This window comes from Solanum lycopersicum, chromosome 1 (assembly GCF_036512215.1).
Source record: "Solanum lycopersicum chromosome 1, SLM_r2.1".
In the NCBI taxonomy this organism is placed as follows: domain Eukaryota; kingdom Viridiplantae; phylum Streptophyta; class Magnoliopsida; order Solanales; family Solanaceae; genus Solanum; species Solanum lycopersicum.
In genome coordinates this window covers 48,626,799-48,698,887 of record NC_090800.1, presented here as the reverse complement: position 1 = coordinate 48,698,887, position 72,089 = coordinate 48,626,799, and positions in this window count along the sequence as shown.

The window sequence follows — 72,089 nt, the reverse complement described above, 5'->3', positions numbered from 1 at the left end:
TGTGGTCCTTGTAATTTTGGTGCATTAGCTTCTATATAATTATATTATGAATTTTCTGAGCTTCTCTAATATTCATTGAACTTCTTGTTGTGATTTAAGTATTCTAAGTGTCATTCGAGGACGAACGTTCCCAAGTGGGTGATATTGTAAGACTACAAAAAGGAGTTAGGGTGTATAGAGCCTCATTTGTTACTATAAACTTTTTTATAATGTTAATTAAGTGTTTTAAAGAATGCATGGGTTATTCTATGTCATTTGGCAGTCAAACGCCAAGGGACAACCAAGACATTTGAGATTAGTAACCAAAGGGACCTTACGTGATTTGATGATTTTTCATGTGCGTAATTATCATATGTAGTCCTTCTATAAGTAATAATGATGTTTTTAGTCAGTATGGTGAGTTTCATGAAGTTTAGGGGTTAAACTTCAAAGAACATCTTAGACATTTGAAAGTTATTCCTTGAGACGTGCATGTGTGTTTCTTGAGTGGGCCTAGCATTTTTGGACGTGTTGCGTGTCACTGTTTTGGGTGAAAATGATGTGGATGGTCCTTGAAATTTTCAGGTATTTATTTGAATTTGGTACTCCATGTTACGACTTCCAACGGGCCCCGCAAGAAATCCCTTAAAGGAGGACCCAAAGGCTGTCGACACACTGCCTTTGTAGTATCAATCGACGAAGTGAAAGGATGGCTCGTCAATCCACCAATGGGCAACCGACGGTGAAGCGTCGATGTATACCAAGCCTGGTGAAGGCTTAAGTCTATTCTCATGACTTTTACCCAAACATTAGCCTACAGTACGGTCCGTCGATGGACCTACTGGCGTCGTTTGTATCCATCGATGATGCAAGAAACTGCAACCATGCATGTTGTTTTAATAAAGGGGTGAATGGAAATTCATGGCACGTGCTAAACTGAACCTAAATGGTTTATTTAGTTTTTTTTTTGTATTTAAGTGATAAAAATCGTGACAACCCCATTCCCAATTCAATTCACACAAACTGGACTTCCCTCCCTAAATAAACTCTCTCTAGAACCTCCATTGAAGGTGAGACTCAATAACATCTTTGATCTTCGATTCATATGGGTTATTCATCAAGTTTTAGCCTCTTTATTATACATTAAGGTATGTTGATCCTTCATCTCTAGTTATTCTTCCATCTAGAGAGTAAATATCAATATTTTGAAAGAGAAAATATGATCAAAACTCTTCTTCTTCAATCTAGCCATGGGTTCTTTCTCAAAACATTTTCAAAGGTTTAATCATAATAAATTGCTTGTATTATTATGATTGTAAAGTCTATTTCTATCCAATTAAAGGAGGAACCCATGTCTCGTTCAACTCTTGTTTTAGCCTATGTATGTGGATTATTCTCGTGATATTAATTGAATTATGATGCTTGGATTTTGAATCACTTATATCTAATGTGTATATTTTATATTTATGTTTTTGTTTTTAAGAGTGATCCATGTGGATCAAGGTTTGGTGGTTTGAAAGACTAGCCTATGTTCTTCTACATACTCATTCTAATCTCAATTTCATGGCAATTGTAGTAGGATTTCATTTAAGTTATGGTCTATTTAACTACTCCCTTATATGTGTATTGTTGATGAATTTTGAGTATGGATAAATTATGATCAAATCAATGGATATTGGTAAGTTATATACGTTTATCTACTTGCTAGTTAATTGATGATGTAGGGTAGATGTTTTTAGCATGATTTCATAGTAGATTCTGCATGACTTCATATATGATTAATTGCACTTTAGCTACTACCTATAATTATTAATGATGAGGGATTATGTGTTGTTGCCCCAATGTTGATTCATACTTGAACCACTTGATATTTACTTCTTATAGATTGGTATTCAGTTTAATATAGAGTCTATAGGGTATGAATGTATGATTTCATCTATGAAGAGAGACTTGTAGCTACTTCCCTATATTTTATTTTTATGGATTAAGAAGGTTGATCATTCATTATCCATGTATGGAAGAATTGGTAAGAAATAAACTTCCCTTCACATTCTATAATTTGATGATGTAGTTGACTTAGTATGATCATAATCTTGTTATGATTAGTGTATGATTTTAATTATGTTTGTATACCTTTATCTACTTCCTAGATATGAATCATTGATTAAATATGGGTATTGGTCATTGGTGATCAAAGGTTGAGAAATTGTTAAGCTTCCTACTTATTTTACTTTTCTTATAAGTTTTGATAGTTGATGAAGCCTTGTATGGCAAAGTGTTTTATGGTCTACTTATGGTTGTGGTGTTTACTTTATTTCCAATATATACATATAATTAATGTGAACATGGCCTTGAAGTCATTATACTATGAATACGTGTTGGTGATGAATAACCCTATGTGAAGCCTATGCCTACCTTACTAATCTAGCTATGATCTAGGTTGAATGGCTAATGTTATGAGCATGTAAATAATCATGTTGATTTAATGTATATGTGCTTCCTATGATGAGTCCTTATAATGTTATATGTGAAATAAAGTTAATGTAGTTGCATAATTGGTAGAGCTTACTATATGACCTTGTAAATCTTTAATAAATGAGTGTTATACTATGTTAACAATTCTATGGTATTGTCTGATGTATCATTCATTGGTATGACTTGATAGGTGTACTAGTATGAGCAAGGGTATGGGACCATGTCTACGCATTGCACATTTGTACCATGATTGGATAATTCCTAGGTTTGTCTTCTAAGTACATGCATAGGATTGTATGATCATGTTATGAGTATGACATATATACTATGATGTTAAGCATATGGTATCATGAAGTATGAATGTGAACAGTTTTTTATATGTTTATATAAAAGTATAACTCATATAGTTATACCTATAGACTTGTGCATTGATGTATGAACATGTTTGACATTTATGTGTTATGTGAAATGTTTTATCACGTATAAGAATTCACACAAACATGTATGATAATATAGTAAATGGACGGGTCTTGAAAGGTGTGTTCAAGTGTACCGTAAATATATATAGGTGCTTACATATGCTATGTCCATGTGAAAGGATTTCTCACATGACATAGGTTAATGAACAATAATCTATCACCTATGAGCTAATCATATGAGGAGTCAATCTCATAAAGCCTAATATTTATAAAGTGATGTTATAAAGGCATTTCAATAAAAGGGAACATAACTTAGCACCGTGGGAACTTGATAATGAGAGGTGTTGGCTTCCTTTGGAGGAAGATTCACCATTAGTTCTCATAAGGTGTTGACTTCCCTTGGAGGAACATTTACCTATTTTTCCACATGAGCTGTTGACTTTCCTTGAGGAAGATTTACCTATGGTTATGCATGAGATGAGGTTCCAATGCTAATGAGCATGTAGAGTGTTGTGTATATGTGTTAGTTCCATAAACTATGCTTGACATATAGTATCTAGCAAGTGATTACACTAGTTTCCTAGCATGTGTTAATGTTGAACTTTTTTTAGGTAACAAAAGCTTCCCCTGGTGTTAGGCTTTACAACAACAAATTCCATGTTTAGCACCCATGGTCTTAGTGTCGTTAAGGCTATAGTTTACCTAAAGTAAAATGAAAAATGTATGTAATGTAAGGACCCTAACTAGAATAATCTAAGAATAGTTGCTTAGTGTAGGAGAGGGTATGTGACTTAACTTATGCATTTCAAAAGTGGCTCTATGGGTGAAGTGCTAGGAAGGTGTTCTAATGCATGTGTCTATGTATATGTTCCTTATGAATGAATTTATAGTAATTGTCTACTTTTTGTAATTAAGTGCATGGTATAAGTCCTAAGGATATATGTTATGTGTTCTTGTTTTTATATGCCCTATGTTGATCTTAATAAATATATGATGAAGGTCTTGTTTCACATGATTGATGTTGTGTATCTTGGTATGTTGATATATGAATTGGATGTTAAGGCTTGTGGTCTCATGATAGGTTTACTAAGTATGTGTCAGGTTATTGGGATTCACATGGTGCATTGCAATATTAGATTTTGATTGAGATGGTGAGTAAGGTCTCAGAAGGTTCTATGAAAAGTGACAATAGTATATATGCAAAGTGAATAGAATTCACTGTAATGTTTTATGGTTTTAACTTGAAGGTGTCTTGTCGTGTTCTATATTTCTGTGATGGTACGTGTTGGCTTGAGTGTATGACTTCTTTGTGTACTTAAGGTGATGCATTGCACAAAGTATAACTTGAGGTTTACTTGGGGGAATAAGAAAGTAAGAAGAAAAGGATTCACTGTAAAACGAGATAATTCACTGTAAAGAAGAAAATAACTGACTGTAATGTGGTTCTAAAATGCCTCAAATGCAATGTGTTATTTTACATGATTGATGACCATTGAATATGCTTATATGAAGTATGTAAATGACATAATGCTTATTATATAAAGGTTTTATGAAGATTTTCTCAAAAAGGCATGAAATATGATTTCAAGTAAAGCGTTTCCATTTAAAATGTATGTTTTTGCATGGTTGCTATACTTAGTGTATTCTTGTACTAAATCAATTCTTCTCTACTTTATACACAAAGTTTAGGTTATGGATACTTATAAGGATGTCCCTATAATTAAGGATCTTGATATGTGATTCCCAAGTTCAAGGACCTATAATTGTACTTATGTATTATGTCATAAGGACCGTGTCCATAATATACTCTTATGATGTTGAGTATAGGTTTACAAAAGAGAGTAGAGTTTAAATATTTACTTATGATATTGTATATATGAACTGAAGTTTCTAGCATATGATGTGCTATGACAAGTTCTAAATTTTCCGCTAATTTAGCTATGACAATGCGATGAATGATAACAATGGTCTTGTATAAGATCTCCGCAAGGCCAAGTAAGCCATGTTGCTTGTAGGGGGTACTCCCCGGCTGTGACACAAATTCGGGTTACTCAGAGTTCAACTGACTATACCCAACAACACTTAAGAAACAATCCACAATTATAATACATTTTAAGGCAAAAAATATTCGGGACTTTAACAATAAAGGCATTATAGGCATGATGTTCTAATTAAAACAGGCATACACATACACAATTACGATCAAAGAGGCCCATCACACATGAATTAGGTAAAATCAATTAAATATGAGTTAAAGTTTCTAATGATAGGAATTCTAGGTTTGGAAACCAACAATATAAGTCGAACAAACAAGTTGGAAAGCTAGAGACCAAAAAAAATATAGCGCTGGTGTGAGTTTTGAAAGTTTAAAAATGAGGAATGTTTATGTTTTTGAAAAGTAGAACTTTTGGCCTTTATAATAATCCATATCTGACTCATTTTACGGCCCACACCATGACACGGTGAGTGTTTAATTCCCTTGGTGACTTTTACTGGACAACCTGTTAATGTGAGGGTCTAAACGTTGGACAAAATCGTGATCGCCGACCTAGTAAAAGATTTTACAATATGATATTGGAATCCTTGAGTCTTATGAACTCCAATTTAAAAATTCCTTCAGTCCAATGGTTGTCCAAGTCGGGCTCACTGACCACCATTGTGAGTTTCCCAGACAACGTGTAGCTCGCCAATATGCACTATAATGATCCTCATAATGAACTATGTACTATTTTCGCTAGTGTATCATGTGTTAATAATGTATCAAAAGAGTGAATTTTAGCATTTGAGGTCAGTTTGGTAAGTTGAAACGTCAAGGGACGATGAGGATGTTTGGAAACTAGTCTCATGTGTGTTCCAGTGTGTCCTTGTTTGTTGTGCATGATTTTAGGTGTTTTTTCGCTTCTAGAACCAGTAAGTATGACCTTATTACCTCTAGGGATATACAAAGGGTCAAAGAGTTTGAGTACGACTCCTCCGGGAGAACCCTAAGGGTCCCCAAGGAGGACCCAAACATTAACCAAGAATGCTGCTGGGTAGAAAAGATGAGGATCCAAGGGCACGTCATGAAGCTAGCACATGATGTGAAAAGTTTTCCCTTTGATGCAAGACCAACACTTAGCCTAATGTCCCTTAATATATTCAAGAATCAAGATCTAGAGGTCACCCTACGACGTGCATCAAAGTCACTGATTTGGCAGCATCGTTATTATATAATATTAGACTTTAGAAAAGGAACCAATTGGTGTAGGGGTCTTTTGGGAACTTTGGGGATTATTTTTGAACGGTTTAGGGTAACTTTAGACCTCATTTAACTCACCAATTAAAACCATCAAGTTCTAAATAAAAATCTCTCCAAAATCGTTTCTCCAAAATCCTCCATTTTAAAGAATCTTCAAGCTCCAAGGAAGAAGACCGAATTATTAAGGTTTTATTCATAAAAATATCGTGGGTATCTTCTCATTGAGGTATGATAGTTAATGCTTGAACTTTCTTTCACTCAATATTCTTCTATCTTTGACTCTAAGCATAGGTTTTAGCATGAAAATCTATTAATGATTTATATATTTCATTTTGGGTGTTAGTTGAGGATGATACTGTCAAAACCTCAACCAAATCATGCTTATGCATATTTACAACTTTTAGCTTATGAAATTGTTTTAATAAACATGACTAGATAACATTTGAACTATGATTTTTCTTTATGGTTATATTGTGATTAGCTACTGCATTAACGGCTACATTATAATAAATATTGGTGAAATTGATGAAAGGTGGTGAAGATTGGCTGAAGTGTAAGTTGTTCTAATTTCTTTAGTTGACATTGAAGTGATCTTGAGTGGTATGGTCCACCTTTTGTTGCATTTTATACTTGAAAAATATGAATATATATTCATATATGTGCATTGTGTGTATGTCTTTGAAGGCTTAATGTGTGAAGTAAAGCGCTACTAATGATTCTCTTGTGAATATGCTTTATCAAGCTTGAAATGCCTATTTTTTAGAGATTATGTCTAAGCGAAGATATGTGTATATGTGAAGCGTGATAATGCGAGAAAACATGATAATGTGTGGATTATAATGAATTAGGGTGTAATCATGTTTAGAGGTCAATGTTATGGAAATGTTGATTATATGAAAAATGTTCTCACGTGTACTCACACACACTCACTTTAATATATGAATGAAGTTAATGAATGTGAATAAAGGATCTTAGGGTGGACAATCTTCGTGAGTACAGATGAAGTGTCTAGATAATCCTACTATTCCAATAGTAAGAAGAAGGGGAGCGTTGGGGTGGACACTCTTCCTGAGTTGAGATGAAGTGTTTAGTACAAACATCACCATTACCAAGATCTTTCTAAGATAGGTTGAACGACGGACACTCTTCGTGAGTTGAGATGTGATGTCCAATAATTAGCCCCTGGCCTTCAATAATGAATGTTTACAACACTGTGAGAGAGTTATGTTTAGCACACAGAGGAATTGAAGAAGGGGTGGTTACACTTCATGAGTTGAGATGTTGTACTCAAGGTACTTTTTGAGATAAGTACTCGTCGTTCGTGGAGAATAAATTACATAGAAGCAATCTCCTCATCACTTTACTATGGGCCCTAATAGGAGTATCTAATGGAGAATCTATGTAAAAGCTCTAGAATGACCCCACCCTAGGCAAGTGGGGATCCCCCATTCGGTAGGGATTTATACTGGGATTCCATGTCTATCTTAGATGGTTTATGTCGGTTAAAGCTAGCCCCCCACAAAAGTAATTAATTAGCTAGGTCTCCTATAGGGTGTACTACTTAGGGTAGCTGTTTGTATGGGGATGCTATCTACGCATTACACAAGTATACGTTTGGAAGGAATCTTGGTGAGTATTTATAAGAATTTATGAATGTATCTTTATGCAATGTAAGTAGTGTGGGCTTATTAGACTTTTGAAGTAAGCCTATGGTCGACGCTCTTGAGGATCACTTAGGTGTGTATTGAAGAATTATATGGGCGCTTTCTTCATGTCTTACCTTTGTGAGTCTTAATATAACTTTGGGTACGGAAACATCAAGGTAAACAATTTCACAATAAGTTATAAGAAAAAATAGGTTCCCTGTAAAGATTGTTAAATTTACTGTAAAGTGTAGTTTGTGCTAAAATTATGAAAGTTTTATCTTATGTACTAAATGATAATTTATAACTTGTTTTACTTCTATATTAATGAGGTTTTACTTATATTTCATGAAAGGTTTATTTCAACTAAAGTGTCTCATTTCATGTGTTTTTGCATAATGCCTTACTTTGTACAATTTTTGTACTTCTTACATACTTTTCGATACTCTATGTATAGGCTGGAAACAAGCAGAAGTCTAGACGGCAAGCTTGGGAATTTTACTTTCTCAAGATTCAGTATGTCCTCATATATTCAAGGACATATTATATGTTTCTTTTGTTCTCTTTTATGGCTTCTATAAGATTTATTCTGTATTTTCGTTTAATATAATGGGTCATGCTCTTAAGATATTTAAGTTGTGTCTTTAAGTTGCTTGTGAGGACGAGACTTGTGCTTAGTATTTATAAAAGATATTTCCTTATTATTATTAATGTTGTGAAAAGTTTTAATTCCGCACTACTTTCCATATGTTATGTAATGAATTATAGCTAAGAGGCTAGTACAAGACCTCCAAAGGGTCAAGTACGCAGAGTGATGGCTCAAGAGTGCTCCCTTCTTCTACGGTGTAATTGCAAGTCGTGACAAACATGGTATCAAATCATAATGTTTTGGGAAATATCTTAAGGTCCAAAGTCTCACAAGCCATCTCTTTTATAGTCTTATTCATCGGTGTCAGTCATGACACATCCTTGAGAAGGAGCATATAAGGCGATAGAAGTTTCACTTTCCCCATTAGTCTAGTGTAGTTCCATAGACTTGAGTTCTATAATATATATTTTCTCAACCTTTTCTATTGTGTTAATTGGATATGAGTACAAGAAGGTCACCCACTAGAAGTAAGGAGGGAGGAGTTGCTAATTAGAGGATTCCTCCCCGTTGTGAGCAAATTCCTATAGTTTACAAAGTGAATTTAAATGAGGCGGTTCCCCTCAAGAACCTCAAGGTCCTCAAGTACCCCAAATGCATTCAATTCCCAAAGGTCCTCAAGATCCCTATGTTGAAGGGGACATGACTAATACATAGATAAGGGCTTTTCTTAGGGTCTTGACCCAACTCATGATGAGTCAAGCTCAAGTTGTCACTAATAATGTAGCTGCCCAAGCTAACCTAGGATTAGGACCTCAGCCAAAATGCAAGTACTTTTGGTTCTAAAATACGAAATTTTATGAGGATGAACCCTCCTTCTTTCAATGGCACCAAGGTATATGAGTATCAAAAGGCTTTATAGATGAGGTGTTAAAGGAGGTGGATTCTATGAGTGTGACTCCTAGAGAAATAAAGGAGCTAGCCGCCAATCAACTCAAAGATGTGGCTCAAGTGTGGTTTATTTAATATATGGATGAGAGACCCTTAAGGGAAGGTCTGGTATTTTGGGAAGTGTTCATATAAGATTTTCTCGATACATTCTTTAGCTTAGACTAGAGGACAAATCACGAACCTTCCTCAAGTGTGGTTTATTTAATATATGGATGACAGACCCTTAAGGGAAGGTCTGGTATTTTGGGAAGTGTTCATATAAGATTTTCTCGATACATTCTTTAGCTTAGACTAGAGGACAAATCACGAACCTTCTTCAAGGGGGAATGAGTGTGAAAGATTATTCTATCAAATTCACCTAATTCTCTAAGTATGCCCCAACCTATATAGTCGAATTTATGGATAGGGTGAAATAATTTGTGATGTGAGTGTCTATCTTTCTGGAAAAAGAGTGTCGTACGAGAATAATCCTCAATGATATGGATATCTCTAGAATCATGGTGTATGCTCAACAAATTTAGGTGTCCAAGCTTAGGGAGATAATTAGGGATGGGAAGATGCCTAGGGTGGATAAACCAAATCAACCCAAACCTATGAAGAGGTTCTATCATCAAGGTTCATTCACAGGGAACAAATATAGGTTTTCCAACAAGAATTATCAATGAAAGAGAAATGCTTTTGAGAGGTCTACGTGTGCTATGTTTGGGAAGCAACACTTGGGTAAGTGTCTTGCCGATACGGATGGTTTCTTTGGGGGTGGTAATAAGGTACATAAGATGATAAATTTTCCCAACCTCAAAGAAAAAGGGATAGAGGTAAACGAAGCTCCTCATGGTGGTCCGGATCCTAATGTCCAAAGAGGAATCTTTTTAATGCACTCGAATCTAAAAGAGAAGACTAATCCAGAATGAAAGCCCTTGTGCGTCTATTCTTTAAGGTTGTTTGTCTTTTCTTATATCGATTTAACCTTAGTGGGGGAGTATGATTTTAGAAGCAAGGTAGTGGATACCTTTATCTTTCCCTTCCATTGTTATTCAAGCTTGAGAGTTCGAATGTCATAGTAGCATGTTCCGTGATGTTCACGAGTCTAGTAGAAAATGAATTTCATTTTTCTCGTTGTATTGTACATTCCATGAAATTATGTTTATGTGGTAAGATGATTTTCTATGGTCTTGTCTCTCTTATTGTCTTGCCTTCATGACAAATTGCTTAAAAGATGAATTATTGAATTATTAAGAATGCTTCACTATGAAGAGTTGGTGCACACTGTAAAGAAAGTGAAAATTTTACTAAATTGTATATTCATGAGTAATAATTGAATTTTGTGTAGAAATGATTTATATGATCATGTATAATGTTGGAGAAGGTAACTCATTTATAAATGAAGAGATGGGTGAAGAAATAAGTGTGTGCTTTTAATTTTGGAAATTATTCCAAGGAGTTGCCTGTGTTGCTAAAGAAATACTTATGTATGTGTAATTTTGTGCATTTAATAGGATTTTTTTGATCATGATGTGATGTGTTCTGTTCTTCTTGTTGAGTCCTTCATGTCCTTAAAATTGTTTAGTGTCGTTCGATGAGGAATGTTTTTCTCAGTAGGGGAGAATGTAATAATACTCATAATGAAATAGTTTGAACTAAAGCTTCCCTAGTGTTTCATTAGTTCATAATGTGCTAAAATAGTGAGTTTTAGCATTTGAGATCAGTTTGGTAAATTTAGAATTGAAACGTCAAGGGACGAGCAAGACGTTCGAAAACTAGACATATGTGTGTACAAGTGTGTCCTTGTTTGTTGTGCAGGATTTTAGTTGTAGTTTGGATTATAGTAACATTGCGGAGGACCCTAGTACCTATAGGCACACACAATGAGTCAAAATTTCCAATACGACTCCTCGGGGACCACTCTAAGGGTTCTCAAGGAGGATCCCAACGTTGGCCAAGAAAGCTTCTGGAAGCCATGATGTGGAGCCAAGGGTGTGTCGCACAACTAGAACATGATGGAAAATTTTTTCCCTACGATGCAGAGCAAACATAAATCCTTCAGTCCCAAAATAAATTCCAGAAACAATATCTTAAGGTGACCCTGCAACGCGCAGTCAAGTCCCACATTGGCCACATCATTTTAAAGTCAAATTAGACTTTTGAAAATGGTCCAATTGGTCTAGGGGTATTTTGGATACATTGGGTATTATTTGTGGATGGTTTTAGGTCACTTTAAACCTTATTTTACTCACCAATTCAAACCTCCATGTTCAAGACAAAAATCTCTTCAAACCGTTTATCCAAAAACCACAATTTTCAAGAAGCTGCTCCAAAGAAGAAGACCAAATTCTTCAAGTTTTATTCATCAAAATTTAATGGGATTCTTCTCATTGAGGTATGGTAGTTCATCCTTGAACTTTATTTTATTAAGGAGTCATTCTAAAGAAATTTCAAAAAAGGTTTTACATAGGGTATGTTGCTAGGTACACTTTGTTGTGCCTACTTGGTACTTCCATGTTATTAAAAACGTGATGTGATGATATTATGCTTTGATTGGTAGAGTTAGATCCCTCTACTTGATACATCAAAGTTGTGTGTATGTGAACTCTTGACTAGGTAGGCTTAGGAACCTTTGTCATGTATGTGTATGAATGAATTATGAATAAAAGTCTTGGATTTGTAGACCTAATATTGTTACCTTTTAAGGATGACTAATATCGGACCTTGATATGAAATGAAGGTAAAAAATGTGGACCTTGGATAATGACAAGGAGTTTAATTAAACCCTTAAGTAAAACACCATAATGGTGTCCTTCTTGAGTGGAGTGATGGACTTAGGGGTAGGTCACGTTGAACGACGTGAAACCATCTCTTAGGAAGTAAGAAGAGCAATCATAAAAGTCCTTGGTTTTAAACCCTAGTGGACCCATCCTTTGGAAGAAAAAAGTATTATGAGTTCGTAAGGCATAGTTATGGTACATTGTGTAATACACCTAGGGAATTATTACTCTGCAAGAACAAAGGCAAAGAAATTGTTGATATCATAGAAAAATGTGCCAACAGGTGATGTGTCATAGTTATACCCTTGGCAAGTAGAAAACCGTACTCGGGGTAGGTTAGACGCCACATTTCATACCTAGCTAGTATGGTCTATGTCGGTTAATGTTAAATATCATAACATGGGATGTACACTCTAGTTACTTTATAGGATCTACAAAATGTGGGTAGTGGAATGGGACACTATGTATACATTGCACAAGTAGGCTTTGAAGATGCTAGTTGAGTTCCTTAGGTCTTTCAATACCATCATGCGAAATACTGTAGTTGTTTGATTGTCTATTAAATTGATGAATGAATATTAACTACTTAGTTAAATTATGATGAATATAAAGGTTCTTATCTAGGGTAGCATACGATTACTTAGGTAGGTTTGATAAGGGTGTATGGTGGTCTATTCATGGCTTAGTTAGGTGAGTCTTAGATTATCTTTAGGTGGAGATTATCAATGGTTAAAAAGGGGTTACTTGATGAATATGGAACTATGTATTATTGTAATATGAGGAATAATCTTACTTTGGGTAGTCATAAGGATTAATTAGGTGTACTTGAATAGGGAATATGGGCGTCCTCTTCTTGTCTGTATTAATTGATTCTTGGGATATCGTTTTTGTATGAAGTCTAAATGCGTATGTGTATTGTTAATTATTGGGGTAATATAATGTGGATTACTTGTATCATGATTTGAGAGCACCCCCTAGATGTAACTGACATTTTTTTTTCTCGAAGAGGACTTAGACTAGAACTTAACATTCGTCATTACATGTCATAGGTAAAAAAATGTGGAAAAATTAAAATTTTTGCATAGTGAAGTGTACTTAGACTTCTCACATATCATATGGGGAGTTTACATAGACTCCTTGTTTAGGAAGTATTCATAGACTTCTCATTTAGCATACACAAATCATATAAGAGTTTAATATCTTGTCTTACATACATACCATCTAAAAGGAGTACAATATTTTGTCATAGGTCTTACTAGTACAATGTTTTATTATATTTTTACATCAATAGTCTCAAACGATAAAGGAAGGAACAATGTTTTTAGACATAAAAATCCTACTAAGCTAGATAGGTGGCACCATTCTCGAAACATTGAGGACTCATCAACTGTTACGACCCGAAAGTACCCCCTATAAGTTAAGGAGAACCCCTTGGGTCATCACAAGGCGTACTTGACCCTTTGGGATCTTGTACAAGCCCTTCAGGTATTGTTCAATACATCAAACATAAAAAGTAGTGCACAATTAAAACTTTTAACGACATTAATTATGAAAAGAAATTTTTTCATAAATACTAAGAAAATCTCATCCTCACAAGCATTATTACAAATGTGACATAGTATCTTAGGGATACGAACTTTGTATTAAAAGAAATACATAATAAGAACTTATACAAAGCTAAAAAATTAAGAGCTATGCCCTGAAATATATGAGGACATACTTTGTCCTGAGAGAATCCTTCCCCAGCTTTGCCTTCTAGACTTTAACCTTGCTTCTAAACCTATGCTTATAGATTATAGAAAAATATGGGTCAGTACAAATAATGTACTAAGTATAGCATATGCAAAAAGGGATATTTTAGTACAACACATTTTCATGCCAATTAAGTAAAACATACAAGAATACGGAAGTTATAGAACTTAATGAACATCACTTAAAAATAAGAGAAGGATTCACAAGCTTTTAGCAAAAGGGAGCATTTTACATAAACTTCCCAAGGTTTACAGTGAACTCATTTTGACTTTATAGTGAACTAACTCATACAAAAACAGAGAACTTCCCAAGGCCAGAAGAAGAGGTAGTGAACAAATTTTCGTATGATTTTCCCTAACTAAGGTTATCCTAAGACTCACCAAGGTAAAACGTGAAGTAAATGCACATACACCTCTTTCAATACACACCAAAGTGATTGTCAAGACTACCTTTTTAGGCTTACTCACCTCGGGAGAACAAGCCCCCACTCAATGACGAGACATTAGAAGAACACTTAAGCAACACACCAACACTTCTCTATTGGAATGCCTACTTAGTGCATTGAGTAGATATGGTTCCATTCAACAAACTTAGCCTACTCTTTTAGATGTCTTAGGACCAAGACTCCCCTTTTGTAAGGTCTACTTAGTACAATAGATAGATAACTTCCCATACCACCACGTACACTAACTAATACATTCTTTTAGATGACTTAGTTCATTTGATTCACATAAGACTCACCAAGACTCCCTTTCAAAATACCTACTTAGTGCAATGGATAGATAGCATCCCATTCCAATACCTACCCTAAGTAATGCACTCTTTTAGAAGACTTAGAACTCTTATTACTTTTGTGGGAGTTAGCTTAACAGACATAGACCACGAGAGATAGACATGGAATCCCTATATATCCCTTATAAAAGAAGGGTCTCCATACTTAACTAGACTAAGGTCTTTTCTTTTAATTTTTACATGGTTTTCCCAATACTATACCTATGCAGGCGCATAGTTAGGGGATAAGGAGATTACTACAAAGTAACTGACTCTCTACTCATGAGGAGTACTCATATCAAAAAGTATATTGGAATACAACATTTCAACTCACTAAGTGTAACCACCTCTTCTTCATATTCCCTCTGTGCATGGCATAACTCCCCATAGATTCTCAACATTTTATACTATAGGTTAAGGATAACTTTTGAAAACCACATCTCAACTCATGAAAGGCATTCATCCTCCTATGAATCTTAGAAACCTCTTGGAACAAAATGAGATTGCTACTAAACACTTCATTTCAACTCAGGAAGGCTGATCACCCCAAAACTCCCCTTTTAGTTCACATTCCTTAACTTCATTAATCATTCATTCATTCATTCATTCACTCACTCACTCATTCATTCATTGAAAGTGTGTGTATGTGTGTGTACATGTGAGCACATCATTTCATTTAAATTCAATTCTATACATGATTAGACCTTCATTCTTCACATTACACACTTAACATGCTCAACATATACACTTACTTCATTTAGACATAATCTATGCAAAGCATACCACTCAAGCTTCACAATATATATTACAAAAACCTACTTCATTATAATTCCATTTAACAATTTAGGCCTACAAATCTACACTTGCAATACATACTATGTATAATTACGTTCATTTTAAACACCATTACCGAGAAGGTGGACCGTACCATTCAAGAGAAATTCATAAGTAAAGCTAAAAAACATAAACAACTTCCATTTAAATCAAAGCTTTCATTAGCTTAATGATTCCTCCAACAATTCATCACAATATAGCTCTTAGGGTAGTATCAAATAAGCAATAGCAATAAAAGGAAACTAAAGCTCAAAAACTACAATATCATACTCAGTCACCCATTTCTTTAGCAAAAATTTGATAAAAAATATTAACATGTGTAATGACCTGTTTAGTCGTTTTGAGCAGCAGATTTTATTTCTGGAAAAACAAGCTGAGGCGACGGAACCCACGACGGACCGTCATGGGCACGACGGACCGTCGAGGGGTCTCGTTTCAAAATACATAGAAAATCTGAAATTGAGTACTGAAAATCGACTCTCTACACTTCGTGACAGAATGGCAGGACGGACCGTCACAGGCATGACGGACCGTCACAGACCCTTTGTGGAAATTTGGGTCTCTGAACTTTGCGACGACCTGCAGGACGGACCGTCACAGGCACGACGGCCCGTCATAGGTTGCGCAAATCCCAGTCCGGGTCGGATTTCTTTATACGTTTTAAGGGATGTTTTTGACTATTCCTGCCTTAATTATAAAGTTAGTGGGTTAATGATAATAAGTCTAATTACTTAAGGGTTAAAAGAGTTAACCTTAAGTTAATTAGTGGGTTATTATTGCCATCTTTTATTCTTAATTATATGTTAATTAGGGTAAAAGAAAGAGGGTTGGAATAAGAAAATAAGAAAGAACAAAGAGAGACAGAAAAAGAAAGAGAACGAGTAGAGAGAGAAACGAAGAGGATAGCAAGGAATATGAGAAGATAGCTTGTTGATCGCAATTCTTCGGTGGAGGTAGGTTATGGTTTCTCCTACGATATTTGTAGTAAACTCTTAATAGAGAATGATATGTATTGATAATATTGTAAACCCTGTTATGTGCTTAATTGTATGCTTGCATGAATTTAATTATATAATTGTGATTATATAAGCATGATGAAGTTATTGATTCCCAAATCTTGCAAAATCCTAATCTCTTTGTTAATAATGAGGTCTTCGTATAAAAAAAGGCGTGATGAACTAAAATAATGGGATTGATGATGCCTTGGTAAGAAAGAAGGCTTGATGAATTGATGGAAGGAGATTAGGGGATCGGGTGTCACGAACCGACACGTAGAATTAGGGGATCGGGTGTCACGAACCGACACGTAGAATTAGGGTATCGGGTGTCACGAACCGACACGTAGTATTAGGGGATCGGGTGTCACGAACCGACACGTAGAATTAGGGGATCGGGTGTCACGAATCGACACGTAGTATTAGGGGATCGGGTGTCACGAACCGACACGTAGATTTAGGGGATCAGGTGTCACGAACCGACAATAGATTTAGGGGATCGGGTATCACGAACCGACACATATATTTAGGGGATCGGAGTGTCACGTACCGACACAAGAGGATTAATGAATATTGAGGGAGCGGAGTGTCACGTACCGACACAAGAGAAATAAAGATAATGAATCTTGAAAGATGTTAATATACTCAATCTAATGAACATGATTCCCAAATGAGTATGGTATTGAGGCTTGAGTCCTCATGTGTGAACTTGACGGTAATTGTTAATGATATAGTATTTGTTGTTGCTACATGTTGAGTATCATAGTTGATTTTATGATATTACTTGGTATATATTGATTTCTATTTTGAGTTGGCCGATGATATCTACTCAGTACCCGTGTTTTGTACTGACCCCTACTTTTATTGTTTTCTTCTTGTTTATTTGTGGAGTGCAGCAAACGTGCCGTCCTCTTCGACTCAACAGTAATTCAAGCAAGTCTTACTACACGGAAATTCAGGGTGAGCTAATGCTTCTAGCTTGGAGTGGATCTTCTTCTTCAAGTCTTGATGCCTTGAAATTCCGGCATGGACTAGCTTCTTTTGTATTTTTAGCTTTTAGAATAGTCTTAGTTTAGACATTTGATCATAGATGTTCTTGTGGTGATGACTTCCAGATTTTGGGGAATGATAAGTTTTGAGTTATAGAAGTTGATTATTGATTTTTATTAATGAGTTTAAGTCTTCCGCGTTACTTCATGTTGATATTATATTGAAATGTTAAGGTTTAGATTGGTTGGTTCGCCCACATAAGAGGGTAAGTGTGGGTGTCAGTCGCGGCCCGGTTTGGGTCGTGACAAACTTGGTATCAGAGCATTAGGTTCGTTGGTCTCATCACACAAGAACGAGTCTAGTAGAGTCTTAAGGAACGGTAGGGGGACACCTTTACTTTTCTTTGAGAGGCTATAAGACGTTAGGAAAATTCCATTCTTTCATTCTTTCTTTCGTGCTACTACTTGGGTCCAATTGGTATCTAGGTGATACAAATTTGTATCTGACCATCTTCACTCTATTTCGCAGATGGTTAGAACTAGAGCAACGACTACGCCAGCACCAACATCAGCACCGGCGGGACAGGGTGCGTCTATGACAGCCAATGGGGCTGTAGCTCGGGGAAGAGCAGCGGCAAGAGGCCGTGGTAGAGGTCGTGGGAGGACGTCCTCTAGGGGAAGAGGACGAGCACCTAGCCCATCTGATACTAGGGTAATGACTCCTCCACCGACTGAGGAGGTAATAAGAGAAGGGGAGGATTGGGAAAATGAACAAGTGCAGAATGAGGGATTGCCACCCCAGCCTACCCCAGAGATGATCAATAAGGTTCTTTCCTATCTCAGTGGGTTGTCTTACCAAGGCCAGGCACCTCCAGGGTTTTCTGCGCCAACACCTTCGGTTTCAGAAGTACAACATGCAGCCACTATGGCTCCTCGTATGGAAGCCTCATTGGACCTAGGCACATTTCCACGTCTGACTACTGGGCCTATAATGACAACTGATCAACATGAACTTTTCAGTAAGTTCTTGAAACTGAAACCTCCGGTCTTCAAGTGTGCTGAATCGGAGGATGCTTATGATTTTCTTGTTGACTGTCACGAGCTACTACACAAGATGGGTATAGTAGAACGGTTTGGTGTGGAGTTTGTGACTTATCAGTTTCAAGGGAACGCTAAAATGTGGTGGCGGTCACATATTGAGTGTCAACCAATAGAGGCACCACCTATGACTTGGGCCTCATTCTCTAGCTTGTTTATGGAGAAGTATATCCCCCGAACTTTGAGGGATAGGAAAAGGGATGAGTTCTTGAGCCTAGAGCAAGGTAGGATGTCGGTCAACGCATATGAGGCTAAGTTTCATGCATTATCCCGGTATGCCACCCAACTGCGTTTCAGTCCACAAGAGCGGATTCGCCGGTTTGTGAAGGGGTTGAGGTCAGAATAGCAGATTTCGGCCTTACAGATAGCGGCAACGGCAAAATCCTTCCAAGAAGTGGTAGACTTTGTGATAGAAGTGGAAGGAGTGAAGCCAGACGACTTCACTACGACATCGACATCAAAAAGGTTTCGAACGGGAGGTGAGTTTAATGGTGCTTACACTAGAGGACAGGGTTTGGGAAGTTACTCAGTCCGACCAATTCAGTCTTCACCACAGACTGTAGTTGGGGGACCACCTCAGACCGGTCAACACTTCTCCGAGAGACCTATGCTTGACTCCAGAGAGTGTTACGGATGAGGGGAGACTGGACATATTAGGAGAAATTGTCCAAAACAGAGTTATAGACCCCCAATGGCTAGAGGTAGAGGTAGTCATGGTAGAGGATGTTATTCTGGAGGACGTGGTGGCCGAGGAAATGGTGGTCACCAAAACGGCCGAGGTGATGGGAAAACTGGAACCACTACATCACAACATGGTAGGGGCAATGGACAGACTAACGATAGGGCCCATTGTTACGCTTTCCCTGGCGGTCTAAAGCGGAGGGATCTGATGCTATCATCACATGTAATCTTTTGGTTTGTGATCGCATGGCTTCTGTATTATTTGATCCTGGATCCACATTTTCTTATGTATCTTCCTCATTTGCTAATGGTCTAAATTTACATTGTGAATTACTTGATATGCCTATTCGTGTTTCTACTCCGGTGGGTGAGTCTATGGTAGTTGAAAAGGTATATAGGTCTTGTTTGGTGGGCTTTGTAGGGAGCCATACTTATGTAGACTTGGTTATCTTAGAAATGGTTGATTTTGATGTAATTCTGGGTATGACTTGGCTTTCTCCATAATTTGCTATCTTGGATTGTAATGCTAAAACGGTGACATTAGCCAAGCCTGGGACAGATCCGTTAGTGTGGGAGGGTGACTACACTTCCAATCCGTGCGTATCATCTCCTTTCTTCGTGCTAAAAAAATGGTTAGTAAAGGGTGCTTAGCTTTCTTGGCACATCTAAAGGATGACACTACCCAAGTACCTTTGATTGAGTCGGTTTCGGTTGTCCGCGAGTTTTTGGATGTGTTCCCTGCAGATCTTCCTGGTATGCCACCAGATAGGGATATTGACTTCTGTATCGATCTTGAACCGGGCACACGCCCCATTTCTATACCCCCTTATAGAATGGCTCCCGCAGAGTTAAGGGAGTTAAAGGCCCAACTTCAAGAGTTGTTGAGCAAAGGCTTCATTAGACCAAGTGCATCTCCTTGGGGTGCTCCGGTTTTGTTTGTGAAGAAGAAGGATGGGAGTTTTCAGATGTGCATAGACTACAGACAACTGAATAAGGTAACTATTAAGAACAAGTATCCTCTTCCTCGCATTGATGACTTGTTCGATCAATTATAAGGTGCTTGTGTCTTCTCTAAGATTGACTTGAGATCTGGTTATCATCAATTGAAAATACGGGCAACGGATGTGCCAAAGACTGCTTTTCGAACGAGGTATGGACATTACGAATTTATGGTGATGTCTTTTGGTCTTACGAATGCCCCTGCTGCGTTCATGAGCTTGATGAACGGGATTTTTAAGCCATATATGGACCTCTTCGTGATCGTATTTATTGATGATACATTGGTATACTCAAAGAGCAAGAAGGAACATGAAGAGCATTTGAGAATGGTATTGGAAATGTTGAGGGAGAAAAAGCTTTATGCAAAGTTCTCTAAGTTTGAGTTTTGGCTAGATGCAGTGTCCTTCCTGGGGCACGTGGTTTCTAAGGAGGGAGTGATGGTGGATCCTTCTAAGATTGAGATAGTGAAGAATTGGGTAAGACCTACTAATGTGTCAGAAATAAGGAGCTTTGTTGGGTTAGCTAGCTACTACAGTCGATTTGTCAAGGGATTCTCTTCTATTGCTTCCTAATTGACGAACTTGACTAAGCAGAATGTTTCATTCGTATGGTCAGACAAATGTGAGGAAAGCTTTCAGAAGCTCAAGACCTTGTTGACTACCGCACCTATCCTTACCTTTCCAGTAGAGGGTAAGAACTTCATTGTTTATTGTGATGCATCCTATTCTGGTTTGGGTGCAGTACTGATGCAAGAGAAGAGTGTGATTGCTTATGCTTCAAGGCAATTAAAGGTGCATGAACGTAACTATCTGACCAACGATTTTGAATTGGCTGCGGTAGTGTTTGCATTAAAGCAATGGAGACACTATTTATATGGGGTTAAGTGTGAGGTCTACACGGATCATCGTAGCCTTCAGTATGTCTTTACTCAGAAAGATTTGAACTTAAGACAGAGGAGATGGATGGGGTTACTAAAGGACTACGATATCACTATCTTGTATCATGCTGGAAAAGCGAATGTTGTGGCAGATGCTTTAAGTAGAAAAGCGGGAAGCATGGGAAGTCTAGCTCACTTGCAAGTTTCTAGACGTCCATTATTTAGAGAGGTTCAGACTCTTGCTAACGACTTGATGAGGTTAGAGGTAAATGAGAAGGGAAGATTGTTGGCTAGTGTGGAGTCAAGATCTTCTTTTCTTGACAAGATTAAGGTAAAACAATTTAATGATAAAAAATTGATCCGGATCCTAGATAAAGTGTTGAAAGGACAGGCTAAGGAAGCACAAATCGATGAGGAAGGTGTTTTGAGAATCAAGGGAAGGGTATGTGTACCCCGAGTTAATGATTTGATTAACATTATTCTGATAGAGACTCATAGTTCAAAGTATTCGATACATCCAGGTGCAACCAAGATGTACCGTGACCTAAAGCAACACTTTTGGTGGGGTAGAATGAAGCGTGATATTGTTGATTTTATTGCCAAATGTCCAAACTGTCAACAAGTAAAGTATGAACACCAAAGGCCCGGAGGAACACTTCAGAGAATGCCCATTCCGGAATGGAAATGGGAGAGAATCGCAATGAACTTCGTGGTCGGTCTTCCCAAGACATTGGGAAAGTTTGATTCTATTTGGGTAATTGTTGATAGGTTCACTAAGTCTGCCCACTTCATTCCGGTCAAGGTGACTTACAATGAAGAGAAGTTAGTCAAACTTTACATCTCAGAAATTGTTTGGTTGCATGGGGTTCCACTATCCATCATATCAGATAGAGGTACGCAGTTTACTTCTAAGTTTTGGAAGACATTGCACGCAGAATTGGGTACTAGGTTGGACCTTAGTACCGCGTTCCATCCTCAGACCGATGGTCAGTCTGAGCGAACGATTCAAGTGTTGGAGCATATGCTTCGCGCATGTGTGATAGAGTTTGGAGGCCATTGGGATAGCTTCTTACCCTTAGCGGAGTTGTCATACAATAATAACTATCACTGAAGCATTGATATGGCTCCATTTGAAGCATTGTATGGTAGGAGATGTAGGTCTCCCATTGGTTGGTTTGATGCATTTGAGGTTAGGCCTTGGGGTACTGACCTTTTGAGGGATTCGATAGAGAAAGTGAAGTCTATTCAAGAAAAGCTTCTAGCGGCGCAAAGCAGACAAAAAGAATATGCAGATCGAAAGGTTAGAGACTTAGAGTTCATAGAGGGAGAACGAGTCTTGCTGAAGGTTTCGCCCATGAAAGGGGTGATGCGGTTTGAAAAAAGGGGTAAACTAAGTCCAAGGTACATTGGACCATTTGAAGTACTTAAGCGAGTAGGAGAGGTGGGTTATGAGTTAGCCTTGCCTCCAGGGCTGTCCGGAGTACATCCGGTATTCCATGTGTCGATGTTGAAAGGATACCATGGGGATGGAAACTACATTATCTGTTGGGATTCAGTTTTTTTTTATGAGAACTTGTCTTATGAGGAGGAACCTGTTGCCATTCTAGCTAGAGAAATTTGCAAGTTGAGATCAAGGGAGATTGCATACATCAAAGTTCAATGGAAGAATCGACTCGTTGAAGAAGCCACTTGGGAGAAGGAGGCAGATATGCGAGAAAGATACCCACATCTGTTTACAGATTCAGGTACTACTTTTTGCCCTTGTTTTCCTTCTTGTGATCGTTTAGGGACGAACGATGGGTAAATTGGTATCTATTGTAACGACCTGTTTAGTCATTTTGAGCAGCAGATTTTATTTCTGGAAAAACAGGCTGAGGAGACGGAATCCACGACGGACAGTCATGGGCACGACGGACCGTCGAGGGGTCTCGTTTCAAAATACTTAGAAAATCTGAAATTGAGTACTGAAAATCGACTCTCTGAACTTCGTGACAGAATGGCAGGACGGACCGTCACAGGCGTGACGGACCGTCACAGACCCTTGGTGGAAATTTGGGTCTCTGAACTTTGCGACGACCTGCAGGACGGACCGTCGCAGGCACGGCGGCCAGTCACAGGTTGCGCAAATCCCAGTCCAGGTCGGATTTCTTTATACGTTTTAAGGGACGTTTTTGACTATTCCTGCCTTAATTATAAAGTTAGTGGGTTAATGTTAATAAGTCTAATTACTTGGGGGTTAAAAGAGTTAACCTTAAGTTAATTAGTGGGTTATTATTGCCATCTTTTATTCTTAATTTTATGTTAATTAGGGTAAAAGAAAGAGGGTTGGAATAAGAAAAATAAGAAAGAACAGAGAGAGAAAGAAAAAGAAAGAGAACGAGTAGAAAGAGAGAGAAACGAAGAGGATAGCAAGGATTCTGAGAAGATAGCTTGTTGATAGAAATTCTTCGGTGAAGGTAGGTTATAGTTTCTCTTACGATATTCGTAGTAAATTCTTAATAGAGAATGATATGTATTGATAATATTGTAAACCCTGCTATGTGCTTAATTGTATGCTTGCATGAATGTAATTATATAATTGTGATTATATAAGCATGATGAAGTTATTGAATCCCAAATCTTGCAAAATCCTAATATCTTTGTTAATAATGAGGCCTTGGTATAAAAGAAGGCGTGATAAACTAAAATAATGGGATTGATGATGCCTTGGTAAGAAAGAAGGCTTGATGAATTGATGGAAGGAGATTAGGAGATCCGGTGTCACGAACCGACACGTAGAATTAGGGGATCGGGTGTCACGAACCGACACGTAGAATTAGGGGATCGGGTGTAACGAACCGACACGTAGTATTAGGGGATCGGGTCTCACGAACCGACACGTAGAATTAGGGGATCGGGTGTCACGAACCGACACGTAGTATTAGGGGATCGGGTGTCACGAACTGACACGTAGATTTAGGGGATCGGGTGTCACAAACCGACACATAGATTTAGGGGATCAGGTGTCACGAACCGACACATAGATTTAGGGGATCGGAGTGTCACGTACCGACACAAGAGAAATAAAGATAATGAATCTTGAAAGATGTTAATATACTAAATCTAATGAACATGATTCCCAAATGAGTATGGTATTGAGGCTTGAGCCCTCATGTGTGAACTTGACGGTAATTGTTAATGATATAGTATTTGTTGTTGCTACATGTTGAGTATCATAGTTGATTTTATGATATTACTTGGGATATATTGATTTCTATTTTGAGTTGGCCGATGATATCTACTCAGTACCCGTGTTTTGTATTGACCCCTACTTTTATTGTTTTCTTCTTGTTTATTTGTGGAGTGCAGCAAACGTGCCGTCGTCTTTGACTCAACAGTAATTCAAGCCAGTCTTACTACATCGGAAATTCAGGGTGAGCTAATGCTTCTAGCTTGGACTGGATCTTCTTCTTCAAGTCTTGATGCCTTGAACATCCGGCATGGACTAGCTTCTTATGTATTTTTAGCTTTTAGAATAGTCTTAGTTTAGTCAGTTGATCATAGATGTTCTTGTGGTGATGACTTCCAGATTTTGGGGAATGATATGTTTTGAGTTATAGAAGTTGATTATTGATTTTTATTAATGAGTTTAAGTCTTCCGCGTTACTTCATGTTGATATTATATTGAAATGTTAAGGTTTAGACGTGGGGTGAATTTACAAAAAACACAAACCAAGGCAGCGTTTTTGACATCTTGTGGCAGCCCACAGATGGCTCCAACCATCCGACCATTTTTCCATCGACGGACCATTGGTGGAGAATTATTGGTAAGTTGAAGTCTAAAAATATGCAGTACTACAGTTCAAAACAATGGAGCAAGTATATTAGCCGTTAGTCGGACTACTGGCCGTCGTTTGGTGTTGATGGTGGACACTGCCTTGATAGTCTTTGGTCCTAGTCTTGGGACCTTCTCTAGGGTCCCTTATGGGTCCTAGGTGGGGCCATACCCAGACATTAAACAACTAAAGTTATATAGGTCTTAGTAACATCCTACATCAATTTTGATTAAAGCAAACACGTAAATCTCACTCAAACACATAGAGATACACAAGCACTTTCTAAGGAACACTTTTCAAACATCATGGACGTTCTCGGACGTTTGACCTCTAATCATTACAAAGCATCACACACTTCCTAAGGAAATAATTATAACTCAATTTAACAAAAAATTAACTCATGAAACATCCACCAAAACTCTAGTTCACCTTAGTTCGTTTTTGGGTATTACAATAACAACTTGGGGAAGATGTCAAATTTTTCATGCAAATGTCCTCAATTATTTTAACGTCCCGAAACTACATATGTATAGAATCTTAAACAATATGTGTTAGTAAATCAAATTGTACTAAGTATAGATATATTCAAATAGATTGTTTGAAGACATGCATAAAAGGACCATTTCTTTAGAATCATGCTAAGTTATCTTGAAAGACTTTATGCACACATAACAGCATATACAAGTCAATAGACATAACATCACTTATGAAAAGTTCATATGAAACACAAGATCAACATAATCATAAATCAATATTAACATGAACAGCATCATAGAATTACTACATACAAGCTCCTTACAAAGAATCCTATTGCTAACCTACAAGTACAATGCTTATGTGAAGCACCATAACCCCACATAATCACATAAGCAAGCAAACAGATAATAAGTAGTGCCTTGATTCAAATAACATAATCATCCTATATTCTCATCATCATGTATAGCAACTTAGACCAATATCATTTTCATTAATGTGACCAATATCATGTAGGAGCAACATCATTTAGCACAAACCTATATGCATTATTTGATTTCATAAGTGAATAATAACATAAGAACAACCTCCTACGATTCCCCTCAAGGACAATACCCCTTCTTACACTAAGTAGAACCCATTAAGTCACCCTTCTAAATGTTCATCTTCATTACTTAATTTATTAATTTTACTTTTGAGAGCACCCGCCATAACTGAAAATAGACCATGTGAGCTAAGCATAATATCCTATATGTTATGAAACCCTACACCGAATGAGGGTGTTCTACTTGCCAAGGTAGAACCAAAACATGAACATAACATTCTAGGTAAATCACTAGCTAGTATTTTTATGGAGGCAACATAGTTAAGGAATTAGGAGATATGTCTTGAACCATCTACATGCCCATTAGCATTAGAGTCCTATTCTCATGAGAACATTGGTTAATCTCGCTTCCATTAAGTAACCTACACATCACATTATCAAGTTCACTGGGAGCTAAGGCAAATTCCCTTTTAAAATTAAAATGTTTCTGAATCGTCATATCTCAGTATAGGCCATAGGATACTAACAACTTGTATATCGTAATAACTAGCTCTTTAGGTATAAGATGACAACTTCCTTTCATCACAAACCATCCTTAGTGATATCATTATATCATAATGACGCACACAATAAAATCACATTAAAACTTGCATGATCATATTTTTGTCAAGTTCTCACAATCCATCATACTCATAACTTGGCAACATAATCATCTAATCATTATCTTCTTACTCTAATGAGATAATGGTACTTTAATTGAATACCTTTATCAAAAACAAACCATCATTATTGCAGTAGAGAACCCATAATCATAGAGGTTTTACCACTAACCTCCAAGAATCACCTTAAATATATTACCTTCAATTCATCACAATTATCCCATGATCCCATCATAGTCATCATAATATAGTGAATTAAATAATAACATAAACAATTCCAAAGACACTAATCTTCTAGAAGTCCAATTCATAGTTAGGGTTAGTGCAAAGGGATCATTCAATAGGATCTTCAAGAAGTTGACCAGAAACCCAATCAATAAATTTAAAATGACATTACAAGAAGAAGCAATACCATTATAACTAATATATCAAGCCATAACCTCATCATCTTGAAGTAATTTATCAACTAAGATCTATGATTTGGGGAATCGGTGAAAGGACATGGCTCACAAAAAACTCCAATTGATCGACTTAAATTACTCAATAATATATATTTTATAGGCTATAGGTAATAACAATTTATCATAACCAATAATGAATTTCGTTTTTAGATGTAAACACATTTGTAGAGAAAAAGTTCTTAGAATTGGGTGATTTAGAAATAAACTATGAATGTACCTCTTGGAGAAATCGAATCCTAGAGTGAAGAATCCATACCTTAATGAAGAATTTAATCCACAAAATTGGAAAATAGAAGTTGTGAACGTGACCTTTTTCTCCAAGATCCCAATGCTTTTCAACGGTGGTTGAGTATGTTTGGTTCACTTAATTGATTAGTAATAGGCCGGTAAGAGCAGGTGTTATAAAATGGGAGGATTTTAAGAAAGCACTCATTGAAGTGTACTTTTCCATTGACAAGAGCGAGGTCAAGATGGAGGAGTTTATCAACCTTAGTCAATGTATAAAAATTATGGATACATATTCTTTAAATTTACCCTATTGTCTAAGTATTTTCCATCTTTGGTATCAAACCCTAGGGATGAGATTAGTAGATTTATAACCGGTATATCAGACCTTGATAAGGAAGAGTTCCGCATGGCGAGGCTCCATCATGACATAAACATTTATAGTCTAGTTATGTATGGTAAATATATTAATTTGTCCAAACATGAGTTACATAAATGTGAAATGAAAAGGTCTTTGTCCGATGAACAAAGGAAACCAAGTTCCCATAAAAAGATTCTACAACGAATATTCCCCTACGGTCAACAATGATGAGGTGTCTAACCGTAAATCTTAATGAGGTTATGGAATGGGTTCTTATTTTGAATTAATTATATATGCCAATTTTTGGTAGTTACAATTGGGCAAGTGGATCGTCCACACTGATGGGTTCTTTGAGTGTGGAAAGAAGGTCCATAAGATAAATGATGGCCCAACCCTTTCTGTAAAAGAAAGAGAGAGAAAACATGCTTCTCATGAGAGAACGAATCCTACTTCTCCAAAGAAAAATTGTTTCTATTTATTTCACGTTAACAAGGAAAAAGAACCTCATTTCGATAAAGGCATCGTAATGTTATATGTTTCTTATATAATGTAAATGTCTTATTGAGTTTCCTATGTTATTAATCTGTTAGCCTAGTTGGGTTTTCTCCTATGTTGGGGATGTTATGTTTAATAGTAAGGTTCTTTAGTGCTTCGACATATTTTCTTTCTTCCTTTTATTCGAATTTAAGCTTGAAACAAATAGTTTCTTGGAACATTTTTCATGTTTCACAGTCATGTGTGAATATATGTTTCCATGGTCTTATTATAATAGGAATTCTCTTGTTGAGTTTATATTTTAATGAGAAAAATTAGTTTTTGTTATTTATGTTCCTCATGTTGAATTACATTTCATATGAGTATTCTATATGCTATATGAGTTGAATCGTCGAACATGTTTAGATGTGCTTTTATGAAGAAATTGCATAATATGCTTAATGATGTTTGATGCGCATAATTTTAAATTAAGAAAGCAATTTCTCCAGTGAAATGATAAATGTTGTTGTATTTATGAATACTAATATTGTAGATATTGTTCCTACTTTCTTGAGTAGCATGGAGTATTTTTGATATGGAGATGATGTTTCCTCCTAGTTTTGTGCACTTTTAATGATTTTGCATCAATAATTGGATACAAGTATTGATTTTTTCACCCATTAATATTTTTAAAGTTTCATTTGAGGGTGAATGTTTCTATTTTTGGATAATGTAATGACCCGTAAAATTAATAGGTGAAACTAAAGACTAAAGAGTGTGTGTTTAAGTTTTTTATGATATAATAAGGTAAAATGCTGTTCCGACATATGGTTGAGAAGTTTAGGGGTTAAACGTCAAGGTATGATTTCCCGAGGACCACCCTATAAGTCCTTGAAGTGGATCCGAAATCATAACTTCAAGGATGACCCAAAAGAGAAAAATATCAAAAGTGTCATGATCTAAACAAGGGGAGATAAACCTCGTAGGGTCATCCACACCCAATTTATTTTTTGTAATCGTGATCAACAACACTACTTCTTATACAAGTGTATAACACTCTGTTAGTGGAAGACCTAATCTAGAGCCTCACAACTTTTATATAAACTAGTAGAATGATTTTAAGACCAAAAATAATGAATAAAAATAATTTAGTATGTTTAGAGTCAAAACATCAAAGAAAATCCATGACGTCTGTTTAATTGTAAAATAGAGGTTAGTTTTGTCTTTGCATGTTTCATGGTGTTTTAGTTGTCGAAATTTAACAAAATTTGGTATAGCGTTGTTAAACATGTATTAGAATATGTTTATACTGAAATGTGTATGTGAGACTCCCCAAGGACCATCCTAATGGTCCTTGAGGAGGACTCTTAAAAATTGACAAAAACGTCCCTTTTGGGCAATGTTAATCGACAAGTCAATCGACGAGCCGTCGATTGGATAACACTAAATGGACAGATCCAATGTTTAGAACTTAGAAAAATTGATGAGGAAGGTCCAGTAACCAGACTCCGACACAACCAACGGATGTTTAGGACGGTTAGTCCACGGGGTCGTCGACTAAGCTACATACTATAGGTCGGGATCTGGTAGGTCAGGTCTGATTTGGCTATTAAGTTTTAAACGGGGTTTTTTCATTAGTTAGTTGGATGGTTTGTTAATTAAGAGTTAGGGGAGGTCCAATGAAGATATCTAAATGTTTATATAAGGACCTAAACCTAATAAAATTAACCCAACACCCCCAATTCCAAAAACTCAAATCCTCCACGTGCTCTCTACTTTCTCTCTCCCAAAGAGGACTCCACACAAGAACAAGGTCAGAAGGTCTTAAGGCTGCAAGAACATCACTTTCTCTCCATCAAACTTCAACGATTAACAAGGTATGGTAACTCTTCCCCTTTAGATTCCTTTCCCGAAAGTGTTATTCAAAATTGATTTCCAAAAGATGATAAAAATATATGTTTCATTCCTAATAAAAAATTGAACACTCAAATTGTATTTTTCTTGGTTTATTTTTATTACTTTAGATATAATATGATTTGTTAATAATGAATTAGGGGTATTCTTCATGTGATACGTAGTTCTATAGTATATATCATAAATTTACCCTATTTCCTTAACCCTAGTTATGAATTTAATGTTGAATTAAATAGTGATTATGCAATTGACCTTTTTTTAATTAAATACTATTTTGTGATTTTATTAAATCTATTATTGGATGCATATGGTTATTTAATTGTTAGACCGTGCAAGAAGTCTTGTGAAGGTACATTGGTAAAAACTATGATCCTGAACTCTTACACCAATTGTTATTGATTGTACATGATAATGATGCTAAATTGAATTATTAATAATGATTAGATTAGATAGGTGATGATATGATAATCGTAGTTGAAATGTCTTGATTATGTGGATTTAATGTTATGAATAAGGTCTAATGATATAAGGTTCATTTGAATTTGTAATGTGCCTTGCAGTGACATTATGATTATAATGTGTCAATTACACGTATCAGGGTTTTTTTGACAGGACATTATCTTGCAATTCAAATTGAGCTAATGACTATGAATATACAACACGTAGTTTCCTATGGCCTATACAAAGCTATGATTATTAATAAAGGTTTAAAGACTTTTCCAAAACGGAATTTATCTTAGAACCGCGTGAAATAGTTAAGAAATAGCCAATTAAAATGCAAGAAGGTATGTTCACAACGATTCTCACGAGACAGAGACTACAATGAAATTGTGAATTTAGAGGGTCTCATGTATGTCTCCTAGTTCTTGAACTATGTTGCCCCCATAGGAATACTAACTAGTAGAACAACCTCAAAATCTATGTTCAAGTCACGGAACTATGTTTGCACGTAGACCACCTTCTTTTGGTGTAGCGTTTCGTGACTCTGGATTCCACATATTAACTATTGTGGTCTATGTCGGTTAAGGAAATTGCTCCCACAACTAAATTGAACGGTATAATGTGAACCCTAACTAGGATGACGTACGAGGTTTATCTTAATATTTTTAGTGGAATGACATTCTCCCTATGCAATGCATTGGTTTGCCATGATTGAAGTCTTATGAGGATATTCTCCTTCTTTTACGAATCTAATACTAAGAAAATGTTTAATCTACATGTTGATGACCTATGTGATGTTAATTTAACTTATCTAGATGTTATTAATCTAAGTTGCTAATTATGAAGATGAATACTCATTATGTTATGTTATATGAAGGTAGACATTGCTTATGATCTTTTGTTGGGTCTACTTGGTTGTGTGAGGTTATGGGACTTCACTTGAACATTTCCCTTGTATGCTTTGTAATGGGTTATGGGTAGTGGTCTTGCAGATGTTATAATGTTATGAACTTTTATACATGCTTTATTCTGGAATAACATTATGTTGAAGTTGTTTGTTTATGTGATCTAATATGCTTCTATACATATTTGCTTGACTTTATTTGATGACGTTGGTCTTATATTATATATGCTATTGTATTTATTACAATGTGCTAATTTTTTCATACATTTCTTGGTTATGCAAAAAGACTTTTCAAATAAAACTAACATGTTTTGAACAAATGTCCCTTTAAGCGTGATTTCAATATTTTGTGTGCATATGCTTTCATACATAGTACAAGTGGCGTACTAACCCATATTTCTATGTTTTCTACAAATATGTAGGTTCCGGCCATTGAGCTCGTAGAAAGCCAATTAAAGAACACTTCAACTCTTTTCTCCATGTGGTGGTAGGTCCTCATGTTCCGGGATTTTACCTATTTACACATTCTTGATTTCAAGTTGCATTATCCTAAAGACATTGTTCTTTCCTGTATCATTTGGATATTTATCTAATCCTATATTGGCATGTTGGCTTTCTATTGGCTATTTTAAAGATTTGTATTTGTTTAGATAGTTCAATATGAGACAAAGTAATAGACTAACTCCTATGTATCTGAAGTTGTCGAAATGAGAAGCCTTTGTATGCTAGTATGTGAGGAGTCTAAGTAAACTCCACATGTAGTATGTGAGATTTCTATGTAAACCTCAATAAATATTGATATGTGAAATGTTTAATTTTCCACACTTTTTAAACTATAAAATGTAATGATGAATTCTAAGTGGCTAGTCTTAGTCCACTTCAAGGACGACGACACCGGTTACATCTAGAAAGTGATCCCCTGTTGTAACAAGGTAACCACGATCAATGATAATTTACTAACCCAATCAAGGGTTCGGGTCATGTGCTAAGAGAGCGGTAGTGAGAATTAGTACAAAATCATAATTTAATTTTTTAAATTAAAAATTTTATAAATTAAGGATTAAAACCATTTTAAATTAAGCGTTGTCATAAAAAAGTCAAATATCAATAGTGGGTTTTGTAACAATTAGTAAAAAAATAATGAAATTTACAAAAAATTCAATGAAATGTGCGAGAGATTCGTTGGAGTTTACAAGAATGCGGTTTAATCTAGATTATTCGGTACATGATTTCAATTATAGATTTATGCAATAATAGTTAGTAGTATAAGATTTACGTGGGAATAGGTTCTCGCTCAAGCAACTTACCCCATTTCAAATGGGTCCCACTTGGACACCCACTTTCTGCATAAAGACCAGGCTACATCTTACCCCACTCATTCTCTCGAGCTGAGTGTTACGATATGAGAATAGATATCACTATCTCAAGCGAAACCTCATATCAACCCACTTCTTAGGCTATAAATCTAGTATACATGGTTTCATGACTTCTCTCTCAAGCAAGACGTAAACACAAATAAATTTCTATTTTCAACTACAAATTGATTAAATTCATCCACGACTACTAAAATAATTCACCATTGAACTAAAATTAATCTACGAGGAAGAAAGATCCAAGAATGGGGATTTCTCCCAACAAATAGAGAAATATAAATTAATACCTTCCATGCTGTTCAAACCAAATGGGTATGATGATTTAAGTTTCAAATTAGGCAAATAATGAATAAAACAAGATACCCATTTCCAAATTGAAAGAGAAGAAACCTTCTTCTTCTTCAAGTATTCAAAATCCTCTCAACTTATAGAAAATATATGAAAAGCTAATATTCTAGATAGAAAAATATAATAATATTCCACTCTTTAAAATAAAACTGTTACTAATATTTTTAGACATGATATATTAAAGTTTCACATGTTTTTAGGGGGCGGAAGTCGGAATCGCTGAACAAATTGTCGATAAGCCAATTGGTGGAGCTAATCTCCATCCGTCAAACCCTTCCAGATCATTATGTTTTGTTCTATTTTGAAATGAGGTACAATTTGATGAAAAATCTTGTCAATGCGCCGATTGCTATTTTCTTCAACCGATTTGATCCTTTTAATTAGGGCTACTACACGGGAGCAAAAGGTGAGGTAGGCCTCTTTAGACATTTGCCAGGTGTGCCCGGCGATCTTTAGGCTTCAATTTCGTTGTTCTTTTAAGGGTTTTGTTCCTTTTTGCAATATAATGTCCATGCTTCACTTCAAACATCTAATACATGAAACGTAAATGTTTTAATCATATATTGAGATAAATAAGCATTTGACGACACTATTTTTATTAAAATATAACTCTAAATGAGTTGAATTTGTGGACTAATCAACACCTCAAACTTATGCTATTTGTTGTCCTCAAGTAAATATCAAATTTAGCAGTTCTACAAGGATGTGTTCAAAAGTGTGACAGAAGACTGAATAACAAATTTACACAACCACACTCCAATTATTTATGCAAGGTTCAATTGTATACTCAACAATTCGAATTGTTATTCACCATTACCAAATATTATTTGGCTCTCATTAATTGCTTCAAATACAAGATAAAGCTAAATAAACAACTGTGAATTCCCTAAAAAAATTATTATTCAATTTTGAAACACAAGGTATAATCAATTTAATAATCAAAATTACAATACAACACTCACTCTCAAAAAGAGGAACACAATGCATTCTTTCACCTATAGGTTTGTTGTAGCGATCCCCATAATGAAATAGGTATAACTAGAGCATTTATTATGTGTGTTGAGTTAATATTGTGTTATAATATTGAAATTTAGTGTTCAAGGTCAGTTTGGTATGTTTAGAAGTCAAACATAAATGGACGATTATGACATCCGACAACTAGATGTTGATGTGCGCTCATGTGTTTTGGTGTGACCTTGGATGTTTTGGGATTTTTTGGGGTTTATTATTGATAGTGGAGGAATATATGACCTACATTTCCATGTTTAGATTTTCAATGTCCAGGTACGGCTCTACCTAGGACCCACGAAGGTCCCCAAATGAGCAAATAAGACTTGGCAATAAAACAACGAAGCACTGCCCAAATGACAACCTTTGTTTAGGGGTAGCAGGTTGTCGACACCCCATTGTTTGGGGGAGTAGACCCACGCTTAGTGGACCGATCTTAAATCGCATGAAACATGTATCTGATCTAAATGATGCCTCAATAGCAAGTTTCATCATTCAAACGACTCCACTACCTAGGATCCATCGTTTGGCCCCTGCAAAAGTTGTTTTGATGCGGCCTCACTTGGGATGTTTTTTAAATTCACCCCAAGTATTTTATGCATTAAGGACTTCTTCTATTGAGGTATGGTAGTTAATTCATAAACTTGGTTTCATTCAAGGATTAATTTTAAACACTTCACAAAGAGGGGTTTCAAACTCAAACTTCCTCCATCTTGAATCGCAAGTATGGATTTTTTATGAAATAATTTTAATTAATGAAATATGCTATTTTCAATGTTACGTGATGATTTAAAGGTAAAAAACCCAATGAACCCTCTCTGATGCATACTATCTTGGGACATGGTGCATACACCAAAAGAATTAAAAATCTAAGTCTATTAAAATAATTTTAACAGTGAATACTAAACATAGTAATGTCGTATAATCAAGTGAGGCCATACCCCAACTTTGGTTGAATGAATACTCATTCAAGCTTCCACTTGAAAGACATCTCTAAAATTCTACCTACAACATTATAGATAAACAAAATATATGGAATTAGTACATTAGAATGCACTAAATATGGTGTAATGTATAAAATCATGCTAAAAGGATATTTGTATAAAACATGCTCTTTTTGAGCAAAACATCATAAGACAAGTATAAGTCACAAACAAGCCGATAGATGCACATATAGTCACATCACACAATATAGCATCAATATCACTTCAAATTGGATAAACATGAGACCTTCCTACCAAAGGTTATTCTATGGCACGCTTGAATGAGTTATTAAGCGACATCCCATAAAACCCATTCACACACACCAAAAATGATTTATTAAACTACCTAAGATATGATTAGCCCCATTTCATAGATTAAACTCCATACCTAGAATTAGCCTATGGCTCACCTAGGTAGGACATAAAGAGACCGCCCATACACCCTCTTCATGCCTAGTATAGTAATCCTTAAAGCTACTCTAGGTAAGTACCTTTTCATCAACATACTTTTAGGTAAAGTCATTATGTCAATTAGAACATTTAAGAAACATCCAAAACATAAAGAATTCCACATAATGGTCTTCGAAAAGACCCAGGGAACCTATATAAAAACATCTTCTAAGTCTACTAGTGCAATGTCTAGATAGCGTCACATTCCACTACCTAAACTTCATAGAACTTATCAAACACTAAAATGTATCCAATATGATGATTATAGGAAATAACTGACATAGACTATACTAGATAGACATCGGATCCGTAGTCAACTTTACTCCTATAGAGTGTGTTCTACTTGCAAATTAGTAGAACAAGGAAACATCCCATGCGGGCACATGATTAAGTAATATCAAGGGTTTCCTTGTATTCTAGTCTTATCTAAAGAAGAGCAACTTCCGAAGAACACTGTTTCGGTGCTAGCCTTTGTTACAATAGAGTAATTCAATAAAGGAGTATATGAAGCGGTACCATATCTTTATCATGAACAAATCATAATACACCTTACGAAAGAAGGTGCACTAGGGATGCCTTACAATTGTTATTAAGATAGTTCTATGACTTTCCTAAGGACAATTTCATGCCCTTCTATCCAACAACCTCTATGTCCATGACTGAAAAAAGAAGGATACATTATGACTTTCAACTACAAGGATATCATAAGAATCTTTTAAAAAGGTTCCACATAAATAACCTTCTTTACAATATTCAAGACCATATTTCATTCATACATATGCATTCATGACAAAGATTCTTTAGCCTACTAAGTCAATAATCATATTATAGCCTTCATGTATCCAGTAATGGACATAAGTCTACCAAAACACGGCACACTTCATTATGATCTTATATAATGTTTAATATAATTCATTTAGCATATCGGATCAACTCAGTACACTTGAAATTCACCCTACACACTTCTATTGAATCATAAACACAACTCATCATAATGTTCATATAGTCAATTAGGACGGTTCACATTTCAACATCAAGCATACACATCTAAGGCATTCTTATAGCCTACCATGATTATATATAATCACTTAGAAGAACACATACATTGACGTCACATATATACATAAGTCATCTAGACCTTCTCAATTATTATATATCCAATTTTGTCATGACAATATCATAGTTTATAATGTAATGCCAATGAGGCCCATTGGTTCACAATTGATAATGTAATGTCGACGAGACAACATTATTCCTAAGTATATCACCTAAGAACCATCAATATAAGTGGAACAATATAGAAGTACCTATTCTACACAATATAGAGAAGGTTAGGTCAACATATGACCATTCAAACCATACCATCTCTTATACATAACAAACTAAACCAATTCAATCCATGAAGGCTCTTACCGACTACAATGATCACCAGTTCATTCCAATAACCACAATATATAAAGATGCAATATAATGCAATATGAATTCTTCAATATAGTAGAAATTCCATACAATTCTAACATGTTTCTTACATAATAAAGAGACTAAAGTAAATACACAAGATTTCACTATAATAGAGACATGATCAAATCACCCACTAAATAGTCAAAATAAAGATTTCATGATTTTCATGGGTTTATATGAATTTTGATATAAAATCATTCAAATAACCTTCATTCAATCATTATTCTTTGATTCAAAATGTTTTATACAAGAACCAATGGCTATTTATAAAAATAGGACAATTCATCTTTTTGGATGTCTTGAAAATGACTTTTATGATTGTCTCCATGAAGAAAGAACATATTAGGATTAAAACAATACCTTAATGAATATTATACACAAAATTCATTGATAATTGATAGAGAAATAAAGAGCCAAGCTCCAATCTCCCTTTAAGTTTCAATGGTGTTGTAGAGAGTTGTTCTTTGGATTTAAGGTTTTGATTTTGAATAATGATCTTTGTTAGGGGTTCTAGATTTATAAAAATGCATAAACAACCCATAATACCATTAAGAAACCTCCCAAATTATTTTTAGAACATTAGGTGAAAATCCCAAATTACCCAAGGCTTTACCGAGACACCTGCAGAAAGCATGCATGTGTGAATCGAAGGACCAATTGACACCACATAGATCCATTGACTGGCTATGTTGTCGATTGAACCAGAGACTCAAATTTTGGGAGCTTAAGATCCAAAAACTAATGGTCAACCTGCTCCCCAAATGAAGGGGCGTTGATTGACATAAGTTCTTTTATTGCCCCTTCGTTAGTTAGACTAGTTTTCTATCTTTTACTGACAAATTAGGACCTCTTGAAGGACCCTTAAGTTTGTCCTTGGGGAGTCGTGCCAGACATTTCAAAGTTACATACACTCGTATATAAGTTAGAAACATCTCACATCAATCTAAATTAAAAGGAACACGTTAAACATGTTAAGGAACACCTAAACATATGAGCACGTCTCAAGGGAAATGTTTCGAACATCAGTGGTGTTTCAGGACGCTTGGCCTCCAAACATCACTAAACATTAGACATTGCCTAAAAACATCCTTATAAAACATTATAGGACTTTAAACCCTCATGTCACACGTGTTAGTCTCTAGTTTCGCCTAAGTTGTTTTAGAGATGTAATATTCTCCCTCACATGGACAACATTCCTCCTATAATGACCCTTTCTTTATCTTAGGAACTTTCAAGAGACAAGAAACTCATGACTAGTAAAACATAACAATTCAACACAAGATTCAATACAAGTATAGTAGGAACACCAATTAAACATAACCAAGAGACTGAAAACACAACAATAAGATAGAAACTACTTGTTCAACTCATCATGCAATAAGATTCACAATCTTCATTTCACATAGGAGGAACTCCTTCTCCACGCACTATGATTCTCATATGCCTAATTTCTATACACATTATTATCATTTTTCATGAAAAAAATTATTATTCAAAATATCAATTTCTTTACAGTGAACACAAAATTCTTAAAATTAAATATACTCAAATTTTCCTTAATTCATCTTTTAAGCAATTTATGATGAGACAATGAAAATGTGTGATACAAAATCAGCTACAATGTTTTTACAACATAAACATAACTTCATAAAATGCAGAATGAAAGGAATCAAGGAAATTCAATTTCAACTAGGCTCCTACACAAAAAGAAATGTGCAACATCCTAATATGTCATTTGATCTCTCAAGCTCGAATTGAATAGAAGAGAAGAGTCACCCAATCATATCTATAGTTGTCACGACCCAAATACGGGCCGCGATTGGCACCCACACTTACCCTCCTATGTGAGAGAACCAACCAATCTAAACCTTAACATTTCAAGGTAATATCAACATAAAGTAATACGGAAGACTTAAACTCATTAATAAAATCAATTCATTAACTTCTAAGATTCAACATCTATTATTCCCCAAAATCTGGAAGTCATCATCACAAGAACATCTACGATCAAACGACTAAACTAAGAGTATTCTAAAAGCTAAAAATAAATAAGAAGCTAGTCCATGCCGGAGGTTCAAGGCATCAAGACATGAAGGAGAAGATCCAGTCCAAGCTAGAAGCGTTAGCTCACCCTGAAAATCCGGTGTGACGAAGACTGGCTTGAGTTACTATTGAGTTGAAGATGACGGCACGTTTGCTGCACTCCACAAATAACAAGAAGAAAAACATAAAAGTAGGGGTCAGTACAAAACACGGGTGCTGAGTAGATATCATCGGCCAACTCAAAATAGGGAACAGTATATATCAAATATTATCGTAAATCAACTATAAAACTCAACATGTAGCAACAACAAGTACTATAATCATCAATAAGTACCATCAAGTTCATCCATGAGGGCTCAAGCCTCAATACCATACTCATTTGGGAATTAAGTATATTAAGTCGAGTATATTATCATCTTTCAAGATTCATTATCTTTCCTCCTCTTGTGTTGGTACGTGACACTCCGATCCCCTACTACTATGTGTCGGTACGTGACACACTGATCCCCTAATTCTATGTGTCGGAACGTGACACTCCGATCCCCTAATTCTATGTGTCGGAACATGACACTCCGATCCCCTACATGTGTCGGTACGTGACAATCCGATCCCCTACATATGTCGGAACGTGACACTACGATCCCCTACATGTGTCGGTACGTGACACTCCGATCCACTAATACTATGTGTCGGAACGTGACACTCCGATCCACTAATATCATTCTGTAAATCATCAAGCCTTCTCTATTCCAAGGCATCATCAATCCCATCACTTTAATTCATCAAGCCTTCTTCTATTCGAAGGCATCATCATTAATAATGTATATTAAAGTTTCTTTTCAAGATTTGGGATTCAATATTTTCATCATGCTTATCTTATCACAATCACATAATCATATTCATGCAAACATATCATTAAGCATATAGTAGGGTTTACAATACTACCAATACATATCATTCACTATTAAGAGTTTACTTATGAAAGCATGAAACCATAACCTACCTCCACCGAAGAGTTGAATCAAGCAAGAATTTTCCCCAAAGCTTTGTTTCTCCCTTCTCGTTCGATTCCCTCTCTCTCTTGTTGTTCTTTCTATTTTCTTTTTCAAACCCTCTTTCTTTTACCCTAATTAGTATATAATTAAGAATAAAACATGGCAATAATACCCCACTAATTAACTTAGGGTTACCTCTTTTAACCCCTCAAGAATTTTAGTTATTAATATAACCCCACGAAATCTATAATTAAGGAAAGAATAGTCCAAAAACGTCCCTTACAACTTCACTAGAAATCCGACTCTGCCTGGGATTTGTGCAACCTGTGACGGGCCGTCGTGCCTGCGACGGTCCGTCCTACATATTGTCGCAGAGTTCAGAGACCCAAATTTCCACCAAGGGTCTGTGACGGTCCTCCACGCCTGTGACGGTCCGTCCTCCCATTCCGTCACGAAGTTCAGAGAGTCAATTTTCAGTACCCAATTTTAGATTTTCTAAGTGTCTTGAAACGAGACCCTGCGACGGTCCGTCGTGCCCATGACGGATCGTCGTTTGGTCCGTCGCCTCAACCTGTTTTTCCAGAATTGAAGTTTGTTGGTCAAAACGACTAAACAGGTCGTTACAATAGATACCAATTTACCCATCGTTCATCCCCGAATGATCAATAAAAGGAAAACAAGGGCGAAAAGGAGTACCTGAATCTGTAAACAGATGTGGGTATTTTTCTCGCATATCCGCCTCGTTCTCCCAAGTGGCTTCTTCAACGGGTTGATTCTTCCATTGCACCTTGATGGATGCAATCTCTCTTGACCTCAATTTGCGAACTTCTCTATCTAAAATAGCAACAGGCTCCTTCTCATAAGACAAGTTCTCATCAAGCAAAACTGAATCCCAACGGATGATGTAGTTTCCATCCCCATGGTATCTTTTCAACATCGACACATGGAATACCGGGTGTACTCCGGACAGCCCTGGAGGCAAGGCTAACTCATAAGCCACGTCCCCCACTCACTTAAGTACTTCAAATGGTCCAATGTACCTTGGACTTAGTTTACCCCTTTTTCCAAACTGCATCACCCCTTTCGAGGGTGAAACTTTCAACAAGACTTGTTCACCCTCCATGAACTCCAAGTCTCTAACCTTTCGATCTGCATATTCTTTTTGTCTATTTTGCGCCGCTAGAAGCTTTTCTTGAATAGACTTCACTTTTTCCATCGAATCCCTCAAGAGATCAGTACCCCAAGGTCTGACCTTGAACGCATCAAACCAACCAATAGGAGACCTACATCTCCTACCATACAATGCTTCGAATGGAGCCATATCAATGCTTGAGTGATAGCTATTGTTGTATGAAAACTCCGCTAAGGGTAGGAAGCTATCCAAATGACCACCAAACTATATCACACACGCACGAAGCATATCCTCCAACACTTGAATCGTTCGCTCAGACTGACCATCGGTCTAAGGATGGAACGCAGTACTAAGGTCCAACCTAGTACCCAATTCCGCATGCAATGTTTTCCAATACTTAGAAGAAAACTGCGTACCTCTATCTGATATGATGGATAGTGGAACCCCATACAATCGCACCACTTCCGAGATGTAAAGTTTGGCTAACTTTTATGCATTGTAAGTCACCTTGACCGGAATGAAATGAGCAGATTTAGTTAACCTATCAACAATCACCCAAATGGAGTCATACTTACCCATTGTCTTCGGAAGACCAATCACAAAATGCATTGCAATTCTTTCCCACTTCCATTTCGGAATGGGCATTCTATGAAGTGTTCTTCCGGGCCTTTGGTGTTCACACTTTACTTGTTGACAGTTCGACACTTGGCAATAAAGTCAACAATATCACGCTTCATTCTACTTTACCAAAAGTGTTGCTTTAGGTCACGATACATCTTGGTTGTACCCGGATGTATAGAATACCTTGAACAATGAGCCTCTGTCAGAATAGTGTTGATCAAATCATCGACGCGGGGTACACATACCCTTCCCTTGATTCTCAAAACACCTTTCTCATCGATTTGTGCTTCCTTAGCCTCTCCTCGCAATACCTTATCTTGAATTCTGCGCAGTTTCTCATCATCAGACTGTCTTCCCTTAATCTTGTCAAGAAAGGAAGATCTTGCCTCCACAGAAGCCAATAATCCTCCCTTCTTGTTTACTTCTAATCTCATCAAGTCATTAGCTACAGTCTGAACCTTTCTAGCCAGTGGGCGTCTAAAAGCTTGCAAGTGAGCTAGACTTCCCATGCTTCCCGCCTTTCTACTTAGAGCATCCGCTACAACATTCGCTTTTCCCGGATGATACAAAATAGTGATGTCGTAGTCCTTGAGTAGTTCCATCCATCTCCTCTGCCTCAAGTTCAAATCATTCTGAGTAAAGACATACTGAAGGCTACGATGATTCGTGTAGACCTCACACTTAACCCCATATAAATAGTGTCTCCATTGCTTTAATGCAAACACGACCGCAGCCAATTCCAAATCGTGGGTCGGATAGTTACGTTCATGCACCTTTAATTGCCTTGAAGCATAAGCAATCACACTCTTCTCTTGCATTAGCACTGCACCCAAACCAGAATAGGATGCATCACAATAAACAATGAAGTTCTTACCCTCTACTGGCAAGGTAAGGATAGGTGCGGTAGTCAACAAAGTCTTGAGCTTCTGAATGCTTTCCTCACATTCGTCCGACCATACAAATGGAACATTCTGCTTAGTCATGTTTGTCAATTGGGAAGCAATAGAAGAGAATCCCTTTACAAATCGGCGGTAGTAGCTAGCTAACCCAACAAAGCTCCTTATTTCTGACACATTCGTAGGTCTTACCCAATTCTTCACTGTCTCAATCTTAGAAGGATCCACCATCATTCCATCCTTAGAAACCACGTGTCCCAAGAACGACACTGCATCTAGCCAAAACTCACACTTAGAGAACTTGGCATAAAGCTTTTTCTCCCTTACCATTTCCAATACCATTCTCAAATGCTCTTCATGTTCCTTCTTGCTCTTTGAGTATACCGATATATCATCAATAACTACGATCACGAAGAGGTCCAAATGTGGCTTAAAAATCTCGTTCATCAAGTTCATGAACGCAGCAGGGGCATTCGTAAGACCAAAAGACATCACTACAAATTTGTAATGCCCATACCTCGTTTGAAAAGCAGTATTTGGCACATCCGTTGCCCGTATTTTAAATTGATGATAACCGGATCTCAAGTCAATCTTAGAGAAGACACAAGCACCTTGTAACTGATCGAACAAGTCATCAATGCGAGGAAGAGGGTACATGTTCTTAATAGTTACTTTATTTAGTTGTCTGTAGTCTATGCACATCCGAAAACTCCCATCCTTCTTCTTTACAAGAAAAACCGGAGCACCCCAAGGGGATGCACTTGTTCTAATGAAGCCTTTGTTCAATAACTCTTGAAGTTGTGCTTATAACTCTCTTAACTCCGTGGGAGCCATTCTATGAGGGGGTATACAAATGGGGCGAGTACCGGGTTCAAGATCAATACAGAAGTCAATATCCCTATCCGGTGGCATACCGGGACGATCTGCAGGGAACACATCCAGAAACTCATGAACTACTGAAACCGAAGTAATCGAAGGTACTTGGGTAGTGTCATCCTTGAGATGTGCCAAGAAAGCTAAACACCCTTTACTAATCATTTTGTTAGCACAAAGAAAGGAGACGATGCAGACCGGATTGGAAGTGTAGTCACCCTCCCACACTAACGGGTCTATCCCAGGCTTGGATAAGGTCACCGTTTTAGCATTACAATCCAAGATTGCATATTGCGGAGAAAGCCAAGTTATACCTAGAATCACATCAAAATCATCCATTTCTAAGATAACCAAATCTACATAAGTGTTGCTCCCCACAAAGTTTACCAAACATGACCTATATACCTTTTCAACTACCACAGACTCACCCACCGGAGTAGAAACACGAATAGGCATATCAAGAAATTCACAATGTATATTTAGACCATTAGCAAATGAGGAAGATACATAAGAAAACGTGGATCCAGGATCAAACAATACAGAAGCCACGCAATCACAAACCAGAAGATTGCCTCTGATGACAGCATCAGATGCCTCCGCTTCAGACCGCCCAGGGAAAGCGTAACACTGGGCCCTATCGTTTGTCTGTCCGTTTCCCCTACAATGTAGTGATGTAGTGGCCCCAGTTTGCCCATTACCTCTGCCGTTTTGGTGACCACCATTACCTCGCCCACCACGTCCTCCAGAATAACGGCCTCTACCATGACCACCTCTACCTCTAGCTATTAGGGGTCTATAACTTTGTCTGGGACAGCTTTTCCTAATATGTCCAATCTCCCCACATCCATAACATTCTCTGGAGTCAATCCTAGGCCCCTCGGAGAAGTGTTGACTGGTCTTAGGTGGTCCCCCAACTATAGCCTGTAGTGAAGACTGAATTGGTCGGACTGAGTAACTTCCCGAACCCTGTCCTCTAGTGTAAGAACCATTAAACTCACCTCCCTTTCGAAGCCTTTTTGATGTTGATGTTGGGGTGAAGTCGTCTGGCTTCACTCCTTCCACTTCTATCACAAAGTCTACCACTTCTTGGAAGGATTTTGCCGTTGCCGCTACCTGTAAGGCCGAAATCCGCAATTCTGACCTCAACCCCTTCACAAACTGGCGAATCCGCTCTTGAGGACTGAAACAGAGTTGAGCGGCATATTTGGACAGTGCACGGAAATTAGCCTCATAAGCATTAACCGACATCCTACCTTGCTCTAGGCTCAGGAACTCATCCCTTTTCCTATCCCTCAAAGTCCGGGGTTAATACTTCTCCATAAACAAACTAGAGAATGAGGCCCAAGTCATAGGTGGTGCCTCTATTGGTTGACACTCGATATGTGACCGCCACCACATTTTGGCGTTCCCTTGAAACTGATAAGTCACAAACTCCACACCAAACCGTTCTACTATACCCATCTTTTGTAGTAGCTCGTGACAGTCAACCAGAAAATCATAAGCATCCTCCGATTCAGCACCCTTGAAGACCGGAGGTTTCAATTTCAAGAACTTACTAAAAAGTTCATGCTGATCATTTGTCATTATAGGCCCTGTAGTCAGACGTGGAAATGTGCCTATGTCCTATAGAACATCCATGCGGGGAGCCATAGTAGTCGCATGTTGTACTTCTGAAACCGGAGGTGTTGGCGCTGAAAACACTTGAGCTGCCTGACCTTGATCAGATAACCCGCTAAGATAAGTCAGAACCTGATTGATCATCTCTGGTGTAGGTTGGGGTGGCATTTCCTCATTTTGCACTTGTTCAGTTTCCCCATCCTCCCCTTCTCTTATTACTTCCTCAGTCGGTGGAGGAGTCACTGCCCTAGTATCAGATGGGATAGGTGTTCGTCCTCTTCCCCTAGAGGACGTCCTCCCATGACCTCTTCCACGGCCCCTCACCGCTGTTCTTCCTTGAACCACAACCCCGGTGGCTGGCTCAGTTGTTTCTTGTCTGGCCGGTGTTGGTGTTGACGTAGTCGTTGCTCTAGTTCTAACCATCTGCGAAAGAGAGTGAAGATGGTCAGATACCAATTCGTATCGCCTAGATACCAATTGGACTCAAGTAGTAGCACGAAAGAAAGAATGAAAGAGTGAAATTTTCCTAAAGTCTTATAGCCTCTCAAGGAAAAGTAAAGGCGTCCCCCTACCGTTCCTTAAGACTCTACTAGACCTGTTCTTGTGTGATGAGACCAACGAACCTAATGCTCTGATACCAAGTTTGTCACGACCCAAATACGGGCCGCGATTGGCACCCACACTTACCCTCCTATGTGAGTGAACCAACCAATCTAAACCTTAACATTTCAAGGTAATATCAACATAAAGTAATGCGGAAGACTTAAACTCATTAATAAAATCAATTCATTAACTTCTAAAATTCAACATCTATTATTCCCCAAAATCTGGAAGTCATCATCACAAGAACATCTATGATCAAATGACTAAACTAAGAGTATTCTAAAAGCTAAAAATACATAAGAAGATAGTCCATGCTGGAGGTTCAAGGCATCAAGACATGAAGGAGAAGATACAGTCCAAGCTAGAAGCGTTAGCTCACCCTGAAGATCCGGTGTGACGAAGACTGGCTTGAGTTACTATTGAGTCGAAGATGACGGCACGTTTGCTGCACTCTACAAATAACAAGAAGAAAAACATAAAAGTAGGGGTCAGTACAAAACACGGGTACTGAGTAGATATCATTGGCCAACTCAAAATAGGGAACATTATATATCAAATATTATCGTAAATCAACTATAAAACTCAACATGTAGCAACAAAAAGTACTATAATCATCAATAAGTAACATCAAGTTCATTCATGAGGGCTCAAGCCTCAATACCATACTCATTTGGGAATTAAGTATATTAAGTTGAGTATATTATCATCTTTCAAGATTCATTATCTTTCCTCCTCTTGTGTCGGTACGTGACAGTCCGATCCCCTACTACTATGTGTCGGTACGTGACACTTCGATCCCCTAATTCTATGTGTCGGAACGTGACACTCCGATCCCCTAATTCTATGTGTCGGAACGTGACACTCCGATCCCCTACATGTGTCGGTACGTGACACTCCGATCCCCTACATGTGTCGGAACGTGACACTCCGATCCCCTACATGTGTCGGTACGTGACACTCCGATCCACTTATACTATGTGTCGGAACGTGACACTCCCATCCACTAATATCATTCTGTAAAATCATCAAGCCTTCTCTATTCCAAGGCATCATCAATCCCATTACTTTAATTCATCAAGCCTTCTTCTATTCCAAGGCATCATCATTAATAATGTATATTAAAGTTTCTTTTCAAGATTTGGGATTCAATATTTTCATCATGCTTATCTTATCACAATCACATAATCATATTCATTCAAACATACCATTAAGCATATAGTAGGGTTTACAATACACAATACATATCATTCACTATTAAGAGTTTACTTATGAAAGCATGAAACCATAACCTACCTCCACCGAAGAGTTGAATCAAGCAAGAATTTTCCCCAAAGCTTTGTTTCTCCCTTCTCGTTCGATTCCCTCTCTCTCTTGTTGTTCTTTCTATTTTCTTATTCAAACCCTCTTTCTTTTACCGTAATTAGTATATAATTAAGAATAAAACATGGCAATAATACCCCACTAATTAACTTAGGGTTACCTCTTTTAACCCCTCAAGAATTTTAGTTATTAATATAACCCCACGAAATCTATAATTAAGGAAAGAATAGTCCAAAAACGTCCCTTAAAACTTCACCAGAAATCCGACTCTGCCTGGAATTTGCGTAACCTGTGACGGGCCGTCATGCCTGCGACGGTCCATCCTGCATGTCGTCGCAGAGTTCAAAGACCCAAATTTCCACCAAGGATCTGTGACGGTCCGTCACGCCTGTGATGGTCCGTCCTGCCATTCCGTCACGAAGTTCTGAGAGTCGATTTTCAGTACCCAATTTCAGATTTTCTAAGTTTCTTGAAACGAGACCCTGCGACGGTCCGTCGTGCCCATGACGGATCGTCGTTTGGTCCGTCGCCTCAACCTGTTTTTCCAGAATTTAAGTTTGTTGCTCAAAACGACTAAACAGGTCGTTACAATAGTACCCACCATACTCCCTATATAGAATGAACCCATCACAACACAATAGGGAAAATAATAACTTACCGGCATCATCATTCCAATATTCTCCCTTAATCCGAAGTTCATAGAAGTGATTCCTCTTTGAGGCACCACCTTCCGGAAAACTAAGAGGAGCTTGCTCTGTCTCTTACCACTTATCTGCAATAGTAGGACCTTATGAAAATCCTTACAAAAACAGAAACAACATCCGGTATTGTCTAGAAATTTCCTAATGTGCTTTTACCCACAAGTAGAACAAGTAGGCTTAACACCTTGAGAACTACTACCACCTTTACGCTTGACCTTAGGAGCACTAGCTCCATCATTATTTGGAGCCCACTTCCTAGACATAGATTTGTTTCGCTCATCAAATCAACCCGTCTTCAATTTCCTTGAAATTCTACTAAACTTTGAATCCTCAATTGATTCAGCATACACCAAATGTCTAGAAAAGTTCATGTTTGTAACACTTCCAAAATACCATGAGTTAGATTAGAGCTTAAACTTATAAGTAATTTTCAAATGGTTTTTTCATACCTTCTTTAATAAAGTAGGTTCATATAGAAAAGTTTAGATAAACAATAACAAATGAAGTCCTTGACGTTCATAAACTAGATAATTATAACTAGTTGACGTCCCTATGTTTTTGTGAAGGTTTCACGGAGTCAAATATGGTCTAAAACTAGTAAAAAGACATTGGATAGGCATAATGTCTTACAAAGCATCCAAAAGTCTGGCAACGACACCCAAAAAATCACCTGAAGGGTCCTCGGGGAGGACACAATCATGGGTAGGCTTGCTACTAAAGCATCCTGCGTGAAGAAGATTGGGACATGAGGTGTGGAACACACAACCTACATGCAGGCTAATGCCTCAAGAATTGAGAGGCAACCTCGCGACGGAAGCTGACACGCACCTCACTGCCACTTACAAAAATATTAAAATCTTATTTTTGGTAATTTAACTTCATAAAGAGACCAATATAAGTGGAGTGTATTTTGGATATTTTATAGGAGGACTCTATATGGAAACTAGGTCAGGTTTATACAAGACTTTACACGTCAAAATCAGATTAAAATATAATTCCCCATCTTTATCAAAAAATGCTCTCCTTTTAATGTCCATTGAAGAAAGAGAAAAACTTACGTAAGAAGACAAAGGCCTAAAGGTTTCCATTTAATTTTCGTGAATAAGTTGTCTATAAGATATGAGTTTTGAAATCTTGGGATTCCTTTCCCCAAAAGGTCCATTCAAAGATAGTTTTCAAGAAATTCAAATTCTAGGATTTTTACTCTACAAATTGAGTTTCCTTCTTACTCTATATTTACGACTATTGATGAGAAATAATATTTTTCTACGGTTGATTTCTCACGAATTGTTTAGTATTGGATTTATAACATTCGAATCTTGTGTGATTCATGATATCTTACCAAAGAATAGTCTTGTTTGGGGTGTACATACTACATTTTTACATGTAAACGTTGGGATTTTGAACATAGACTTGAATAAACTCTTTAATGAGCTTCTCTCTTATCCTACATTACAAATTGATCTTGTTTATGAGTTGAGAAGTTATTATTTTTTATGCTATTAAGTATTTCACTAAGTTGTTGTTATAATTATTGTTAGTTTAGTATAAGCTCTTGAATAAGTTTCTTGGAAGCAAAAGGTAAGTCTTCTAATGTCACGATTCCTATATGCTTGTTATATTAGCCTATAAATGATTATGCAATGCTATAAAAATATTTATAATTTTTGTATATATATATAGGGCTAAAACCATGTTAATTGTGAGATCATTATATGAATACAAAAATGCAAGTATATGAAATCATCTTGTTTGCCTTACACACGGTCATTATGTCATGTTAATCTCACATAGTATGGTTTATGATGAATGAAGTTTTCATCTAATCCGAAATAGCGCATTATCATGCTTATACAAGGAGTTAAACTCCTATGACCTATGATATGTTTATGATAAAATACAACTTAAAGGTTTTTCAAGAAAGGGACCTAAGCTAAGAACAGATGAACAAGATATGAGAGGCGTCCCTTTCCTAGCTGGAAGGTAGGTCACAATAGCTCCCACGAGATAGAGGCTCGATATCTCTAATACAACTCGTAGCTCATGAACTATGTTGCTACCATAGGATACTAGCTAGTGGATCCACCTAGAAAGCTATGTAATTTTTGGTTCTACTCTGGCCGGTAGGTAACCTTCTTTCGGTGTAGGGTTTTACAACATCGTATTCCAGGGTTATCTCACATGGTCAATGTATTTTAAGGAGAATGCTCTCTCATGTAAAATGAAATACAAGTAAATGGACATCAACTAGGGTAACTCGAGAAGTAGACTTAGCATAGGTAGGGGTATGCGAGTCTACCTAGACTTTGCACATGTTGACCCTAAGAGAAGTGCTAGGAGATTGTCTTTATGTAATTTGATAGCATGAAATATATGATTCTTTTGATGTATACCGTTAATCTTATATGATGTGTGTTATGTTGATGAATATGTTAAGGATCTATATTTCTATATGAAGTGATTACTACTTATGTTACAAGTTATATTAACAAAAGCTTTACCTATTCTCTCGTATCATATTTACTTGGTTATATGGGGTTATGGGGTTTCACATGACCATCACACTTGTATGTTGGGTATAGGATCATTGGTAAATGTATTGTATGTTATGTTCATATGATCTATTGAATGAATGTTAACATGCACTTATTTGCATTAGTCTTTCATTATTATCATGTTTTACAATTAAGAAATCCTTAACTTGTATATGTTCTATGTTATATGAATTGAAGACATTAACATAATATGGCATGCTTTCATGAATGTCCTTATATATTATGTGCATATACCCTTATTTAGCACAGGTGACGTACTAACACACTCACTGTATATTACTACAAACGTAGGGTGTGACTATTGAAGATTAAGAAGGTGGATTGAAGAAGTTGGGAACTATTTCTCCAATTGTTGGTTAGTCCTTATGTTCGGGGAAGCTATCTATTGATTATTATAGCTTACCAAGACATAAATAGATTTTAAGAATACTCTATTTCTATTTATGTTCTTTGAATTCATTCGTCTTAAAGCCTATATGGCATATTGACTATTTATTGGACAAGTCAAGATTCATATTCTCTAGATGGTTTTAGGCATGGTGAAAAGTTTTAGAATATCATATGCTATTATAAATATTAAACAAGAAGTCTAAGTATACTTCGCACAATATATAAAAGTTCTTAGTTTTCAGCAAACTTTAACTGATGGCATGTTATGACGAATGCTAGGAGACTTGTCTGAGTCATATGTGAGGATGAAAACATCATTCTCATCTGGGGTTAACATTACGAATGTGACAAGCTTGGTATAAGAGAATGAGTTTAAATATCCTAAGGATGAAGGTCTCAGTAAACCACGTTACATTGTATATTTTTTATGGCTGTGAAGAGCTCCACAACTATGAATGAGAGGCTATGTAATAACTAGGAAACTTCTCTTATCTTGATAACCCGATGTCGTTCCTTTAGTGTTTTCACAAAATGTTTCTTTTAGCATGTAATTCCTTACTTTTGTTTTTAGGTGACTAACAGACGAAGTAAAACAGCGAGAAGAGTACGAGATTAGATTCAAACTGCGGGAGTGACTCCCCATGGAAATCAAAATGTTCCTCAAGTAAAAGCTTCTGCTAATGACAAAGTTCCAGCCAATCCTCCGAAAAATACGGATGGTTAAGTGAGGGTAGCCTTGCTTCAAATGGCAAAATCCATTACTACCAAAGCTTAGGCCATTACGGGACAAGCTAAAAGGGAGGTTGTTCGTCGAGATTACAAACATGCTAGCACTATGGCTAGCCGTTTGAGGGATTTTACAAGGATCTAATGTTTATTAAGAACCCAGGACATCCTTGATGAGTTTAAAAGATTTTTTTTCTATGGGGTTGAGTACTAGTGAGAATTGTGAGCTTGCTGCAAATCAAAGAAGTGTCTCAAACAAGGTACAATTAGTGGAAGGATAGTAGTGCTTTAGAACGTGGTCCGGTGACATGTTTGATCTTCAAAAAGTCTTTTCTTGACAGATTCTTCCTAAGGAATCAAAAAAATATAAGTTAGAGGATTTTTTCACCCTTCATCAAGAAGGTATGAGTAACAAGGAATACTCCTTGAAATTCAATAACTTGTATTAATATGCTTCCTCATTTGTTTCAAATGATAGGGATGAGATGATCCATTTTGTAACGGGCTTGTCCTAAAAGCTTGACGAAGAATGTCGTGCAGCCATGATTCATTAAAATATGGATAGTTGTAGATTGAATTTTCATGCTCAACAGGTTGAGCATAGTAATCTAAGAAAGAAAACAGGGAAGCTAAGATGGAAAAGTTGTTTTAAAATATTTATCCTAAGAGTATGATTGATGTGCACGAGAAGACTAAGTTCAAGAAGAGGTTTTCAAATAACCTTCCTTTTAATTTCATCCATAATAGCAATGAAAGAGGTTCTAATCGTAAACAACAAAGGGTCAGAAATGTTGATCCACCAAAAGAATGACTAACTTGTGGTAAGTGTGGTAAGAAACATGTGGGTGAATGCCTTGTTGGGACTAATTGTTTCTATGGTTGTGGAAAGGTGGCCATATGGTTAAAGAGTATCCTAATGTTAGAATACAAGGCGAGGGGAATGGAAAATATCAACCAAATGGTCATAGTTCTAATGATCCAAAAAGGTTGTTTCTATGCACTAAAGGCTAGGGGCGATATAGAAAGTTCTCCTGACCTTGTAACGGGCATGTTAAACATTTTCTTTGATAATGTTTATGCATTGCTTTATCTTTGTTGCATCTTTGGTAGATAGGAACTTTTACGTACTTCTTGAAGTTTTGATTGAGCCCTTTTCGGCTTGTACCCTAATGGGTGACTTTGTGGTTGCAAAAAGTTTCTATTAGAAAATTACTATAATGTTGCCTAATAAAGTTACTATTGTTGATTTGGTAGAATATGACATTTTTTATTTTTATATCATCTTTGGTATGGATTGGCTTCATGCATATTTTTCCTCCATAGATTGTAAAACAAGGGTACTAAATTTCATTTTTCAAATTAACCCATTCTAGAGTGGGAGGGGGCAAATTTTATGCCATGGGGTCAAATCATTTCTTTAAGTCTCGTAAGATTATAGACAAGTGTTTTCTATATAATGTTGTGAGGGTTTAAGACCTAGAATGTGTACCTCTTTTTATTGAGTATGTCCCTGTAGTGAGGGAATTCCTGAGGTTCTTTCTAATGACATTCAAGGAGTTCTTCCTTAACGGGAAATTCACTTTGTCATTGATTTATTACTGCATACAAATACCATTTATATTCATACATATAGGTTGGCTCCGGCTGAATTGAAAGAGTTGAAGGTCCTTCTCAAAGAATTACTAGACTGGGCATTATTAAACCTAATTTATCTCCATGGGGTGCTCCGGTCTTGTTATTTAAGAAGAAGGATTAGTCTCTTAGAATGTGCATTGATTATCGAAAACTTAATAAGGTCACCATAAAGAACAAGTGTCCTTTTTCTCAGATTGATGATCTATTTGATCAATTCCAAGGTGATAGCTACTTTTAGAGGATGACATAAGGTAAGGATATAACAAACATAGGGTGAGAGGTGAATATGTTCCCAATACAATTTTTTGAACTAGATATGGTCATTGTAAATTTATAGTTATGTTTTTGGATTAATAAATGCACTAGCGGTATTTATGGACCTAATGAATACAATTTTATAAGATTACCTCGACTAATTTATGATTGTGTTCATTGATTATAATTTGATATACTCAAAAGAGTTAAAATGAGCGTGAAAGTCACTTGAGGTTGGCCTTATAAGTCCTTAAAGAATATGGAATTTATGTCAAATTTAGCAATTGTGAATTTTCGTTAATGTCAGTTTGTTTTCTTCGCCATATTATCTCTCGTTAGGGTGTACAGGTTGATCAGAAGAAGACGGATGTGGTCAGATATTAGACTAGACCTTTGACACGCACAAACATAAGAATTTACTTGAGTTATCTCCGTGAGGGTGTACAGGTTGATCAGAAGAAGACGGTTGTGGTCAGATATTAGCCTAGACGTATGACACACACAAACATAAGAATTTTCTTGAGTCTAGTCGAGTATTATACAATGTTTGTCAATTATTTTTGTTCATTTCTTCTCCTTTGACAACCTTGACCTAAATAAAAGTGATGTTTGAGTGGTCGGAATCTTGTGAGAAAGGTTTTCAAGAATTAAAATAAAGCTTACCTCATATCTTTTTTTGACCCTACCTGAGGGTAATAAATGTTTGTAGTGTGTTGTAATACTTCCCTAGTGGGATTTGGATATGTCCTCATGTTCATGAGAATAATTATCTAAGTCATGATCATGAGTTAACTTTTGTAGTTTTTCCTTGAAAATATGGAGAGACTACTTTTATGGTTGCATGTTGATGTGTTTACTTACCATAAAAGTATTTAATATGTGTTAACACAAAAGGAGTTAAATGTTCGACATAAAAGATGGTTAGAACTATTTAAGGATTACGAGATGAGTGTCCTTCACAACACTAGCAAGGCTAGTGTTGTTGGCGATGCTTTTAGTCATATGACTATGTGTAGTGTGTCTGATGTCAAAGAAGAGTAGAAAGAACTAAAAAATGTTTATATGTTATCCAGATTAGGTGTGTGTTACAAAATTCTCCAAATGGTGGTTTAATGGTCTTTATAAATCTTACTCGTTGTTAGTGATATAAGTGAAATCTAAGCAGCATCATGATCTACTATTGATTGAGTTGAAGGAATCGGTACTTGGCAAAAGCCTTATGCTGACAATAGGAGAAGAGACCTTGAATTTGAAATGGGTGATATGCTTTACTTGGAGATTTCACCTATGAAACTGGTGATGAGATTCGGTAAAATGGGGAATCTAAGTCGCCGATATATGGTTCCTTATAAGGTATTGCAACGGGTGGGAAAAGATTCTTATGAGTTAAAAAAACCTAGTTAACTAGCTTCGGTTCATCCGATATTAAATGTATCCATACTCAATAAATATATAGGTGATTCAGTGTACATTCTCCCTATAGTGGAGTTAGGGGTGAATGATGAACTTTCATATGAAGTGGTTTCATGGGAAAGTTATCATCATGTCAAAAAGTAGGGGAATAAAGAGATGATATGCGTCAAAGTTCTATGGAGAAACCACCTAGTTTAGGGTAAAACATGAGAGACCGAGGACGACATGAAGTCCCTCTATCCTAATCTTATTTCTAATTGAGGTTAGTAGTTCCTTTTAAAAATAAATATAGTGATAATGTGAATTTTTCATATATCTGAGAAAGTGCACATTTTTTTAATGTTTGTGTGAAAATAAGTCTTCATGAAATAGGCTTTTTGTGTCAACATGCATTTATATGAAATGTGTGTGGTGCCTTCTGTAGATTCTAGTGTTACGATGTTTTATTGAGAATAATAATAGCATGGTAACTCTTTACTGTAATATTTAGCTCATGTTTATATTGATAAGGTATTTCCTCAATATATGTTATTAAAATTGAGCTCTAACGTGTAGTGAGTTGTGATTGACTTTCTATGTGCAATATCATGTTTATATGTTAAATATAGTTGTTAAGTACTACAATGAGTTGTGACTAAATATGATTATGTTGTTGTGGTTGTTTGGTTGTGCTGCTAGTATCGAGCCTATCAACTCCCTACAAAAATATTAAAGTGTCATTCAGGGACGAATGTTCCTAAGGAGGGCGATAATGTAACACTCTGGAAGTTCATGACATAGTCTACATCTTCACATGATGAACCAAGACTTTAAAAATAGTTTCTAAGATTAATTTAACATATTGAAACGAAATGAGAGGAATTAGAGCAAAAAATTCAAAGAATGACCTTAATTCTCGGAAACTAGTGAAATGAACTAGTAGACATTCTTACGTTTAGTGAAGGTTTTAGAGTGTCATGTGAAGTCTAGTACCTCCTTGAACTAGTTTTCAAACATCATGGACATTTTAGTTTCTAGACTTCATAAATAACTTATAGTAATTTAAATAGACCTTCAAACAATGTCTAAACCTTATCACACCTATATTAGTCTCTACAAAACATCTTGTATTTTCGAAGTGTTATATTATCCCCCCTTAGGAACATTTGTCATTGAATGACAGTAGAACTCTTTTGAAGGAAGGATTAGACTCAAGACTAGAATCCCAACAAAAAACTACACATAATAGCATGAGTTAAAAAATAAATCATATCACTTACACAAGGTAATTACAAAAAATCTTCAATAATCACTCATTAGGCTCAACATTACATTATGAGGAATATCCTTCTTACAACAACAAGAGGTCATCATAGTATTTATGAGTAAATTCTTCCAAAGTTAAAGTTATAAACATGCTACATATCATTTAATAAAGACGAACCATATGAAAATGAACAACATGAATCAAACTAGCAAAATTGCAATTTAAAGGCATACTTTACTATAATGCTCACTATAATGACATAAAATATGCACCCTATAAAAAACTTCACCATTAATGAAGAAACTTCATTTTTTTTTGTATTTATTTTCATTATTATTAAGAACTACTAAACTTAGTTATCAAATATATGAGGGTAAGGAGACTTCATGTCGGCCTTGGCCTCCCATGTTGCACCCTAAACTAGGTGATTCTTCCATAACAACTTTACAAAAGCCACAACTTTATTTCCCAATTTCTGCACTTGTCTATAAATGATTTGAACAGGAACCTCCTCATAGGAGAGGTTATTTTCCACACCAAGACCCTCAATAGGAATAATAAACTCGGGATCACCTGATAGATTTCTTAGGCATTGAAATATGGAAAAACCACATGAACAGAGTCCAATTCACTAGGGATTTTCAATTATAAGAAACCTTACCAACCCTTTGCAAGTTCATAGGGACCCACATATGGAGGACTCAACTTTCCTTTCTTGCAAAATCTTACCACCCCATTCAAAGGGTAAATTTTCAAATACAGTTATCTCCTTTTTATAACTATAAATCCTTTCTTTTATTATCGAAATAAGACTTTTTCCAACTATAGTCTGTTCGCATTTTGTTCCTTATGATATGAACCTTTTCCAAAGTCTTATTAATAAACTCGGGACGAAGAAGCGAAGGTTCACCCACTTAACACCATCCAATAAGGGACGTACACCTCCCACCATAAAAGGATTCATAAGGAGCGATGAATATAGATTAATGAAAAATATTATTATAAGAAACCTCCATCAAAGGAAAATGTTTATTCAAATTTCCTATGAAATGAATAATATAAGTTTTAAGCATGTCCTCAACGGTTTGAATAGGAAGATCCGCTTGACCATCCTTTAGGGGATGAAAAAAAGTAATTAGCTTCATCTTGGTACTCAACCCTTTTTGAAAGTACTCCAAAACCTAGATATGAATAGTGCACCTCGATGCTATATGATGGAAAATGGAATACAATGGAAAAATATAATCTCATCAATGAAGATCCTTGCATTATCCTCCGCCGAATAAGTAGACTTACCCGGAATAAAATGACGGGACCTTCTCAACGTACCCATAATTATCCATATAGAGTCAGATTGCTTTTGTGTCCGAGGCCACCCTACTACAAAGTCCAAAATTGATGTCTTCCCATTTCGAAGTTGAAACTTGTATTTTTTGTAGTAAGCCACCCATTTTTTGATGTTCAGCTTTCACTTGGATGCAATCCGCGCACTTAGCGACAAATTTCTGATTTCCTTTTTCAAACCTTCCCACAAAAATACTTCCCTGAGGTCACGATACATCTTTGTTGAACTCGGATAAATGGAATAATAGGACCAGTGAGCTTCCTCATGAATTTACCTCCTCAAACAATCTATATGGCAACACATAATCTCCCTTAGAACCTCAATACTCCATCAACACCCTAGGAGAATGACTCATTTATTTTACCAAGAACTAATTTTTCTAACTCTATCAATGCTTCATCAAGATGTTTCTTGGAATTCACCTCGACCATCAATGACGAATCGAAGTTATGAAGTGCCACCACACCACATATGGAGGAATCTTCAATTTGAATCTCTTAACAAGCCAACCTATGAACATCCTTCACTAGGTATCTCTTGGATTCTGCAATATGGGAAACACTTCGCATGGACAAATAACTCAAAGCATCCTCTACTAAATTTGCCTTACCGGGATGACTATTTCAACAAATCTAACCATTTTCTTTTTCACAAATTTATCTTTTTCTGTGTGAATACATATTGTAGACAATAATGGTCTCAATCAAGTTTCACATAGATCCCATACAAGTAATGCCTCCATGTCTTTAAAATAAATACCACTGCCACTAATTCAAGGTCATGAATTTTTTCATTTAAGCACCTTGAGTTACCTAAAGGCGTAGGCTATAATCTTCCCATGTTGCATGAGAACACACCCTAACCCAATTTAGGATTCATCTCAATACACAACAAAACACTTTGTACCCTTCGGTAGGGTCAACACCAAAGCCGAAGTAAACGTATCCTTCAACATTTGGAATCTCTTTTCACATGCCTCCGGCCACTCATATTTCTTACTCTTTTGGGTTAAACTAATCAAGGGAGATTCAATTGACTCAAAGCCATCAACAAAACTCCGATAATAACTTGTTGGACCCAACAAACTCTTAATCTCGGTTAGAGTCATTGGTCTAGGTCAATTTTTCACCACCTCGGTCTTCCTTGGATAAACCTCAACTCCCTCACCAGAGATGATACGACCATGAAATTTTACTGACGTTAACCAAAACTCACATTTGCTATACTTGGTAAAAAATTCAATATCCTTATGTAATTGTAGCACAACCCTCAAATGGTTCATGTGATCATCCTCATTTTTCAAATATACAATGATGTCGTCAATGAAAACCATGACAAATGAATCTAGGCAACTTCAAAAAACTCTACTCATGAGATCCATAAGTGTCGCCGGGGCTTTTGTTAGGCCAAAAAACATTACTAAGAACTCATATTGACCATATCTAGTTCGAAATGATGTCTTTGATATATTTTTACCTCTCACTCTACGTTAGTGATACCCCAATCCCAAGTTAATCAAAGAAAAGTAGCTTTCCCCTTGGATTGGATCAAATAAGTAGTCAATCCAATGGAGAAAATACTTATTATTAATAGTGGCATTGTTGAGTTGGCAATAACAATGCACATTCGAAGGGACCCATGCTTCTTGTTCATAAAAAAAACCAGAGCTCCCAGTGGAGAAATACTAGGTCGAATGAAACCCTTGTCTAGTAAATCCTTGAGATGAGCCTTAAAGTAATTCAAATCGGTCGGATATATCGGATATGGAGGACTCGAAATGGGATTTGTATTCGGTAACAAGGCGATACCAACATCAATTTCCCAAATAGTAGGAATACCTTGAAAATCATGAGGAATAAATATTAAGAAATTCCTTCACTACGTGATTGACTCAATTGGAGGAATTTTGGAGTCTAAATCTTGGACCGTATCTATATGGTAGAAAACCCCTTTAAAGATCATTTTACAAGATATCAAACTAGAAATGATGTGACCTCTAGGAATAGAAATTACCCCTTCCACTCTAAAACATACTCATTTGGAAAGTTATACTTCACCACCATTGTTATAAAATATATAGAGGCAAAAACATCAGGCAACCAATCCATACACAATATGACATCAAAATCAAACATATCATGTTCTACAAGTTCAACATAAGTAACTCTAATGGGTAACATTATAGGAAAATTCGAATGTACTCTTTTAGTGAAAATCGTCTCACCCAAAGGAATAGACACCACAAAAGGATCATTTAGAATATTGGGTAATATTTTAAACTTAGTAGTTATCAATGGAGTAACAAAGATAATGTAGCACCCTGATCAAGTGAAGAATATACATCAATAGAAAAGACTTTCAACATACTAGTGACCACGTCGAGAGAAGTCTCTTACTTATACCTAGAGGGGAGAGCCTAGAAGTGATTCTTCTTTGGAGTCTCATTAAAACCATAGCTTGAAATTTACCACTACCCTTGTCTTTACTTGTCACATTACGTAAATCCCTATTGCCCACTTTTTCCACAATTAAAAAGAATTCGTGTTCCAACTAGACATTCACTAAGATGAGCCTTTCCACATTTGGCACAAGTAGACTTCTACATTTACTGAACTAGTACCCTTTACCATTTTAAGCATTGGGTTATACACCCTATCATCACGAGCCTTAGGGAACTTTGAAGAAAATTATTAGACACCCTGTTCTTGAATGTAGGCTTGTCTTTAATCTTAAGCCTTCCCTTAAAGAATCACCATCAAAAGATCTTTCCGTCTTGACATCTGTACTCTTCCTTTTAATCCTTGTCTTTTCCACTTGTTGAGCATGAACCATGAGACAAGCAATGGTATATTGTCATGTAGCATAACTGAGTGACATTTTTCTTGCAAGTTATCCGACACTCCCGTAAAAAAGTGGTTGATTTCATCCCTAGGGCTTGAAACAAAAGAAAGAGCATATTTTAAAAATTTAATGAAATGCAAAGAGCATTTAAGAATTGTCATACCTCCTTAAAAACGTATTGTCTCTCCATTGACCATAACAAGTTTGGGCCACAACTTTGAGTTGGAAAGTTACTAACTCAGTCTTTTCACTAGTAGACAACACCATATCATAGAATATCTTGTAGATCTCATCAGTAAACATATAGGTGTCTTCTTCTACCTTGGACCAATAAAAAGAAAGAGGATTCATCTTAGTGAGGTCTCTTAGACGAGAGTTCATAGAAGCAACTTGTTTATTTGCCCTTTACAACTTCCCGATTAGCATGGGCGATCATTGCTTGAGCTTTAGTAGTAGCGCCTTATTCTTGGGTAGTAATGTCTTGGGCAATTTTTAATAGATATAGCCATATGTTCTTATCCGTCAAAGAAGAAGGATTTACCGGAGCTTGGTCATTATTCACATCTTCCTCTAGAGGAGGAATTTTGTCACCACTAGGAGAAATTCGCGCATTGGCAATCTCTTTTCCAAGTCTTCATGCCGCATTCCTTCTAGTATTCATTGCCTATAATCACAATAAGAGGATTTTATGCAATAGTACATAGAGTTACAACTCCAATGGAACGATAATGGATATCCAAGAAGGTGAGAGTTTCCTAGGAATCACATAGGTTCCAATCCATAAGTGTGGCGGGCTTGACAATTATGAATACGAACTTGCATAGGTGTGGTTGAGAGAGACATTGACTCAAATACAATTCAACCTCATACTCTTATACAAGGTTTGTCATATTTTAAAATACACCCTAGATATAATCGGCATTGTCGTCCTATTTGAGGAGTAATGTTAGACTCTTAGCTTACATCATTACATTAATAAGTCAAATTTAGCAGATATTTAAAACATTGTCATTACTTCTACTTGGAGGTTTACATACACCTCGACATACAAATAATATATATATTGAGTATGCATAGACCCTTCGCATAGGAAGATTACATAGTCTTCTAGTTTAATTGCACACACACACACACGCACACACACACATATATATATACAAAAGACAACATTGTCATAATAATTTTCTCATTTAATAACCATCTAATAAGAGTATAAGAACTTGGGAATAGCCCATACATCAAAGTAAGAGTGCCTCAAATAGGCTATACAATGTTTCATACTAAATTGAAAAGAAAGAACATAACATTCTTTAATACAAGAACAATATCATAGCTTGATACTTGCATCTACATTCGAAACTGAGGACCTCCCCTACTTGAATGAATAAGACATCCAAGCCTTCTTCAAGTCGTCCTCAAAGAACTTCAATTACCTGAACCTAAAATGTTCGGGAAAAGGAAGAAATAGCTTAGTACACCACTTCTACAAAGTATGAGACTTTATGCACACATACTTTGAAAACATTCAAAGAAAAGGGAAGTTTCATACAATTTACTTTGAAAACACTTAGGCATGACCAAAAAGACCATACAAAATCAATAAGGCATATTCATTAAGCCGTACACATGTACATCAAAAACACCAACAACATCAATATAAGTCAAGTCAACATGTATCTCATGTAAAAAAACATAAAGTCAAAGTAACTCTACCATCAAGTCATAACCACAATTAGCATGAATAACAGTTCATTATAACACAAAGACAACAAGACAATTATCCATCACCCTATCAAGTCAACAAGTGCAATGACCAAGAAAATCCCCATATCCTTAATCAATCAAGTAACACAACAAGAATCATGACCAACTTCTTACTTCATATAGCATAGTATTTAGGAATACATATCATCACACTTTAACAATCTGGACCAACACATATTCATAATTAACACTAATAAACATATAGTATCAATAATGTGCAAGTTTATCATATATTTGTATATATATATATATATATATATATATATATATATATATATAATGTATCATTATAAGAATATTCATACATATTAACAACCTCCTAAAGTTCCCTTCAAGGAAAACTAGTGCATGTCATAGGTAGATCCCTATACGACTACCTAATTTAAGCCAACCTGTTAATTTTCCGTAATTAGTTTGTACTTAATTACTTTATTTTATTTAAGGTAACACTTACCTTAAGTGACACAGACCACAAGAGTAAAGTGTGGAATCCAGTTTTATAAATCTTTATAGCGAAGGATGGTTGTCTACCCAACGGTGTACAACCTAACATAAACGTAGCTTTGTAGGTGGATCCACTAGCTAGTCTTCCTATGGGGGATACATAGTTCAAGAACAAAGAGATAGTTATAATCCCTCTACATATGACTTGGAAATTGGGACCTCCTCTTATGGGAATTTAATGGTTGAGTATCCCTCACATGGGAGTCAACACCGCATGTGAAATTGATGAGTATTTCTCATAGGGCAGTTAACACTACATGTGTAACGATAGGGTGGATGTTCCTCTCTTGAAAGCCATCACATCCCATTGTCATGTTAACTGGGTGCTAAGCTAAATTCCCTTTTTGAAATGGCTTTAAGGTCTTTATAAATCATTATAACTTATTGTAGGTCAAAGGTTCTAACCCTATAATAAATATCATCATCATAGGTCAATAAGAATTGCATGAATATTGTAATATCATTACAAATCATATAGGTGATGTTAGAACATTAACATTCTCACATCATAATAAGGCACATTGGTAAATTATTCACCATCTTTATATTATTTACATCTTATGCTAACACCTCTCGAATAAAAATCAAGGCATTTTAATTCGACATCATACCATCCAATCAATCCTAATACATGTAATACTCGAATACAACATCATGGGATAATAACAATTTACCATAATTTGAAGTAAAGGATATGTATAACAAGACTTATAAAGTGTCCTTTATAATTAATCATCAAGGTCTTACCATCAAACCTTACTCAAACCAATTAGGGTATAACATCATCAACATTCAATGACTAATATGATTACAAGATTTGTAGAATCACTAAATCACAATTTAATACTAGTTTATAGCATAAGAAAAGATACTTAGGTCAATTCACATTATACTTCATAACATATATCAACTTCTAAATAACTATTATGAAAGGAATATAATTAAACCTTATTACTTCATGATTAGTATAAAAATTTCATCTTTTAGTAATTAAAACAATAACCAAGTCAACTAAACCAATATAACATAATTCATATCCAGATCATAACCTAGGGTTGAGGGCTAAGGGTCATCTTCTACAAACTAGAACAATAAGTCAAGATACATCATAATTAATTAATAATAAATTGTAATATATTCATAATATAAAAAAAAAAAAAAATTCAATTCATAACATCAATTTCGAGATTGGATGAAAACTATTTGAAAATTTATTTTTTTGAAAATAAAATTTATCTAATTCTTTGAGGAAAGAGATCTCAAAGGTTTATTACATCCCAAACCTTACTAATTTATTTATATTTATGGAGGAAATCGACCCTTTTAATCCCTTAAACCTTCCCTTAGCTTGTTCATTAATGGTGTTCTTCACTAGAAATAGAAGAAGAGAAAAGAAAGAGAGTTTTATTTTATAAGTTGTGATTAGTCTAATGGTATTAACGTCTTTATATCGGGGGTTAATTGCTTCCCCAATCTCCTAATTAACGACCTAACAACTTAATTAAAAACGTGCAGAAATTACAGTGACCATAGACGACACCACGATCGACAAATCGTTTGTCAATCGACAGCCATTATGCCCTTCTGTGCTGCACTTCCATTTAATTGGTAAGAGACTATGAAAAAATACCCTTCAAATATTGGTCTATGACTTCATCGACAGAGGCATCGAAGCCCCGTCAATTCACCAACGGCACGTCATTGGCAGTGATTGGTGATACTGTCACTTTTACAGTTTTTTGCTTCTTTTGCAAGGGTCCTTTTCAAGGGACTTTGGTTGGTCCTGGTGGATTTCTTCCTAGACGTTTCGAGTATGAATCCAGTTAAACACATTTTTGTCACGACCCAAATCCGGGCCGCGACTGGCACCCACACTTACCCTCCTATGTGAGCGAACCAACCAATCTAAACCTTAACATTTCAAGGTAATATCAACATAAAGTAATGCAGAAGACTTAAACTCATTAATAAAATCAATAACTATTATTATTCCCAAAATCTGGAAGTCATCATCACAAGAACATCTATAATCAAATTATTAAACTAAGAGTATTCTAAGAAGCTAAAAATACATAAGAAGCTAGTCCATGCCGGAAGTTCAAGGCATTAAGACTTGAAGAAGAAGATCCAGTCCAAGCTAGAAGCATTAGCTCACCCTGAATTTCTGATGTAGTAAGACTGGCTTGAATTACTGTTGAGTTGAAGACGACGGCACGTTTGCTGCACTCCACAAATAACAAAGAAGAAAACATAAAAGTAGGGGGTCAGTACAAACACGGGTACTGAGTAGATATCATCGGCCAACTCAAAATAGAAAATTGTATATATTAAGAAATATCATAAAATCAACTAATATCCTTAGCATGCAACATTTACAGTTACCATAACCCTTGGTTACAACACCAAGCACATCAATGACGACTCACACCTCCTCATCATACTCATTTGGGAATTAGGTTCATTAGATTGAATATATTAACATCTTTCAAGATTCATTATCTTTATTCCCCTCGTGTCAGTACGTGACACTCTGCTCTTCAATATACTATCCTGGTGTCGGAACGTGACACTCCGATCCTCATTCTATCCTGGTGTCGGAACGTGACACCCGATCCATATTCTATCCTGGTACCGGAACATGGCACCCGATCCATATACTATCCTGGTGTCGGAAAGTGACACTCCGATCCTCATTCTATCCTGGTGTCGGAACGTGACAACCGATCCATATTCTATCCTGGTACCGGAACGTGACTCCCGATCCATATTCTATCCTGGTGTTGGAACGTGACACCCGATCCATATTCTATCCTGGTGTCGGAAAGTGACACCCGATCCATATTCTATCCTTGAACCGGAACGTGGCACCCGATCCCCTAATCTCACCACTTTCGTCCATCAAACCTTCTTTTATACCAAGGCATCATCATTTACAAAGTAGATTAGGGTTTCTTTTCAAGATTTGGGATTAAATAGCTTCATCATGCTTATTTATTCACAATTTCATAATCACATCATTCATGCAAGCATACAATTAAGCATATAGAAGGTTTACAATACTACTAACACATATTATTCGCTATTAAGAGTTTACTACGAATAGCATGAAAACCATATCCTTCCTCCACCGAAGAATTGAAATCAAACAAGTTAATCCTCAAAGCTTTGTGTTTTCGTCTTCTGCTCGATCGTTACTCTCTCTCCCTTCTTGTTCTTTCTATTTTTCTTATTCAATCCCTCTTTCTTTTACCCTAATTAGTATATGATTAAGAATAAAAGATGGCAATAATACCCCACTAATTAACTTAGGGTTACCTTTTTTAACCCCCAAGAATTTAAGTTATTAATATAAGCCCACAAAATCTATAATTAAGGAAGGAATAGTCCAAAAACGTCCCTTAAAACGTGTAAGGAAATCCGATTCTGCCTGGGATTTGCGCAACCTGTGACGGGCCGTCGTGCCTGCGACGGTCCGTCCTGCAGGTCGTCGCAGAGTTCAGAGACCCAAATTTCCACCAAGGGTCTGTGACGGTCTGTGACGGTCCGTCACACCTGTGACGGTCTGTGACGGTCCGTCACACCTGTGACGGTCTGTCCTGCCATTCCGTCACAATGTTCAGAGAGTCGATTTTTAGTACCCAATTTCAGTTTTTCTAAGTGTTTTGAAACGAGACCCTGCGACGGTCCGTCGTGCCCATGACGGTCCGTCGCTTCTGCCAGTTTTTTCTGAAATAAAGTCTGCTGCTCAAAACGACCAAACAGGTCGTTACAATAGATACCAATTTACCCATCGTTCGTCCCCGAATGATCACAAGAAGAAAAATAGGGGCGGGGAGGAGTACCTGAATATTTAAACAGATGTGGGTATTTTTCTCGCATATCCGCCTCCTTCTCCCAAGTGGCTTCTTCAACGGGTCGATTCTTCCATTGCACCTTGATGGATGCAATCTCTCTTGACCTCAACTTGCGAACTTCTCTATCTAAAATAGCAATAGGCTCCTCCTCATAGGACAAGTTCTCATCAACCAAAACTGAATCCCAACGGATAATGTAGTTCCCATCCCCCTGGTATCTTTTCAACATCGACACATGGAATACCGGGTGTACTCTGGACAGCCCTGGAGGCAAGGCTAACTCATAAGCCACCTCCCCCACTCGCTTAAGTACTTCAAATGGTCCAATGTACCTTGGACTTAGTTTACCCCTTTTACCAAACCGCATCACCCCTTTCAGTGGTGAAACTTTCAACAAGACTTGTTCACCCTCCATGAACTCTATGTCTCTAACCTTTCGATCTGCATATTCTTTTTGTCTACTTTGCGCCGCTAGAAGCTTTTCTTGAATAGACTTCACTTTCTCTATCGAATCCCTCAAAAGGTCAGAACCCCAAGGCCTAACCTCAAATGCGTCAAACAAACCAATGTGAGACCTACATCTCCTACCATACAATGCTTCGAATGGAGCCATATCAATGCTTGAGTGATAGCTATTATTATATGAAAACTCCTTAAGGGTAGGAAGTTATCCCAATGACTACCAAACTCTATCACACACGCACGAAGCATATCCTCCAACACATGAATCGTTCTCTCAGACTGACCATCGGTCTGAGGATGGAACGCAGTACTAAGGTCCAACCTAGTACCCAATTACGCCTGCAATGTTTTCCAAAACATAGATGTAAACTGCGTACCTCTATCTGATATGATGGATAGTGGAATCCCATGCAATCGAACAATTTCTGAGATATAGATCTTGGCTAACTTCTCTGCATTGTAAGTCACCTTTACCGGAATGAAATGAGCAGATTTAGTTAACCTATCAACAATCACCCAAATGGAGTCATACTTACCCATTGTCCTTGGAAGACCAACCACAAAGTCCATTGCAATTCTTTCCCACTTCCATTCCAGAATGGGCATTCTCTGAAGTTTTCCTCAGGGCCTTTGGTGTTCATACTTTACTTGTTGACAGTTTGGACACTTGGCATTAAAGTCAACAATATCACGCTTCATTCTGCTCCACCAAAAGTGTTGTTTTAGGTCACGATACATCTTGGTTGCACCCGGATGTATAAAATACCTTGAACTATGAGCCTCTGTCAGAATAGTGTTGATCAAATCATCGACGCGGGGTACACATACCCTTCCCTTGATTCTCAAAACACCTTCCTCATCGATTTGTGCTTCCTTAGACTCCCCTCGTAATACTTTATCTTGGATTCGCCTTAGTTTCTCATCATCAAACTGTTTTCCCTTAATTTTGTCAAGAAAAGAAGATCTTGACTCCACACTAGCCAACAATCCTCCCTTCTCATTTACTTCTAGCCTCATCAAGCCGTTAGCAAGAGTCTGAACCTCTCTAGCCAATGGACGTCTAGAAACTTGCAAGTGAGCTAGACTTCCCATGCTTCCCGCTTTTCTACTTAAAGCATCCGCCACAACATTCGCCTTCCTAGGATGATACAAAATAGTGATGTCGTAGTCCTTCAGTAGTTCCATCCATCTCCTCTGTCTCAAGTTCAAAACCTTCTGAGTAAAGACATACTGAAGGCTACGGTGATCCGTGTAGACCTCACACTTAACCCCATATAAATAGTGTCTCCATTGTTTTAATGCAAACACTACCGCAGCCAATTCCAAATTGTGGGTCGGATAGTTACGTTCATGCACCTTTAATTGCCTTGAATCATAAGCAATCACACTCTTCTCTTGCATTAGTACTGCACCCAAACCAGAATAGGATGCATCACAATAAACAATGAAGTTCTTACCCTTTACTGGCAAGGTAAGGATAGGTGCGGTAGTCAACAAAGTCTCGAGCTTCTGAATGCTTTCCTCACATTCATCCGACCATACAAATGGGACATTCTGCTTAGTCAAGTTCGTCAATTGGGAAGCGATAGAAGAGAATCCCTTGACGAATCGGCAGTAGTAGCTAGCTAACCCAACAAAGCTCCTTATTTCTGACCCATTAGTAGGTCTTACCCAATTCTTCACTGTCTCAATCTTAGAAGGATCCACCATCACTCCATCCTTAGAAACCATGTGTCCCAAGAAGGACACTGCATCTAGCCAAAACTCACACTTAGAGAACTTGGCATAAAGCTTTTTCTCCCTTAACATTTCCAATACCATTCTCAAATGCTCTTCATGTTCCTTCTTTCTCTTTGAGTATACCAATATATCATCAATAAATACGATCACGAAGAGGTCCAAATATGGCTTAAAAATCCCGTTCATCAAGCTCATGAATGCAGCAGGGGCATTCGTAAGACCAAAAGACATCACTACAAATTCGTAATGCCCATACATCGTTCAAAACGCAGTCTTTGGCACATCCGTTGCCCGTATTTTCAATTGATGATAACCGGATCTCAAGTCAATCTTAGAGAAGACACAAGCACCTTGTAACTGATCGAACAAGTCATCAATGCGGGGAAGAGGATACTTGTTCTTTATGGTTACCTTGTTTAGTTGTCTATAGTCTATACACATTCGAAAACTCCCATCCTTCTTCTTTACAAACAAAACCGGAGCACCCCAAGGGGATGCACTTGGTCTAATGAAGCCTTTGTTCAATAAGTCTTGAAGTTGTGCCTTTAACTCTCTTAACTCCGCGGGAGCCATTCTATAAGGGGGTATAGAAATGGGGCGTGTACCGGGTTCAAGATCAATACAGAAGTCAATATCCCTATCCAGTGGCATACCAGGAAGATATGCAGGGAACACATCCAGAAACTCACGAACTACTGAAACCGACTCAATCGAAGGTACTTGGGTAGTGTCATCCTTGAGATGTGCCAAGAAAGCTAAACACCCTTTACTAACCATTTTCTTAGCACGAAGAAAGGAGATGATACGTACCGGATTGGAATTGTAGTCACCCTCCCACACTAACGGGTCTGTCCCAGGCTTGGCTAACGTCACCGTTTTAGCATTACAATCAAAGATTGCAAATTGCGGAGAAAGCCAAGTCATACCCAGAATCACATCAAAATCATCCATTTCTAAAATAACCAAATCTACATAAGTGTTGCTCCCCACAAAGTTTACCAAACAAGACCTATATACCTTTTCAACTACCACAGACTCACCCACCGGAGTAGAGACACGAATAGGCATATCAAGTAATTCACAATGTAAATTTAGACCATTAGCAAATGAGGAATATATATAAGAAAATGTGGATCCAGGATCAAACAATACAGAAGCCATGCAATCACAAACCAAAAGATTACCTGTGATGACAGCATCAGATGCCTCCGCTTCTGACCGCCCAGGGAAAGCGTTACAATGGGCCCTATCGTTCATCTGTCCATTGCCCCTACCTTGTGGTGATGTAGTGGCTCCAGTTTGCCCATCACCTCGGCCGTTTTGGTGACCACCATTTCCTCGACCACCACGTCCTCCAGAATAACGGCCTCTGCCATGACCACCTCTACCTCTAACATTTGGAGGTCTGTAACTCTTTTTTGGACAATATCTCTTAATATGTCTAATCTCCCCACATCCATAGCACTCTCTGGGTTCATGCATAGGTCTCTCAGAGAAGTGTTGACTGGTCGGAGGTGGACCCCCAACTACAGTCTGTAGTGAAGACTGAATGGGTCGAACTGCGTAACTTCCCGAACCCTGTCCTTTTGATGTCGATGTTGTGGTGAAGTCGTCTGGCTTCACTCCTTCCACTTCTATCACAAAAGTCTACCACTTCTTGGAAGGATTTTTCCGTTGCCGCTATCTGTAAGGCCGAAATCCGCAATTCTGACCTCAACCCCTTCACAAACCGGCGAATCCGCTCTGGAGAACTGAAACAGAGTTGAGTGGCATATCTTGATAGTGCACGAAACTTAGCCTTATAAGCATTAACCGACATCCTACCTTGCTCTAGGCTCAAGAACTCATCCCTTTTCCTATCCCTCAATGTCCGGGGGATATACTTCTCCATAAACAAACTAGAGAATGAGGCCTAAGTCATAGGTGGTGCCTCTATTGGTTGACACTCGATATGTGACCGCCACCACATTTTGGCGTTCCCTTGAAACTGATAAGTCACCAACTCCACACCAAACCGTTCTACTATACCCATCTTGTGTAGTAGCTCGTGACAGTCAACCAGAAAATAATAAGCATCCTCCGATTTAGCACCCTTGAAGACCGGAGGTTTCAATTTCAAGAACTTACTGAAAAGTTCATGCTGATCATTTGTCATTATAGGCCTAGTAGTCAGACGTGGAAATGTGCCTATGTCCAATGGAACATCCATGCGGGGAGCCATAGTAGCCGCATGTTGTACTTCCTCATTTTGCACTTGTACAGTTTCACCATCCTCCCCTTCTCTTATTACTTCCTCAGTCGGTGGAGGAGTCACTGCCCTAGTATCAGATGGGCTAGGTGTTCGTCCTCTTCCCCTAGAAGACGTCCTCCCACGACCTCTTCCACGGCCCCTCGCCGTTGTTCTTCCTCGAGCCACAGCCCCAGTGGCTGGCTCAGTTGTTTCTTGTCTGGCCGTTGTTGGTGTTGACGTAGTCGTTGCTCTAGTTCTAACCATCTGCGAAAGAGAGTGAAGATGGTCAGATACCAATTCGTATCGCCTAGATACCAATTGGACTCAAGTAGTAGCACGAAAGAAAGAATGAAAGAGTGAAATTTTCCTAAAGTCTTATAGCCTCTCAAGGAAAAGTAAAGGCGTCCCCCTACCGTTCCTGAAGACTCTACTAGACCTGTTCTTGTGTGATGAGACCAACGAACCTAATGCTTTGATACCAAGTTTTGTGACGACCCAAATTTGGGCCGCGACTGGCACCCACACTTACCCTCCTATGTGAGCAAACCAACCAATCAAAACCTTAACATTTCAAGGTAATATCAACATAAAGTAATGCGGAAGACTTAAACTCATTAATAAAATCAATAACTATCATTATTCCCAAAATCTGGAAGTCATCATCACAAGAACATCTATAATCAAATTATTAAACTAAGAGTATTCTAAGAAGCTAAAAATACATAAGAACCTAGTCCATGCCGGAAGTTCAAGGCATCAAGACTTGAAGAAGAAGATCCAGTCCAAGCTAGAAGCATTAGCTCACCCTGAATTTCCGATGTAGTAACACTGGCTTGAATTCCTGTTGAGTTGAAGACGACGGCACGTTTACTGCACTCCACAAATAACAAAGAAGAAAACATTAATGTAGGGGGTCAGTACAAACACGGATACTGAGTAGATATCATCGGCCAACTCAAAATATAAAACAGTATATATTAAGAAATATCATAAAATCAACTAATATCCTTAGCATGCAACATTTACAGTTACCATAACCCTTGGTTACAACACCAAGCACATCAATGAGGACTCACACCTCCTCATCATACTCATTTGGGAATTAGGTTAATTAGATTGAATATATTAACATCTTTCAAGATTCATTATCTTTATTTCCCTCGTGTCGGTACGTGACACTCCGCTCCTTAATATACTATCCTGGTGTCGGAACGTGACACTCCGATCCTCATTCTATCCTGGTGTCGGAACGTGACACCTGATCCATATTCTATCCTGGTACCGGAACGTGGCACCCGATCCATATACTATCCTGGTGTCGGAATGTGACACTCTGATCCTCATTCTAACCTGGTGTCGGAACGTTACACCCGATCCATATTCT